The sequence below is a fragment of the Microcebus murinus genome, chromosome 20, assembly GCF_040939455.1.
Source record: "Microcebus murinus isolate Inina chromosome 20, M.murinus_Inina_mat1.0, whole genome shotgun sequence".
Classification (NCBI taxonomy): domain Eukaryota; kingdom Metazoa; phylum Chordata; class Mammalia; order Primates; family Cheirogaleidae; genus Microcebus; species Microcebus murinus.
In genome coordinates this window covers 36,483,200-36,551,016 of record NC_134123.1, presented here as the reverse complement: position 1 = coordinate 36,551,016, position 67,817 = coordinate 36,483,200, and the positions used below count along the sequence as shown (strand labels likewise).

Here is a 67,817-nt window from a genome sequence, read left to right as displayed (position 1 = left end):
GTGTAGGAGGTGATAGTAATGGAGATGATGGAGGTGATGGTGATGGAGGTGATGGAGGTGATGGTGGTGGGGGTGTTGGACAAGATGGAGGAGGTGGAGGAGATGGAGGAGGTGGTGGTGATGGTGGTTGTGTTGATGGAGGTGAGGAAGGAGTTTAAGATGGTGGAGGTGATGGTGATAGAGGTGATGGAGGTGATGAAGATGGTGGAGGTGTAGGTGGTGATGGTGGTGGAGGTGATACAGGTGTTGGAGGTGGTGGTGGTTTGGGGTGATGGTGGTGGAGGTGATGGAGGTGATGGTGGTGGGGGTGTTGGACAAGATGGAGGAGGTGGAGGCGATGGAGCAGGTGGGGGTGATGGTGTTGGAGGTGACGGAGGTGATGGAGGTGACGGAGTTGGTCGAGGTGACGGAGGTGGTGGCTCAGCGAGCTGGCGAGACTCATCTGTGTTTCAACGTGGATATAAATAAGCAAGTGGATGAGCCGGGCGCGGAGGCGCACGCCTGTCCTCCCAGCACTCGGGGAGGGAGGCTGAGGCAGGAGGCTCACTCGAGGCCAGAAGTTGGAGGCCAGCCTGAGCAAGAGCGAGACCCCGTCTCTACTGAAAATAGGAAGAAATTAATCGGCCAACTAAAAATATATAAAAAAACGAGCCGGGCGTGGTGCCGCGTGCCTGTCGTCCCAGCTACTCCGGAGGGAGGCCGAGGCAGGAGGCTCGCTTGAGCCTCGAAGTCGGAGGCTGCTGTGATTAATCGAGGCTGGCGCCCCTGCACTCACTCCAGCCCGGGCTACAGAGCGAGACTCTTGTCTCAAAAAAAAAAGGAGGTGACACTTGGGCTCCCTTTCAAGGTCAAGCGGAGGTCGGGGGTCGAGGCCGGTTCCAGTGCAAAAGGGTAAGTCGAGGCAGGGGCTGCCAACCCGGAAACGCTCCCTGGACGACCTCCTCCACTCGGACTTCACAGCGCATCGAGGACTCCAGGAAGAAGGAGGAGTGACCGCGGTGAGAGGCCCGGGGTGGAGGCCGAGTCTCCGGGATGGAGGCCCAAAACGGTGGGGGTCGGGGACGGAAAAGATCCATCGAGGCACAAGCCGGGCATGACGTCAGTGGCGTTTGCAAACTGTTCCAGCGCAGGCCAGGGAGGGCTTCCCGCAGGAGGAGGTGAGGTTTGAGGCCAGAGAGAAAAAAGGGAGGCCAGGTAGGGAGGCCAGGAAAGAGGAGGCTTTTGTTTTTTGTTGGTTTTTTTTTTGCGTTTTTTTTTTCTGGCGTTTTTTTTTTTTTGCGTTTTTTTTTTTTTTGCGTTTTTTTTTTTTTTTTTGCGTTTTTTTTTTTTTTGGTGTTTTTTTTTTTTTGGGGGGGGGTCCCAGGGTGGGACTTTTGTCGCCAGAGCCGGGGCGGAAGCGGCCTCCCTCCCGGGGAGGCCCGGCCCTCGCGCTTCCTGTCGCCTCCCTCCGGGCGGAGGCCGGGAGGAAAAACAGCCTCCCTGCAAAACAGGAAGCCGCCCGCCCTGCTTCCTGGCGGGCAGGAAGCGTCGCCATGGCAACCGCGCAGCGCGCCGGGGACACGCGCGCTCTCTCGGCCACCGTTAACCCTTCGCGGGGCCGGCGGGGGTGGCGGGGAGAGCGCTTATGCGGCGCCGTCTGTATACGGGAGCGAGCAGAGTGGGTGGGAGGGAGGGATGGGGAGAGCACTTATGGAGCGCCGTCTGTATACAGGAAGGAGCAGAGTGGGTGGGTGGGTAGAGAGAGCGCTTATAGAGCGCCATCTGTATACGGGAATGAGCAGAGTGCATGGATGGGTAGGGAGAGCTCTTATAGGGCGCCGTCTGTATACGGGAAGGAGCAGAGTGGGTGGGGAGAGCGCTTATACAGCGCCATGTGTATACAGGAAGGAGCAGAGTGGGTGGGGAGAGCATTTATGGAGCGCAATCTGTATACGGGAACGAGCAGAGTGGGTGGGTGGGTTGGGGAGAGCACTTATGGAGCGCCATCTGTGTACTGGAAAGAGCACACTGGGTGGCAGGGGTCGGTGGCGAGAGCGCTTATGGAGCGCCATCTGTATACGGGAGCGAGCAGAGTGGATGGGTGGGAGGGATGGGGAGATCGCTTATGGAGCACCATCTGTATACGGGAAGGAGCAGAGTGGGTGGGGAGAGCGCTTATGGAGCGCCATCTGTATATGGGAAGGAGCAGAGTGGGTAGGTGGGGCAGAGCGCTTATGGAGCACCATGTGTATACGGGAATGAGCAGAGTGGGTTGGGGAGAGCCCTTATGGAGCGCCAACTGTATATGGGAAGGAGCAGAGTGGCTGGGTGGGTGGGGAGAGCGCTTATGGAGCACCATGTGTATACGGGAGCGAGCAGAGTGGGTGGGAGGGATGGGGAGGGCACTTATGGGGCGCCATCTGTATACAGGAAGGAGCAGAGTGGGTTGGGGAGAGCCCTTATGGAGCGCCAACTGTATATGGGAATGAGCAGAGTGGGTGGGTGGGTTGCAGAGAGCGCTTATGCGGCGCCATCTGTATACGGGAACAAGCAGAGTGGGTGGGTTGGAGGGATGGGAACAGCGCTTATAGAGCGCCACCTGTATACGGGAAGGAGCAGGGTTAGGGTTAGGAGAGCGCTTATGGAGCGCCATCTGTATATGGGAAGGAGCAGAGTGGGTGGGTGGGGCAGAGCGCTTATGGAGTGCCATGTGTATACGGGAGCGAGCAGAGTGGGTGGTGAGGGTGACGGGAGAGCACTTATGGAGCGCCGTGTGTATATGGGAGCAAGCAGAGTGGGTGGGGAGAGCACTTATGGAGCGCCGTCTGTATACGGGAGTGAGCAGAGTGGGTGGATTGGTGGGTGGGGGAGAGCGCTTATGGAGCGCCAGCTGTATGCTGGAAAGAGCAGTGTGTGGGTTGGTGGGAAGAGCACTTATTGGGCACCATCCATATACGGGAACAAGCAGAGTGGCTGGGTGGGGAGAGCACTTATGGGGCGCCATGTGTATACGGGAACGAGCAGAGTGGGTGGGTGGGAGAGTTGGGGAGAGCGCTTATGGGGCGCTGTCTGTATACTGGAACGAGCAGAGTGGATGGGGAGAGCGCTTATGGGGCGCTGTCTGTATACTGGAACGAGCAGATGGGAGGCGAGGGTGGGTGGGGGAGAGCCCTTATGGAGCGCCACCTGTATATTCGAAAGAAAACAGATTGTGGCTGGGGGGGAGAGCTTATTGAGCACCAACTGTGTACTGGAACGAGCAGAGTGTTGGTGCATGGGTGGGGGAGAGCGATTATTGAGCACCATCTGTATATTCGAATGGGAACAGAGTGTGGCTGGGGCAGAGCGCTTATTGAGCGCCACGTGTATATTCGAACCAGAACAGAGTGTGGCTGGGGCAGAGCACTTATTGAGCGCCACCTGCATACCGGGACGAGCACACACGTGTCGCCGGCCAGGTGACGAGGCGACCGCAAGGCTGAGCTCCCCGTCCCCTCCTGGGGCTGCGAGCGCGGGGGAGGGAGGTGAGGAGGCCGGGGAGGCCGAGCCTCGTGGAGACCCGGGTCCCAGCGCTGCTCCGAGGGGGCGTGGGGCGCGGACGGTACCACTGAGGCACGCGCAGCCGGGGTCTTCCTGGCTGGTTTGGCCACTTCTGTCCCCTCCGCACGTCCTCCTCCAGCCTCCAAGGGAGGCCCAAGGACAGCGTCACCCGAGCAGCAGGTGGCCCGGCGCTCTGGGAGGCCGAGGAGGGAGGATCGCTGGAGGTCAGGATTTGGAGGCCAGCCTGAGCAAGAGCGAGACCCCGTCTCTACTAAAAAAAATAGAAAGAAATTAATTGGCCAAATAAAAATATATATATAGAAAAAAAACGAGCCGGGCGTGGAGGCGCATGCCTGTCGTCCCAGCTCCTCGGGAGGGAGGCCGAGGCAGGAGGCTCGCTGGAGGCCAGGAGGTGGAGGCTGCTGTGAGCGAGGCTGACGCCACGGCGCTCACTCCAGCCCGGGCGACAGAGCGAGACTCTGCCTCAAAAAGGAAAAAAAAAAAAAAAAAAGAACCTGCCTCCTTGGGGACACTGGGGGTGACATCAATATTTAATATCGTTTCCCAAATCTGATAGGAGACATTAAAAAAAAAAAAAAACGACTCGGCATTCCGCTCTCGTTCTTTTACTTTTTTGCTTTGTAAAAATTTTAAAATTGTACTTCTCGCTTCACGTCTAGCTTTTGGGGAAAGAATATTTAAAAGAATAATAATTTTAAAAAACATAAAATAAAATTTAGAAATTAAAAATTGTACGTGTTTATTTTATTTTTCAATTTTTTTTTTTCTTTTCGCTTAAGGACCCTGGCGTGAGCACTATTTGCATTTGCTCTTCTTCTGATTGCATTTTAATTTGCATTCGCACTTCGTGAATTGCATTTTAATCTGCATTTGCTCCTCTGTTAATTGCAATTTAATTTGCATTCCCGCTTCTTTTAATTGCATTCTAATTTGCATTTGCTCCTTTTGGAATTGCATTCTAATTTGCATTTCCTCCTCTTTTAACAACATTCTAATTTGCATTGGCTCCTCTTTTAATTGCATTTTATTTCAGATTTCCTCCTGTTTTAATTGCATTCTAATTTGCATTTGCTCCTCTTTCAATTGCATTCTAATTTGCATTGGCTCCACTTTTAATTGCATTTGCTCCTCTTTTAATTGCATTCTAATTTGCATTGGCTCCTCTTTTGATTGCATTTTAATTTGCATTTGATCCTCTATTAATTGCATTCTAATTTGCATTGCCTCCTCTTTCAATTGCATTCTAATTTGCATTTGCTCCTCTTTTAATTGCATTCTAATTTGCATTTCCTCCTCTTTCAATTGCATTCTAATTTGCATTGGCTCCTCTATTAATTGCATTCTAATTTGCATTTGCTCCTCTTTTAATTGCATTCTAATTTGCATTGGCTCCTCTTTTGATTGCATTTTAATTTGCATTTTATCCTCTATTAATTGCATTCTAATTTGCATTGCCTCCTCTTTCAATTGCATTCTAATTTGCATTTGCTCCTCTTTTAATTGCATTCTGATTTGCATTGCCTCCTCTATTAATTGCATTCTAATTTGCATTTGCTCCTCTTTTGATTGCATTTTAATTTGCATTTGATCCTCTATTAATTGCATTCTAATTTCCATTTGCTCCTCTTTCAATTGCATTCTAATTTGCATTTGCTCTTCTTTTCATTGCATTGGCTCCTCTTTTGATTGCATTTTAATTTGCATTTGCTCCTCTATTAATTGCATTCTAATTTGCATTTGCTCCTCTATTAATTGCATTCTAATTTGCATTTCCTCCTCTTTCAATTGCATTCTAATTTGCATTTCCTCCTCTATTAATTGCATTCTAATTTGCATTTCCTCCTCTTTCAATTGCATTCTAATTTGCATTGGCTCCTCTATTAATTGCATTCTAATTTGCATTTGCTCCTCTATTAATTGCATTCTAATTTGCATTGGCTCCTCTTTCAATTGCATTCTAATTTGCATTTCCTCCTCTATTAATTGCATTCTAATTTGCATTTCATCCTCTATTAATTGCATTCTAATTTGCATTGGCTCCTCTTTCAATTGCATTCTAATTTGCATTGGCTCTTCTATTAATTGCATTCTAATTTGCATTTCATCCTCTATTAATTGCATTCTAATTTGCATTGCCTCCTCTTTCAATTGCATTCTAATTTGCATTGGCTCCTCTATTAATTGCATTCTAATTTGCATTTCATCCTCTATTAATTGCATTCTAATTTGCATTGGCTCCTCTTTCAATTGCATTCTAATTTGCATTGGCTCCTCTATTAATTGCATTCTAATTTGCATTTCATCCTCTATTAATTGCATTCTAATTTGCATTGCCTCCTCTTTCAATTGCATTCTAATTTGCATTGACTCCTCTATTAATTGCATTCTAATTTGCATTTCCTCCTCTATTAATTGCATTCTAATTTGCATTTGCTCCTCTATTAATTGCATTCTAATTTGCATTTCATCCTCTATTAATTGCATTCTAATTTGCATTTCCTCCTCTTTCAATTGCATTCTAATTTGCATTTCCTCCTCTATTAATTGCATTCTAATTTGCATTTCCTCCTCTATTAATTGCATTCTAATTTGCATTTCCTCCTCTTTCAATTGCATTCTAATTTGCATTGCCTCCTCTTTCAATTGCATTCTAATTTGCATTGACTCCTCTATTAATTGCATTCTAATTTGCATTTCCTCCTCTATTAATTGCATTCTAATTTGCATTGGCTCCTCTTTCAATTGCATTCTAATTTGCATTGACTCCTCTATTAATTGCATTCTAATTTGCATTGCCTCCTCTTTCAATGGCATTCTAATTTGCATTTCCTCCTCTACTAATTGCATTCTAATATCCATTGGCTCCTCTTTCAATTGCATTTTAATTTGCATTTGATCCTCTATTAATTGCATTCTAATTTGCATTGCCTCCTCTTTTGATTGCATTTTAATTTGCATTTTATCCTCTATTAATTGCATTCTAATTTGCATTTGCTCCTCTTTCAATTGCATTCTAATTTGCATTGACTCCTCTATTAATTGCATTCTAATTTGCATTTCCTCCTCTTTTAATTGCATTCTAATTTGCATTTCCTCCTCTTTTAATTGCATTCTAATTTGCATTGGCTCCTCTTTCAATTGCATTTTAATTTGCATTTTATCCTCTATTAATTGCATCCTAATTTGCATTTCCTCCTCTATTAATTGCATTCTGATTTGCACTTGCACGACTGGTGTCTTTCCGTCTGCTTGGTGGCCGTTTGCATTTCCGCCACATTTTCTCAGTTTAATCTTTGTTTTGCCTTTTCCTTTATGGATTTCCAGACCCTGACAATAGCGAGAGCCTTTGTCTTTCTAGAATGTTCTAGAAAGATCTCTGCCCCTGCTCCCCGGGGGGATGAGATGCCCCCAGATAAACCCACAGGGATGAATGCAAATTCAAGTTCAAGGTGCCGAAGGGGGGGAGGGAGGCTGGAGCCTCTCCCCCAGGAGCAATGGCTGTCACAGGGCAGAGGGGACAGGAAGGAGGCCCAGAGTGGAGGCCCTGTGAGTCCCAGGTGGGGCGGCTCCCGGGTGAGAATGAGAAGGGACTTTCTTCTCACTTCCTTTTCTGAGACACAGTCTCACTCGGCTGCCCGTGGCGCCAGCCTCGCTCACAGCAGCCTCCAACTTTGAGGCTCAAGCGAGCCTCCTGCCCCAGCCTCCCTCCCGAGTAGCTGGGACTGCAGGCGTGCGCCTCCACGCCCGGCTCGTTTTTTCTATATGTATTTTTTCGCAATTAATTTCTTTCTATTCTTTAAAGATAGAGACGGGGTCTCGCTCTTGCTGAGGCTGGCCTCCAACTCCCGACCTCCTTGAGCGAGCCTCCTGCCTCGGCCTCCCAGAGTGCAAGGATTACAGTTTTTCTATATATTTTTAATTGGCCAATTTATTTCTTTCTATTTTTAGTAGAGAAAGGGTCTCGCTCTTGCTCAGGCTGGCCTCAACCTCCCGACCTCGAGCGATCCTCCCGCCTCAGCCTCCCTCCCGAGTAGCTGGGACTACAGGCGTGCGCCACCACGCCCGGCTCATTTTTTTTCTATATATTTTTAGTTGGCCGATTAATTCCTTTCTGTTTTTAGTAGAGACGGGGTCTCGCTCTTGCTCAGAGGCTGGCCTCCACCTCCCGACCTCCAGCGAGCCTCCCTCCTCGGCCTCCCAGACTGCTGGGATGAGTGAGCCTCCACGCCTGGCCCCAGTTTGGCAGCTTTTAAAAATCAAGCGGACTCGTGGCCGGAAGGCCGGGTCCAGGGCCTCCATTGGAGGCTCCGTTTGGCCTCCAGCCTCCGCCCACGGGGACAGACAGAGGAGGGACCTTCCTCCCCTCCCCCCTCCGGCCTTCATCACATCCTCATCCGCCCTTGCTTTCCCGAGGGAAGAAGGGGGAGACAGCGGTTCAACCCCCGCCCAACCCCGGGGACCCCTAAACGGACATGGAGGCCCTTGCGTATCAAATCATGGAGGCTGAGAGACATCAAGTCGTTTCGAATCCATTTCTTGGGGTGAGGACATATATGTGACATAAAAAAAAAAATTATTTGAATTAGTCAAAAAAAAAAAAAAAAAAAGCCAGCCTCAAAAAAATCCAAGCTCACGCCTGTCGTCCCAGCACTCTGGGAGGCCGAGGAGGGAGGATCGCTCGATGGAGGCCAGGAGTTGGAGGCCAGCCTCATGAGCAAGAGCGAGACCCCGTCTCTACTAAAAATAGAAATTAATTGGGCAACTAAAAATATATATAAGAAATTAGCCGGGCGCGGAGGCTCACACGCCTGTCATCCCGGCAGTCTGGGAGGCTGAGGAGGGAGGATCGCTCAATTGAGGTCAGGAGGTGGAGGCCAGCCTGAGCAAGAGCGAGACCCCATGTCTACTAAAAAATAGAAATTAATTGGCCAAGTAAAAAAAATATATATATATATATATATATATATATAGGAAAAAAATGAGCTGGGCGTGGAGGCGCACGCCTGTAGTCCCAGCTAACTCGGGAGGGAGGCCGAGGCAGGAGGATCGCTCGAGGCCGGCCTGAGCAAGAACTCAGAGATCCCAGTCTCTACTTAAAAAAAATAATGCAAAGAGATTACTCAAACAACTAAAAACATATAGAAAAAAAAAAAACGAGCCGGGCGTGGAGGCGCACGCCTGTCGTCCCAGCTACTCTGGGGAGGGAGGCCGGGGCGGGAGGCTCGCTTTTAACGACACATATACAAAAAAAAAAAAAAAACCCAGCCAGCATCAAAAAAAAAAAATAAGAAAAAAGAAATACAATAAATAAAAATCCAGGTTTAAGAGCGAACGCTCGCGTCTCACTCCGTTGACTTTTGCACACGGTCGGGGGGTCGTGGAGGCCACGGGCCTCGCTCTCTGCCTCCTCCCCGGACTCCGGGGTGAGGCTTGGGGGCGGGGGGTTGAGGCCGGGCCTCTCTTCCCCGTGAGTCCCTTGTTTCTGCTCCCTGCCTCCCCGGAGTCCGGGAGTAGAGGCTCAGATTTTTTTTATTTTTCGCCTTTTTTCTTTGTTGTTGTTGTTTGTTGTTTTTTTTTTTGTTGTTTGTTTTTTCTTGGGGTGTCCGTGTGGGGGTCGGGGTGGAATCTCGGGGTGGGGCCGGGGGGTGACGTCCCCACCCGCCAAATATCGGGGAGGAACCACCAACCAGCCTCGCCGGCCTCTGAGCCGCACGCACGCGCTGTTCCGCCCCGGCCTCCACGCTGTTCCAGCCCCGGGCCTCCCTCTCCGGCCTCCCTCGCCCGTTTTTTTTTTTTTTTTTTCCCCGAGCTGGGGTTCCTCTCCTCCTTCCACCCCCGAGCGGGAAAAATGGGGGTGTCTGTGTGTTGTGGGGGGGGTCCCCCAAACGACAAGGCGGCCCTGTCCCCTCTTCCGGCGGGCTGACTCGGAGCCGGGGAGCCCCGGAGGACAAGCCCGTTTATTTTTGGGGGGTCACTGTGCAGCGCGGGGGGAGTCGGGGGGGGGTCACGGGGGGGGGCGCAATCCGGGAGGCCGCCCCGGAGGAGGTGTCACTTCTTGGCGGCCGCCTTCTTCAAGGGCCCCGCCAGCTTCTTGCTGCCCCTGCGGGCTCGGTTGAACCCGGGCGGAGGCTGGGCGGGCGGAGGCTGGGGCGAGGGAGGCGGTGGAGGCCCAGGCTCCTCTTCCGGCTCCTTCGGCCTGGGCGAGGGAGAGGGAAGGGGGCTGGAGGCCGGCAGGCCCCCAGTCCCAGCTACTCCGGGAGGGAGGCCGGGGAGGGAGGACCGCGAGACCGAGGCCGGGGACGGGGGGGTGGTTTTCGAGGCCGGCCTGAGCCCAAGAGCGAGACCCCGTCTCTACTAAAAAAAGTAGAAAGAAATGAGCTGGACGACTGAAAATATATAGGAAAAAAAAAAACGAGCCGGGCGTGGAGGCGCACGCCTGGAGTCCCAGCTACTCGGGAAGGGAGGCCGAGGCGGGAGGCTCGCTCGAGGCCGGGAGTTTCGAGGCCGGCCCGAGCCCAAGAGCGAGACCCCGTCTCTACTATAAAAAAAATAGAAGGAAATTAATTGGACAACTAAAAATATATAGAAAAACTGTCATCCTTAACACTCTGGGAGGCCGAGGCGGGAGGCTCGCTCGAGGCCAGGAGTTGGAGGCCAGCCTGAGCCAGAGCGAGACCCCGTCTCTACTAAAAAAAGAAAGAAATGAGCTGGACGACTAAAAATATATATAAAAAAAAAAAAACGAGCCGGGCGTGGAGGCTCACGCCTGTCGTCCCTGCTACTCGGGGAAATGGAGGCCCAGGCGGGAGGCTGGCTGGAGCCCAGGAGTCGGAGGCTGCTGTGAGGCTCTAGAGCGAGACTGGGCCTCAAAAAAAAAAAAAAAAAAACAAGAGGCCGCCCCCCACCTCCCTTTGCGGGTTGTCACCCCCGACCCCCCGGGGGAGGGGCCACCTACTTTTTCTCCATGGAGGCCGCGGCCTCAACGGCGGCCTCCCTCTCGGCCTTGTCCCCCAGCGCCAAGGACGAGTAGCTGGCCTGGGTGTCCTCGGAGCCGGTGGGGCCCACGCCGTCCTCCACCGTGGAGACCGGGCTGGGTGCGCTGCGGGGGGGGGGATGGGAGGAGGGTAGAGGCCGGGCGGGGAGGCGGGGAAGGGAGGACAGAGGTGAGCCAGGGAGAGGAGAGGCCCCGGCGACAGCGGCCTCCCCTCCTCCCCCCAGGCCTCTTTTAGGGGTTCGGGGTCCCAGAGGCGAGAGGGTTTGTGGGCCTCCTGCTCCTCGAGGTCGAGGCTGGGTGGAAAAAGGGAGGCCGGACCGTCCCCTCCCTCCCCCGCCCCAGGGGCCAAAACTGGAGGTCGGACTCTGTTTATTTTACATTTTTTTTTGACCGAGTGAGTCGCCCCGGGCTAGAGTGAGCGCCGTGGCGTCAGCCTCGCTCACAGCAGCCTCCAGCTTAGCCTCCCGCCTCGGCCTCCCTCCCGAGTAGCTGGGGCGACAGGCGTGAGCCTCCACGCCCGGCTCGTTTTTTTTCTATATATTTTTAGTTGTTCAGCTCATTCCTTTCTATTTTTTGTTTTTAGTAGAGACGGGGTCTCGCTCTTGCTCAGGCCGGCCTCCAACTCTTGACCTCGAGTGATCCTCCCGCCTCGGCCTCCCTCCCGAGTATAGCTGGGACGACAGGCGTGCGCCACCACGCCCGGCTCGTTTTTTTTTTTTTATATATATATATATTTTTTTAGTTGGCCAATTAATTTCTTTCTATTTTTTAGTAGAGACGGGGTCTGAGCTGGAGCGAGCCTCCTGCCTGGGCCTCCCTCCCAGAAAACTAGGATGACAGGCGTGAGCCTCCACGCTCGGCTAATTTTTTTCTATTTTTAGTTGTCCAGCTCATTTCTTTCTACTTTGTTAGTAGAGACGGGGTCTCGCTCTTGCTCTTTCTGGCCTCAAACTCCTGGCCTCGAGCGAGCCTCCCTCCTCGGCCTCCCTCCCGAGTAGCTGGGACTACAGGCATGCGCCACCACGCCCGGCTCGTTTTTTCTATATATTTTTAGTTGGCCAATTAATTTCTTCTTATTTTTAGTAGAGACGGGGTCTCGCTCTTGCTCAGGCTGGCCTCTGACTCCTGACCTCCTCGAGCGATCCTCCCGCCTCGGCCTCCCAGAGTGCTGGGACGACAGGCGTGAGCCTCTGCGCCCGGCCCCAGACCCCTTTCCTTCTCCTACGCGCTCTCAACCCACCCGTCGGATAAGGCTGTTGTTCTAGAATCGGGAGGATTTTCCCCTTTCCCCTTCCAAGAATTTAGATCAAGGCCCGTCGTCCCAGCACTCTGGGAGGGAGGCCCAGGCGGGAGGCTCGCTCGAGGCCAGGAGTTGGAGGCCGGCCTGAGCAAGAGCGAGACCCCGTCTCTACTAAAAAAATAGAAAAGAATTAGCTGGACGACTAAAAATATGTGTATTAAAAATAAAATGAGCCAGGTAGTCCCAGCTACTCGAGGGGAGGCCGAGGCGGGAGGCTTGACCAGCTCGTGCCCATTTTTCGGGGAGCCGGGCCCGGGAAAAGGCTCAGCAGGTCGGTTCATCAGCCTCCAGGGAGGCCGAACCCAGCCTCATGCCCATTTTTCAGGGAGCCGAGCCCGGGAAAAAGCTCAGCAGGTCGGTTCATCAGCCTCCATGGAGGCCGAACCCAGCCTCATGCTCATTTTTCGGGGAGCCGGGCCCGGGAAAATGCTCAGCGGGTCGGTTCATCATTCTCCATGGAGGCCGAACCCAGCCTCGAGCCCATTTTCCGGGGATCCCGGCCCAGGGAAAGGGCTCAGCAGGTCGGCTCATCAGCCTGGACCGGAGGAGGCTCAAGCCAACCTCGCCGATGCCACGTCCCGTCCTCCCCCTTTCCGTCCCTTCCCGGCGGGGCCGGCCTCCCCCGCGGGCCTCCGGCCTCACTTGAACTTGTAGTCCTCGGGCAGGAAGTAGCCATTCTCGCAGTCCTGCCGGGCCCGGGAGATCTGTTTCAGCAGGTTCTGCTTGCTGAAGCCGTAGCCGTTGAGGACGCAGCCCCCGAACAGCAGCCTGCCCCCCGCGAACATCTGCGGGGCGGGGGGGGAGGCAGCCTCGTCAGGGGAGGCCCCTGGAGGCCGGGGTTCAAGCACCCCATTCCCAGAAAACACGGACACCCCTGTCCGGAAATTTCTTTCCTTTTTCTTTTCTTTTTTTTTTTACGACAACGCCCTAGAGCGCCGTGGCGTCAGCCTTCGCCCGGCAGCAGCCTCCGACTCCTGGCCTCGAGCGAGCCTCCTGCCTCGGCCTCCCTCCCAGAGTAGCTGGGACGACAGGCGTGTGCCTCCACGCCCGGCTCGTTTTTTCTATATATTTTTAGTTGGCCGATTAATTTCTTTCTGTTTTTAGTAGAGACGGGGGTCTGGCTCTTGCTCTTTCTGGCCTCGAACTCCTGACCTCGAGCGATCCTCCCGCCTCGGCCTCCCAGAGCGCCGGGATGACAGGCGTGAGCCTCCGCGCCCGGCTAATTATTTTTTTCTATATATTTCTAGTTGGCCGATTAATTTCTTTCTGTTTTTAGTAGAGACGGCGGAGGGGGTCTCTCGCTCTTCGCTCTTTCTGGCCTCCAACCTCCCCGGACCTCGACCCTCAATCCTCCCTCCTGGGCCTCCCAGAGCGCAGGGACGGCAGGCAGGCAGTGAGCCAGGCTTGTTTTGGGGTCAAGTCGGTGGAAATCGGGGTGGGGACGGAGGGAAACGTGGTTCTCCGGGCTTGACTGTCCCCCCCCCGGTCCTCCCCGTCCCTCCGGCCTCCTTGGGACAGGTGAGGCCCGCTGGCCTCCGATTCCCGTCTCCTCCGGGCCTCGCCCTGCGTTTTGGAGGCTCTTGGCCTCGGCCTTCTGGTCTCTGGGCCTCTGGTCTTGGGGGGTTGGGGGGGGACCCCAAAAGAGCAGACCCTCCCCCACCGTGACCCCCCGCGAGGTGGGCGGGGCCTGACGTCACTGGGGGCGGGGCGTGGGCGGGGCTCACCAGGACCATGCCCTGCACCACCGAGAACTTCTTCACCATCAGCGCCGGAACCTTCTGGAAGGGCCCGTGCAGGTCGTAGCGGAGAAGGCGGTAGGGGTCGTGCCGGCACTGGGGGGGGTGAGGGGGCGCGGGGTCACCCCGGGTCAGGGGGCAGGGACAAGGGGGAGGGGGGAGAGGGGGGGTGACCCCTGAACCTCAGCAGTCCCAGCCAGGTTTCCCCCAAATACCCCCACAATTCTTGGAGCTCCTCCCTCCTGGGTCCCCCCAAATCTTGGAGCTCCTCCCTCCGGGTCCCCCCAAATCTTGGAGCTCTTCCCCCCGGGTCCCCACAAATCATGGAGCTCCTCCCTCCTGGGTCCCCCAATCTTGGAGCTCCCCCAGCCCCCAAACTGTGCCTCCCCGCCCCCACTGCAGGCCCCGCCCCTCCAAGCCCCGCCCCATTCCAGGCCCCGCCCCCCATTCCAGACCCCGCCCCCACTGCAAGCCCCGCCCCACTCCAGGCCCCGCCCCACTCCAGGCCCCGCCCCACTCCAGGCCCCGCCCCCACTGCAAGCCCCACCCCACTCCAGGCCCCGCCCCACTCCAGACCCCGCCCTCACTCCAGGCCCCGCCCTCACTCCAGGCCCCGCCCCCCGCCCGCAGACCACGCCCCTCCCCTGCCATCACCCCCACCAGCCGGGGCCTCGGTTTGGGGGTTCGGGGCGCAGAGCGGGACTCGCCCTCCCCCCCCACGCGGCGATCGGGGACAGACCCGAGCCCGGCTGCTGGGGGTGGGGCTGCTGCTTCCGGGTCTGTGACTCTACTTACCCAAACGCGAAAAATATCCACCCCCCGCCCCGCCCCCCACCCCCGTGCTGGGCCCGCCCGAGTCGTGAAACCCACCGACAGGACCGGAAATAGCCAGGCCTCCAGGTAGAGGCTGGCCTCCAACTCCCAGCCTCGGCCTCACCCGCCCGCCGGCGATCCTCCCTCCCGGGCCTCACTCTCGCTCCGGCTGCTGGCCTCACTCCTCTGGCCTCGACCCCTGGGGATCCTCCCTCCTCAGCCTCCCAGAGCTCAGACTGGCCTCCAACTCCCGGCCTCCACCCCTGGCGATCCTCCCTCCTTAGCCTCCCAGAGCTCAAACCGGCCTCCGACTCCCAGCCTCAATCTGCCTGCCCATCCTCCCTCCTCAGCCTTCCAGAGCTCAGACCGGCCTCCGACTCCCAGCCTCAACCCGCCTGCCCATCCTCCCTCCTCAGCCTCACAGAGCTCAGACCGGCCTCCAACTCCCAGCCTCGACCCCTGGCGATCCTCCCTCCTCAGCCTCCCAGAGCTCAGACCGGCCTCCCCCTCCCAGCCTCAACCCGCCTGCCCATCCTCCCTCCTCAGCCTCCCAGAGCTCAGACCGGCCTCCGACTCCCAGCCTCAACCCGCCTGCCCATCCTCCCTCCTCAGCCTCCCAGAGCTCAGACTGGACTCCAACTCCCAGCCTCAACCCCTGGCAATCCTCCCTCCTCAGCCTCCCAGAGCTCAAACCGGCCTCCAACTCCCAGCCTCGACCCCTGGCGATCCTCCCTCCTCAGCCTCCCAGAGCTCAGACCGGCCTCCGACTCCCAACCTCGGCCTCACCCGCCCGCGATCCTCCCTCCCGGGCCTCACTCTCGCTCCGGCTGCCGACCTCCGCCTCCCGGCCTCGACCCGCCTGTCCATCCTCCCTCCTCAGCCTCCCAGAGCTCAGACTGGCCTCCAACTCCCAGCCTCAATCCCTGGCAATCCTCCCTCCTCAGCCTCCCAGAGCTCAGACCGGCCTCCGACTCCCAGCCTCGGCCTCACCCGCCAGCGATCCTCCCTCCCGGGCCTCACTCTCGCTCCGGCTGCTGACCTCCGCCTCCCGGCCTCAACCCGCCTGCCCATCCTCCCTCCTCAGCCTCCCAGAGCTCAAGACCGGCCTCCGACTCCCAGCCCCGGCCTCACCCGCCCTCGGTCCTCCGTCCCGGGCCTCCCACCTGCAGGCAGGGCGAGGCCCGGCCCTGCTGCCGGCGGCCGTGCAGCGAGTCCAGCAGCCACTGCAGCCTCAACCCGCCCGCCCGCTGGGGATCCTCCCTCCTCAGCCTCCCAGAGCTCAGACCGGCCTCCGACTCCCAGCCTCAACCCGCCTGCCCATCCTCCCTCCTCAGCCTCCCAGAGCTCAAGACCGGCCTCCGACTCCCAGCCTCAGCCTCACCTGCCCTCAATCCTCCCTCCTCAGCCTCCCAGAGCTCAGACCGGCCTCCGACTCCCAACCTCAACCTCACCCGCCCTCGGTCCTCCGTCCCGGGCCTCCCACCTGCAGGCAGGGCGAGGCCCGGCCCTGCTGCCGGCGGCCGTGCAGCGAGTCGAGCAGCCACTGCAGCTGGGCGCTGTCGCGGGGGCTGCGGCTCGACACGATGCCGAACACGAGCACCTGCGCGGGGTCTCGCGGCGCCGCCAGGAAGCGCTCGAGCTCCACGTCCGACACGAGCGGCGCCCGCAGCGCGCAGCGGCAGCCTCCACGCGCGTCCTCGCGCCGCAGCAGCCTCCGCAGCACCAGCGGGCAGTCGGCCGCCGGGCCTCCACCGCCGGCCGGGCCTCCACCACCGGCCGGGCCTCCAGCACCCGCCGGGCCTCCGCGGCCGGCCTTCGCCCTGCAGGGGGGGGACACAGAGAGAGAGAGAGAGAGGGAGCTCTGGGGAGGCGCGTCGGGGAGAGGCCCGGCCTCCGCCGCCGGCCTCCGCGCTGCAAAATGGGTAGAGGCCCCGACGGCCTCCACCACCGGCCTTCACTCTAAAAAATGGATAGAGGTCCAGCCAGCCTCCACCGCCGGGCTTCGACTCTAAAAAATGGAAAGAGGCCCAGCTAGCCTCCACCATTGGCCTTCACTCTAAAAAATGCATAGAGGCCCAGCCAGCCTCCACTGCAGGCCTTCACTCTGCAAAATGGGTAGAGGCCCCACCGGCCTCCACCACAGGCCTCCACTCTGCAAAATGGGTAGAGGCCCAGCCAGCCTCCACTGCTGCCCTTCACTCTGTAAAGTGGATAGAGGTCCTGCCAGCCTCCACTGCCAGCCTCCACTCTGCAAAATGGGTAGAGGCCCAGCCAGCCTCCACCGCGGGCCTCCACTCTGCAAAATGGGTAGAGGCCCAGCCAGCCTCCACCGCGGGCCTTCAGTCTGCAAAATGGGTAGAGGCCCAGCCAGCCTCCACCACCAGGCTTCAACTCTGCAAAATGGATAGAGGCCCCATTAGCCTCCACTGCTGGCCTCCACTCTGCAAAATGGGTAGAGGCCCAGCCAGCCTCCACCACCAGCCTTCACTCTGCAAAATGGATAGAGGCCCCATTAGCCTCCACTGCTGGCCTTCACTCTGCAAAATGGAGGCCCCACCAGCCTCCACCACAGGCCTCCATTCTGCAAAATGGGTAGAGGCCCAGCCAGCCTCCACTGCTGGCCTTCACTCTGTAAAGTGGATAGAGGTCCTGTCAGCCTCCACTGCCAGCCTCCACTCTGCAAAATGGATAGAGGCCCCGCCAGCCTCCACCACCAGCCTCCCCGAGGTCTGAGCTACTCTGCGTGACCCCGCCTGCCCTCTCTGGGCTCAAACAGACCCCGAATGTGAGCGCCGCCCCCCGCACGGTCTCGGCCTCCGGTCTCAGCCTCCCTCCCGTCTCGCCTGGACGCCCGCGAGTGTCTCCTAAGGGTCCCATGTGGCGGCCTCGCGTCCCGGCCTCTATTTCTGTTTCGTCCCCCGACCCTGAGAGTCTCATATCTGTCCATTTCCCGCCCTGCGTGCCCCCCCGTCCCAGAACCGCGGGGGAAACTGAGGCAGAGGGGGAGACGAGAGGGCACACGCGAAACCCCAGAACTGCGGGGGAAACTGAGGCAGAGAGTGGGCAGGCGCGAAATCCCAGAGCCGCAAGGGAAACTGAGGCAGAGAGGGAGGACGGGGGGGCACATGGGAAAACCCAGACCCGCGGGGGAAACTGAGGCAGAGAGGGGGACGAGGGGGCACGCGCGAAACCCTGGAACCACGGGAAACTGAGGCCAAGAGTGGGCACGCGGGAAGACCCCGGGACTGCGGGGGTAAACTGAGGCAGAGACAAGGCAGTCACAAGACCCTGGAACCCCGGGGGGGAAACTGAGGCAGAGAGAGGGGGCACATGGGAAAACCCCGGGACTGTGGTGGGGAAACTGAGGCAGAGAGAGGGAGCACGCGGGAAAACGCCGGGACCGCGTGGGGAAACTGAGGCAGAGAGAGGGGAGCACGTGGGAAAACGCCGGGACCGTGAGGGGGAAACTGAGGCAGAGAGAGGGGAGCACGCGGAAAAACCCCGGGACCACGGGGGTAAACTGAGGCAGAGAGAGGCGGCACGCGGGAAAATCCCGGGACCACGTGGGGTAAACTGAGGCAGAGAGAGGCGGCACGCGGGAAAACCCTGGAACCGCAGAGGGGAAACTGAGGCAGAGAGAGGGTGGCACATGGGAAAACCCCGGGACTGCGGGGGGAAACTGAGGCAGAGAGGAGGCAGTCACGAGACCTCGGAACCCTGGGGGGGAAAGTGAGGCAGAGAGAGGGGAGCACGCGGGAAAACCTCGGAACCGTGGGGGTAAACTGAGGCAGAGAGAGGGGAGCACGCAGGAAAACCCCGGGACTGCGGGGGGAAACTGAGGCAGAGAGGAGGCAGTCACGAGACCCCGGAACCCTGGGGGGCAAACTGAGGCAGAGAGAGGAGGCATGCGGGAAAACCCCGGGACCGCGGAGGGGAAACTGAGGCAGAGAGAGGAGGCACGCGGGAAAACCACGGGACCGTGGGGGTAAACTGAGGCAGAGAGAGGGGAGCACGCAGGAAGACCCCGGGACCGCGTGGGGAAACTGAGGCAGAGAGAATGGGCACGCGGGAAGACCCCGGGACTGCAGAGGGAAACTGAGGCAGAGAGAGGGGAGCACGCGGGAAGACCCCAGGACCGCGGGGGGTAAACTGAGGCAGAGAGAAGGGGCACGCGGGAAAACCCCAGGACCGCGGGGGTAAACTGAGGCAGAGAGAGGGGAGCCCGTGGGAAAACCCCGGAATCACGGGGGTAAACTGAGGCAGAGAGAGGGGAGCACGCGGGAAAACCCCGGAACCCCGAGGGGGAAACTGAGGCAGAGAGAGGGGAGCACGCGGGAAAACCCCGGGACCACGGGGGGTAAACTGAGGCAGAGAGAGGGGAGCACGCAGGAAAACCCCGGGACTGCGGGGGGTAAACTGAGGCAGAGAGAGGTGGCACGCGGGAAAACCGCGGGGGGTAAACTGAGGCAGAGAGAGGGGAGCACGCGGGAAGACCCCGGGACCGCGGGGGGTAAACTGAGGCAGGCCCCACCTGGGCGCGGCCGGGGCCCGGGCGCGGGGCCGCACGCTCCTGCTCCTGGCGGGGCCGGCGGGCGCGGAGCCGGGCTCCTCCCTGGCGGGCTCCGCGGGCGCGGTGGAGGCCGTGGCGGCCGCGGCGGGCTCCTTGCCCAGCGAGTCGGGCCGGGCCGTCGGGGCTCTGGGCGGCGGGGTTTCGCCGGGCGAGTAGGAGTTCAGCTTGGGGGCCCGGTCGAGGTGAGGCCCGGGCCTGGCCTTCGCCCGGCCGTGCTCCGGGGCCGCCAAGTCCTCCCGGATCACCGGGTACTCGATGGTGAACAGGCCTGCCGGAGGGGCGAGACCAGACGCGGCCCTGTCACCGGCCTCCCGAGTCGGCCTCCCGAGCCGGCCTCCACCTTCGTTATAACTCCTCGGCTCGTCCTGGCGCGGCCTCCCCCGTCTCTGTCCTCCCTCTGGGGCCCCGGTGGCCAGTGACCGGCCGTTTTGGCACGAAGGAGACTCGGCCTCCCCACGGCGGCCTCCGTTTTCTAGGAGGGAGGCCCAGACCTGCCCCCCAAAACCCAGCTCGGCGTGCCGTTCCTTTCCCCCCTCCGGAGAATGCTGTTCGCCTTTGTCGTCGTCGGTGCCTTTTCAGGCCCAGGCGCGGGACGGGGCGGGTTGGGGAGGCCGAGGAGGGAGGATCGCTCGAGGTCGGGGGGTCGAGGCCGGCCTGAGCAAGAGCGAGACCCCGTCTCTACTAAAAATAGAAAGAAATGAGCTGGACAACTAAAAAAATATATATATATGTATATAAAAAATTAACTCGGGGAGGCCGAGGCGGGAGGATCGAGCTCGAGGTCAGGAGTTGGAGGCCAGCCTGAGCAAGAGCGAGACCCCGTCTCTACTAAAAAAAAAAAAAAAAAAAAAAAAAAAAAAAAAAAAAAGAAAGAAACTAGCCTCACAACTAAAAAATATATATATAGATAAATAAAATAAAAAATTAACTTGGGGAGGCCAAGGCGGGAGGATCGCTCGAGGTCGGGAGGTCGAGGCCGGCCTGAGCAATTCATTTTTTTTCTATTAAAAAATAGAAAGAAATGAGCTAAACAATTAAAAAAATATATATATAAAAAAAAAAAACGAGCCGGGCATGGTGGCGCACGCCTGTAGTCCCAGATCCTCGGGAGGGAGGCCGAGGCGGGAGGCTCGCTGGAGGCCAGGAGTTGGAGGCTGCTGCCAGGGTGACCGAGCGAGACTCTGACTCCAAAAGAGAAGAAGAAACAACCGACATTTGACCCGAGTGGCCCCGGGGACACCCCGGGAGGTCGGGAGGTCGCCAGGGAGGCCGCCCCGGCCTCCCGGCCTCCGCGTACCTGCGGCGAGCAGCACGGAGTTCATGAACTGAGTCACCGTCCTCTGGAAGCGCTTCTTGATGTCGGCCAGCGCCCGGGTCATCTTGCACACCTTCTCGTCCACGGCGGCCCCGCGGTTGGGCTGGGGGGTAGAGGCCGACGGGGAGGCTGGAGGCCGGGGGGTGGGGTGGGGTGGGGTGGAGGTCGCCGGGGCCTCCCGGGGTCACCCACGTCCGCCCCCTCCGTGCCCCGGGTTCCAATTGGGTTTTTTTTTATTTTTATTTTTTTTCGTTCGCTTTTGTCCTCAAAGTCAGCCGGCTTGTTGTTTTTGTTTTTGTTTTTTGTTTTTGTGTTTTTGTTTTTGTTTTTTGTTTTTGTTTTTGTGTTTTTGTTTTTGTGTTTTTGTTTTTGTTTTTGTGTTTTTGTTTTTGTGTTTTTGTTTTTGTGTTTCTGTGTTTTTGTGTTTTTGTTTATTTTTGTTTTTGTTTTTGTGTTTTTGTTTTTTGTTTTTGTTTGTTTTTGTTTTCTTGATTTTGTTTTTGTTTTTGTGTTTTTGTGTTTCTGTGTTTTTGTTTATTTTTGTTTTTGTTTTTGTGTTTTTGTTTTTTTGTTTTTGTGTTTTTGTGTTTTTGTGTTTTTGTTTGTGTGTATGTGTGTTTTTAAGACTGACCCTTCTCTCTGTCTTTCTCCCGGGGACGGTGAAGCCGGGAGGATCCCACCCCCCCTCCCCCACACCCCGGGGAACTTTTTTTTTTTTTTTTGGCGTCCCCGTCACCGACCAGAGAGAGAGAGAGAAACTCCCCGAGAATAAACCCGACGGAGAGGAAAAACGGAGCGAGAAAATATAGACGGAATCGTGCGGGCGCCTGGATCCAGCCGTTCCTGACGCCGCCCTCCCTCTCTCGGGGACACTAAACCCGGGAGAATCTCGGCCCCGGGGGACGTTTTCTCGGCGGCCTCGTCACCGAAAAGACACAAATTCTCTGAGAATAAACCCGACGGAGAGGAAAAACGGGGCAAAGAAACAGATGGAATCATGCGGGCGCCTGGATCAAGCCGTTCCTGACGCCGCCCTCCCTCTCTCGGGGACACTAAAGCCGGGAGAATCGCGGCCCCGGGGGGAACGTTTGCTCGGAAACTCCCCGACAAGAGACCCGAAGGACGGGGAAAAGCCGAGCCAAGGAACAGAAGGCAGATCCGACAAAAAAAATCATCCCTGCGCCTGGATCGAGCCGTTCCTGAAGCCGCCCTCCGGGAAATCTCTCCGTCCCGCCGCGCGCGCGGGAGGGGGGGAAAAAACCGTCGCCCGCAGAAGGGGAGGCTGGGGGAGGGAGGCCCACGGGGTTGAGGACCGGGGAGGGAGGTCGGGGGCCGCCTCACCCGCTTGTCGTGGGCCGAGCCGTGGGGACAGCTGGCGGCCGAGACTCCGAGCGTGACCGTCTCGTTGAGGTAGCTGAAGGTGAGCGTGATGGAGTCCTGGCCCAGCACCTTGAGCTTCATGTGCTCGGTCACCTGAGGGCGGAAAGTTCCGGGGTTCAGGGGGACCCCCCCCCCGCCCCGCTGCCCCGCCACCCCCCCGGCCTCGGTGGCCCGGCCTGACACCACCGGGGGGTGGGGACAAAAAAACCCCCCTCTCAGGTCCTTCCGACCCTCTTAAATCCCGGCACTCTGGGAGGGAGGCCGAGGAGGGAGGATCGCGGTCGAGGCCGGCCCGAGCAAGAGCGAGACCCCCGTGTCTACTAAAAAAAAAAAAAAAATAGAAAGAAATGAGCTGGACGACTAAAAATATATAGAGAAAAAAAACGAGCCGGGCGTGGGGGGCGCGTGCCTGTAGTCCCAGCTACTCGGGAGGGAGGCCAAGGCAGGAGGCTCGCTGGAGCCAAGGAGTTGGAGGCTGCTGTGAGCGAGAAAATTAATTGGCCAAGTAAAAATATATATTAAACAATATAAGGCCGGGCGCGGAGGCTCACGCTTGTCGTCCCAGGACTCTGGGAGGCCGAGGAGGGAGGATCGCAATCGAGGCCAGGAGTTGGAGGCCAGCCTGAGCAAGAGCGAAACCCTGTCTCTACTAAAAATAGAAAGAAATTAATTGACCAACTAAAAAAATACACAAAAAACGAGCCGGGCGTGGAGGCTCGTGCCTGTAGTCCCAGCTACTCGGGAGGGAGGCCGAGGCTGGAGGCTCGCTGGAGGCCAGGAGTTGGAGGCTGCTGTGAGCGAGGCTGACGCCACGGCACTCACTCCGGCCCGGGCGACAGAGCGAGACTCTGTCTCAAAAAAAAAAAAAAAATACCATCCGACCCCTTGAGCCTGAGTCCACTGAGGCATGAGGTCCGACTCTGAGCCTCAACCCCCAGCGGGAAGGGAGGCCGCCGCCAGGCGGAAAGCCCCGGAAAGCCGGGGGCGGGGCAGGGCGGGGGGCAAAGAGGACCCGGAGAAAGGGGGTTGAGCCTCAAACGCTCGGCCCGTCCCCCTCTAGTCGCCGGATTCGTCACCCCTCTTTGCCTCCGCCCGAGGAGGCCGAGACGAGAAGGAAGAGGCCCAGAATCTGGAGGCTTCTCTGAACCTCCGCCCTGGCTGGTAACTTGCCCCTGTCCTCACCGGCCTCGTCCCCGTCTACACCGCCTTACTTACTTATTTATGTATTATTTTTGAGACAGAGTCTCGCCCTGTCGCCCAGGGTGAGTGCCGTGGCGTCAGCCTCGCTCACAGCGGCCTCCGACTCCTGGCCTCCAGCGAGCCTCCCGCCTCGGCCTCCCTCCCGAGTAGCTGGGACTGCAGGCATGCGCCTCCACGCCTGGCTCGTTTTTTTCTATATATTTTTAGTTGGCCAATTAATTTCTTTCTATTTTTAGTAGAGACGGGGTCTCGCTCTTGCTCAGGCTGGCCTCCAACTCCTGACCTCGAATGAGCCTCCCGCCTCGGCCTCCCTCCCGAGTAGCTGGGACTCCAGGCGTGCGCCTCCACGCCTGGCTCATTTTTTCTATATATATTAATTGGCCGATTAATTTATTTCTATTTTTTTCAGTAGAGACGGCGTCTCGCTCTTGAGCTCGGGCCGGCCTCCAACTCCCGGCCTCGATCGATCGTGATCCTCCCTCCTCGGCCTCCTTCCCCCATTGCTGGGACAACGGGCCGGAGAGGAAGGGCCTCCAGCTTGCTTGTTGCCATCCTCCCCGTGGCTAGTGTTGAGGGGTTGCTCCCCGGCCTCCCTCCCGGGCCTCCCGGCCTCCACCCGTACCTTGTAGTCCAGGGAGAGCAGGGTCTCCGTCTTGGAGGCCCAGCTCCACTTGTGGACCACGTAGCCCTTGTGGTCGTTGGTCGTGCCGCCCTCCTCGTCCAAGACCAGCACGAAGGGGCAGCTGGGAGAGACACGGGGGTGGGGGAGCGTTAGAGGCCGCCGGCCTCCAAATGGAGGCCGCCCTCGCCGACGGCCTCCAGGCAGGGCGACACCCCCCGACCCGTGAGATCCCGTCCCCGGGGCAGTCAAAACAGCGGAACCCCAACAGCCGAGCCTCAGTTTCCCCCTTCCGTTGAGCCCCGGAGGCGGCCCCCCCCCGAAGGCCCGTGGAGGCCGGGAGAGGAGTCTAGGGTGGAGGCCCGGGTTCGTCGGAGAGAGGCGGCGGAGGCCCGGCCAGGGAGGCTGGCCTCGGTCTCGCCCGGAATGCCGAGCGCTCGGGACGGAGGGCAGCCCGGGGAGGCGCCCCCGAACCTCGACCGCAGGAGGCCGGGAGGGAGGTTCGTTTCCGGAACGTTCTTTTCCCGACCCCGGGGGGAGAGCCGGGCGAGGTCTGGGGAGAGAGGCCGCCCGGAAAAGGGGGTGTGGAGGCCGGGCCCCCGAAGGAGGCTCACGCCTGTCGTCCCGGCTCGCCGGGAGGCCGAGGAGGGAGGATCGATCGATCGCTCGAGGTCAGGAGGTCCAGGCCGGCCTGATGAGCAAGAGCGAGACCCCGGCTCTACTAAAAAATAGAAAGAAACGAGCTGGACGACTGAAAAAGTATAGAGGAAAAAAAACGAGCCGGGCGTGGAGGCGCACGCCTGGAGTCCCAGGTACTCGGGAATTGGAGGCCGAGGCGGGAGGCTCGCTGGAGGCCGGGAGTCGGAGGCTGCTGTGAGCGAGGCTGACGCCACGGTGCTCACTCCGGCCCGGGCAACAGAGTGAGACTCTGTCTCAAAAAAATAAATTAATTAAAAAAATAAAAAGTAATAAAAAAAAACTTTTATTTTTATTTTATAATAAATTTATATTTATAATAAAATAAAATTAAAATTAAAAAATAAAATTAAAAAAATTTGAGACTCTCAAAAACAATTAAAAAAATAAAAAATAAATAAAATAAAAATTTTATTTTTATTTTATAACAAATTTATATTTATAATAAAATAAGATTAAAATTAAAAAATAAACTTAAAAAACTTTGAGAAAAAAATTTAAAAAATAAAAAATAAATAAAATAAAAATTTTATTCTTATTTTATAATCAATAAATTTATATTTGTAATAAAATAAAATTAAAATTAAAAAATAAAATTAAAATTTGAGACTCAAAAACAATTAAAAAAATAAAAAATAAATAAAATAAAAATTTTATTTTTATTTTATAATAAATTTATATTTATAATAAAATAAAATTAAAATTAAAAAATAAACTTAAAAAACAGAAAAAAATTACAAAATAAAAAATAAAATAAAAATTTTATTTTTATTTTATAATCAATAAATTTATATTTATAATAAAATAAAATTAAAATTAAAAAATAAAATAAAAAAGTTGAGACTGTCTCAAAAAAATTAAAAACATTTAAAAAAATAAAATAAAAATTTTATTTTTATTTTATAATAGATTTATATTTATAATAAAATAAAATTAAAAATTAAAAAACAAAATAAAAAAAAATTGGGGGACTCTGTCTCAAAAAAAAAAAAAAAACAAATTAAAAAAATAAAATAAATAAAATAAAAACTCCCAGAGTAGAATCTCATTGGCTAGACTCAGGTCACATGGGTAACTTCGACCAATCGTGTGATGTGGGCTGGGAGAGGCGCAGATAAGAAAACTCAGGCAGGAGGATCAGGCTGGAGGCCAGGAGTCGGAGGCTGCTGTGAGCGAGGCTGACGCCACGGCGCTCACTCCGGCCCGGGCGACAGAGCGGGACTCTGTCCCAAAAAAAGAAAATAAAAATAAAAATAGAAAAGAGTGCGGCCTCCGGGCCTCCCTCCTTCTCCGTTCCCTGCCATAAAATACTTTTCCACCCGCTAAAAACAACAACAACAACAAAAAAATTCTCCCGTGAATCTGAGGAGCAGAGGAGACCTTAGCGCTCCGGGGATCGGAACCGAGCGGGACTCAGACCCCTGCACACAGCCCGGGTCTTCCTGTCTTTTTTTTTTTTTTTTTCTGAGCCTCCCGCCTCGGCCTCCCTCCCCGAGGAGCTGGGACGACAGACGTGCGCCACCACGCCCGGCTCGTTTTTTTCTACATATATTAGTCGGCCAATTAATTTCTTTCTATTTATAGTAGAGACGGGGTCTCCCTCTTGCTCAGGCTGGTTTCGAACTCCTGGCCTCAAGCGAGCCTCCGGCCTCGGCCTCCCTCCCCGAGTAGCTGGGACTACAGGCGTGCGCCACCACGCCCGGCTCGTTTTTTCTGTATATTTTTATTTGTCCAGCTCATTTCTTTCTATTTTCAGTAGACACAGGGTCTCGCTCTTGCTCAGGCCGGCCTCCAACTCCTGACCTCGAGCGATCCTCCTGCCTCGGCCTCCCAGAGTGCCGGGATGACAGGCTGGCTAATTTTTTCCACATATTTTTAGTCGTCCGGCTAATTTCTTTCTATTTTCAGTAGAGACGGGGTCTCGCTCTTGTTCAGAGGCTGGCCTCAAACTCCTGGCCTCAAGAGATCCTCCTGCCTCGGCCTCCCTCCCGAGTAGCTGGGACTCCAGGCGTGCGCCACCACGCCCGGCTCGTTTCTTCTCTATCTATTTTTAGTTGTCCAACTCACTTCTTTCTATTTTTTTTTTTTTAGCAGAGACAGGGTCTCGCCCTTGAGCCCAGAGGCCGGCCTCCGACTCCTGGCCTCTACTGAGCGATCCTCCCTCCTCGGCCTCCTTCCACAGTGCCGGGACGACAGGCTGGCTAATTTTTCCCATATATTTTTAGTCGTCCAACTCATTTTTTTTTTTTTTTAGCAGAGACGGGGTCTCGCTCTTGAGCCCGGATGCCGGCCGGCCTCCGACTCCCGGCCTCTACTGAGCGATCCTCCCTCCTCGGCCTCCTTCCACAGTGCTGGGACGACAGACTGGCTAATTTTTCCCATATATTTTTAGTTGTCCAACTCATTTTCATTTTTTTTAGCAGAGACGGGGTCTCGCTCTTGAGCCCAGAGGCCGGCCTCCGACTCCCGGCCTCTACTGAGCGATCCTCCCTCCTCGGCCTCCTTCCACAGTGCCGGGACGACAGGCTGGCTAATTTTTTCCACATATTTTTAAGTCGTCCGGCTAATTTCTTTCTATTTTTAGTAGAGACGGGGTCTCGCCCTTGAGCCCAGAGGCCGGCCTCCGACTCCTGGCCTCTACTGATCGATCCTCCCTCCTCGGCCTCCCCCCAGAGTGCGGGGACGACAGGCGTGGGGGGCCTCCGCCGCGCCCGGGGGACCCCTGGTCCCCGCCTGGGTCCCTCCCCGCCCCGAGCCACCCACCGGGTCTTGAGGTTGTATTGGACGCAGCCCTGGCCCTCGGGGCTGAACAGGGCCAGCAGGGGGAAGCCGGGCGTGTCGCTGAACAGGCAGGTGATCGTCTTGGCCCGGCAGCAGGTGGGGATCTGGCTCACGGCGATGTTGCCCGAGGGGTAGCTGGCACGGGCGGTCAAGGAGAACTGAGGAGGCCGGGGAGGGAGGCTCGCTCGCTCGAGGCCGGGAGTTGGAGGCCGGCCTGAACAAAGAGCGAGACCCCGTCTCTACTCAAAATAGAAAGAAACGAAGCGGATGACTAAAAATATGCGGAAAAAATCACCCAGCGCGTCGTCCCGGCACTCTGGGGGGAGGCCGAGGAGGGAGGCTCGCTCGCTCGAGGCCGGGAGTTGGAGGCCGGCCTGAGCAAAGAGCGAGACCCCGTCTCTACTAAAAACAGAAAGAAATGAAGCGGACAACTAAACGTATGTGGAAAAATTTAGCCAACCTGTCGTCCTGGCACTCTGGGAGGCCGAGGAGGGAGGCTCACTCGAGGCCAGCCTGAGAAAAGAACGAGACCCCGTCTCCACTCAAAAAAAAAAAAAAATAGAAAGAAATGAAGCGGACGACTAAAAATATGGGGAAAAAATCAGCCAGCCCGTCGTCCCGGCACGCTGGGAGGCCGAGGAGGGAGGCTCGCTCGCTGGAGGCCGGGAGTTGGAGGCCGGCCTGAACAAAGAGCGAGACCCCGTCTCCACTCAAAAAAAAAAAAAAAAAAAATAGAAAGAAATGAAGCGGACGACTAAAAATATGGGGAAAAAATCAGCCAGCCCGTCGTCCCGGCACTCTGGGGGGAGGCCGAGGAGGGAGGCTCGCTCGCTGGAGGCCGGGAGTTGGAGGCCGGCCTGAGCAAAGAGCTGGTTTCTAGGTGTTTGCCTGATTTCTTTCTGTTTTTTTTTTTTTTTTTTTTTTTTTTGTAGAGACGGGGTCTCGCTCTTGCTCAGGCTGGTTTCGAACTCCTGGCCTCCAGCGAGCGAGCCTCCCTCCTCGGCCTCCCCCAAGAGTGCCGGGATGACAGGCGTGAGCCTCCACCGTGCCCGGCCTGGACAGACTCTTGTCATCGCCCCTCCCGGGCGGGGGCGTCTGGCTCGACTAATATGTGTCAATAAAAAAAAATAAAAATAAAAATAAAAAGAACCCCAGGGTAGTCGAGGACGAGGAGCGGGAGGAGAGGGACGAGTTAGCAGGGATCAAGTTCAGAGAAAGCTCAGATTCGGCCCCTTTCCTGCTCGCCTCGGCCTCCCCTCGCGGGGGAAGAGCTTTGACATATTTGGTGGCTTGAGGGGGACGTCCCCGGGGCTGGGGAGAGAGGGAGGCCGGGGAGGGAGGATGGGGAAAGAGGCTAGGGGGAGAGAGGCTAGGGGGAGAGAAGCCGGGGAGGGAGGCCGGGGAGAGAGGCCAGGAAGAGAGGCCGGGGAGGCAAGACCGAGAGGGAGGCCGGGGAGAGAGGCCGGGAAGGGAAGATGAGGAGGAAGGCTTGGAAGAGAGGCCCGAGAGGGAAGCTGGGAAGAGAGGCCAGGGAGGGAGGCTGGGGAGAGACGCAGAGGAGAGAGGCCAGGAACAGAGACCATGGAGGGAGGCCAGGGAGAGAGGCTGGGAAGAGAGGCCAGGGAGAGAGGCCAGGGAGAGGGAGGCCGGGGAGAGAGGTTGGGAAGACAGGGCGGGGAGAGAGAGGCCGGGAAGAGAGAAGCCTGGGGAGAGAGAGGCCAGGGAGAGAGAGGCCGGGGAGAGAGGCCAGGGGAGAGAGGCCAGGGAGGGAGGTCAGGAACAGAGACCAGGGAGGGAGACTGGGGAGAGAGGTTGGGAAGACAGGCCAGGGAGAGAGGCTGAGGAGAGAGAGGCCCGGGGAGAGAGAGGCCCGGGGAGAGAGAGGCCCGGGGAGGGAGGCCGGGGAGGGAGGCCTGCGGAGAGAGAGGCCCGGGGAGAGAGAGGCTGGGGAGAGAGGCCTGGGGAGAGAGGCCAGGGAGGGAGGTCAGGAACAGAGACCAGGGAGGGAGGCCAGGGAGAGAGGCCGGGAAGAGAGGCCAGGAACAGAGACCAGGGAGGGAGGCCAGGGAGAGAGGCTGGGAAGAGAGGCCAGGAACAGAGACCAGGGAGGGAGGCCAGGGAGAGAGGCCGGGAAGAGAGGCCAGGAACAGAGACCAGGGAGGGAGGCCAGGGAGAGAGGCCGGGAAGAGAGGCCAGGAACAGAGACCAGGGAGGGAGGCCAGGGAGAGAGGCCGGGAAGAGAGGCCAGGAACAGAGACCAGGGAGGGAGGCCAGGGAGAGAGGCCGGGAAGAGAGGCCAGGAACAGAGACCAGGGAGGGAGGCCAGGGAGAGAGGCTGGGAAGAGAGGCCAGGAACAGAGACCAGGGAGGGAGGCCAGGGAGAGAGGCTGGGAAGAGAGGCCAGGAACAGAGACCAGGGAGGGAGGCCAGGGAGAGAGGTGGGAAGACAGGCCAGGGAGAGAGACCAGGGAGGGAGGCCGGGGAGAGAGGTTGGGAAGACAGGCCAGGGAGAGAGGCCCGGGGAGAGAGAGGCTGGGGAGAGAGAGGCCCAGAGAGAGAGGCCGGGGAGAGAGACCAGGAAGAGAGGCCAGGAACAGAGACCAGGGAGGGAGGCCAGGGACAGAGGCTGGGAAGAGAGGCCAGGAACAGAGACCAGGGAGGGAGGCCGGGGAGAGAGGTTGGGAAGACAGGCCAGAGAGAGAGGCCCAGGGAGAGAGAGGCTGGGGAGAGAGAGGCCGGGGAGAGAGACCAGGAAGAGAGGAGGCCAGGAACAGAGACCAGGGAGGGAGGCCGGGGAGAGAGGTTGGGAAGACAGGCCAGGGAGAGAGAGGCCGGGGAGGGAGGCCGGGGCGGCCCTGGCAAGGATACTACACGAAGGAGGACCCGTCGTAGAAGGTGTAGTGCAGCTTGGCGGCCTTCCTGGAGGGCCTCCAGTCCTGCGAGTGCCGCATGGAAGGCAGGGGGTGGGAGGAGGCCTGGTGGTGGAGGCCGAGGCCCTCGCCCTTCGGGGTCAGGGCCTGGTGCGAGGGGATCTTGGCCTTGTAGTTGCGCAGGACGACCGGGCAGGACACGTTCCGGCCTCTCCACTGGGCGCGCTCGGACTCTCTGCGGGCGGAGGGGCGACAGCAACGGCCCGGCCTCCGTCTGGCCTCCCTCCGGCCTCCCTCCGGCCTCCAGGATCCCCGAGGACCCGGGACGCCCACCCACCCACCAGCCCGTCCCCCGGTGACACCCGGCCCCGGCCCTCGGCCTCCAGAGCGGAGTCCTCGTTCATTTATTTCTGCTGCCTTTTCTTGCATTGTTTTTATTGTTGTTATTTTTATCTTTCTTCTATCTCGCCCTCTTTTTCTTCCTTTTTTTTTTTAGTGTTTTATTTTTCTTTCTTTTTTTAGTGTTTTATTTTTCTTTCTTTTTTAGTGTTTTATTTTATTCTTTTTTTTAGTGTTTCATTTTTCTTTCTTTTTTTAGTGTTTTATTTTTCTTTCTTTTTTTTAGTGTTTCATTTTTCTTTCTTTTTTTAGTGTTTTATTTTTCTTTCTTTTTTTAGTGTTTCATTTTTCTTTCTTTTTCTTAGTGTTTTATTTTTCTTTCTATTTTTAGTGTTTTATTTTTCTTTCTTTTTTAGTGTTTTATTTTTCTTTCTTTTTTTAGTGTTTTATTTTTCTTTCTTTTTTTTGGTGTTTTCTTTCTTTTTTTTAGTGTTTCATTTTTCTTTCTTTTTTTAGTGTTTTATTTTTCTTTCTTTTTTAGTGTTTTATTTTTCTTTCTTTTTTTAGTGTTTTATTTTTCTTTCTTTTTTTTAGTGTTTTACTTTTCTTTCTTTTTTTAGTGTTTTACTTTTCTTTCTTTTTTTAGTGTTTTCTTTTTTTTAGCATTTTCTTTTTCTTTTTTTTAGTGTTTTACTTTTCTTTCTTTTTTTTGGTGTTTCATTTTTCTTGGTGTTTTATTTTTCTTTCTTTTTTTAGTGTTTTATTTTTCTTTCTTTTTTTTAGTGTTTTCTTTTTCTTTTTCTTTTTTTTTTTTTTTAGGTTTTGTGGCTCCCTTGGCAATCTTTCTTCTCTTGAATTTTCTTTTCTTATTTATTTTTTTTGTTCCTTTTTTTTTTTTTAATATCACCTCATACCTGTTAGAATGGCATTTTTTAAAAATTTTTACTTTGTTTCTTTCTTTCTTTTTAGATTTTGTGACTCACTTGGCAATCTTTCTTCTCTGGAATTTTCTTTTCTTATTATTTTTTTTGTTGTTGTTCTTTTCTTTTTTTTATATATATCACCTCATACCTGTTAGAATGGCATTTTTTAAAATTTCTTTCTTTCTTTCTTTCTTTCTTTCTTTCATTTTTCTTTCTTTTTAATTTTTGGCTCACTTGGCAATCTTTCTTCTCTGGAATTTTCTTATTTTTCTTTGTTTTTTTTTTTTTTTATATTGCCTCATATCTGTTAGAATGGCATTTCTTTAAAAATTCTTTCTTTCTTTCTTTTTAGATTTTGTAGCTCACTTGGCAATCTTTCTTCTCTTGAATTTTCTTTTCTTATTTATTGTTTTTGTTCTTTTCCTTTTTATATATATATATATCACCTCATACCTGTTGGAATGGCATATATTTTTTTTAATTTTTACCTTTTTTCTTTCTTTCTTTTTAAATTTTGTGGCTCACTTGGCAATCTTTCTTTTCTTGAAATTCCTTTTCTTTCTTTTTTTTTTTTTCTTTTTTTATATATCACCTCATACCTGTTGGAATGGCATTTTTAAAAATTTTTACGTTTTTTTTTTTTTTTAAATTATGTGGCTCACTTGGCAATCTTTCTTCTCTGGAATTTTCTTTTCTTTTTTTTGTTTTTGTTCTTTTTTTTTTATATATCACCTCATACCTGTTGGAATGGCATTTTTTTTTTTATTTTTAAATTTTTTCTTTCTTTCTTTTTAAATTTTGTGACTCACTTGGCAATCTTTCTTCTCTTGAATTTTCTTTTCTTATTTATTGTTTTTGTTCTTTTCTTTATATATATATATATCACCTCATACCTGTTGGAATGGCATATATTTTTTAATTTTTACTTTTTTTTTCTTTCTTTCTTTTTAAATTTTGTGCCTCACTTGGCAATCTTTTTCTCTTGAAATTCCTTTTCTTATTTTTTTTTGTTTTCTTTTTTTTTATATCACCTCATACCTGTTAGAATGGCATTCTTAAAAAAATTTTTGCTTTTTTCTTTCTTTCTTTTCAAATTTTGTGGCTCACTTGGTAATCTTTCTTCTCTTGAATTTTCTTTTCTTATTTTTTTTTTGTTCTTTTTTTTATATCACCTCATACCTGTTGGAATGGCTTTTTTTTTTTAATTTTACTTTTTTTCTTTCTTTCTTTCTTTTTAAATTTTGTGGCTCACTGGCAATCCCTGCAGAACATCTCTTTCTTCTCTTGAATTTTCTTTTCCTTATTTTTTTTTATTCTTTTCTTTTTATATACAACCTCATACCTGTTAGAATGGCAGGTTTTTTTTATTTTTACTTTTATTTTCTTTTTCTTTTTTTTTTTTTTACAGGCATTGTTTATGTGCAGCTATTTTTATTATATATATATTTTTTTTTTTTTTTTTTGAGACAGAGTCTCGCTCTGGAGGTCGAGGCCAGCCTGAGCAAGAGCGAGACCCCGTCTCTACTAAAAAAAATTAGAAAGAAATGAGCTGGACAACTAAAAATATACAGAAAAAAACGAGCCGGACGTGGTGGCGCATGCCTGTCATCCCAGCTACTCAGGAGGGAGGCCGAGGCGGGAGGATCGCTCGAGGCCAGGAGTTGGAGGCCAGCCTGAGCAAGAGCGAGACCCTGTCTCTACTAAAAAATAGAAATAAATTAATTGGCCAACTAGAAATATATATATAGAAAAAACGAGCCGGGCGTGGTGGCGCACGCCTGTCGTCCCAGCTCCTTTGTAGGGAGGCCGAGGCAGGAGGCTCGCTGGAGGCCAGGAGTTGGAGGCCGCTGTGAGCGAGGCTGACGCCATGGCGCTCACTCCGGCCTGGGCGACAGGGCGAGACTGTCTCAAAAAGAAAAAAAAAAACCACCCGGGGAGCCCAAACCACGAGCGGTCTCGCAAAGCGGTGTCACCGTTGAGGCTCGCGGAGGTGGAGGCCGGGCGGGGAGGCCGGCCCTGGGTCGGGGTCGTCGGTGAGGCCGGGTCCGGCCGAGCGAGCTGCCGCATTCATCCCTCACCTGCTCGGGCTGCCTCGACTTCCCCCGTCCGTGAAACGGGCACGGGGTGGAGGCAAGGAGGCCGGGTGGAGGCAGGGAGGCCGGGTGGAGGCAGGGAGGCCAGACGGAGGAGAGGAGGACGGGGCCGTGGGGCGTGTGCGTGTCTGCTCGCAAGCCGGGGGACGGGGTCCCCACGCCCGCCTGGGGGGGGTCACGGGGTCGCTGGGGGGGTCACGGGGTCACCCAGGGGTCCCCCACCCCTCCCCCGCTCACATGTGGCGACACATCTCCTGCAGCTTCTCGCGGGCCTCGGGGCAGGGGTCGCTGACCTCCAGCCCCTCGGAGGACGTCTCGGGCCCGCCCCGGTGCGTGGGCGGCGGGCTGAAGTCCTCCACCAGCAGCTTCGGTTTGCCTGGGGTTGGAGGCCGGGAGGCCGGGAGGTTCGGGGAGGCCGGGAGGCTCGGGGAGGCCGGGAGGTTCGGGGAGGCCGGGAGGTTCAGGGAGGCCGGGAGGTTTAGGGAGGCCGGGAGTTTCAGGGAGGCCGGGAGGTTCAGGGAGGCCGGGAGGTTTAGGGAGGCCGGGAGGTTCAGGGAGGCCGGGAGGTTCAGGGAGGCCGGGAGGTCAGGGAGGCCGGGAGGTTTAGGGAGGCCGGGAGGTTCAGGGAGACCGGGAGGTTTAGGGAGGCCGGGAGGTTTAGGGAGGCAGGGAGTTTAGAGGCCAGGAGGTTCAGGGAGGCTGGGAGGTTCAGGGAGGCAGGGAGGTTTAGGGAGACCGGGAGGTTCAGGGAGGCCAGGAAGTTTAGGGAGGCCAGGAGGCTCAGGGAAGCCAGGAGGTTCGGGGAGCCCGGGGGGTTTAGGGAGGCAGGGAGGTTTAGGGAGGCCGGGAGTTTAGATGCCGGGAGGTTCAGGGAGGCCGGGAGGTTCAGGGAGGCCAGGAGGTTATGGAGGCCGGGAGGTTTAGAGAGGCCGGGAGATCAGGGAGGCCGGGAGGTTCAGGGAGGCCAAGAGGTTTATAGAGGCTGGGAAGTTTAGGGAGGCCAGGAGGTCAGGGAGGCTAGGAGGTTCAGGGAGGCCAGGAGGTTTGGGGAGGCTCAGGGAGGTTTATGGAGTCTGGGAGGTTCAGGAAGGCTGGGAGGTTTATGGAGGCTGGGAAGTTTAGGGAGGCCGGGAGGTGTAAGGAGGCCGGGAGGTTCAGGGAGGCCAGGAGGTTCAGGGAGGCCGGGAGGTTCAGGGAGTCTGGGAGGCTCAGGCAGGCCGGGAGGTCAGGGAGGCCAGGAGGTTATGCAGGCCGGGAGGTTTAGAGAGGCTGGGAGGTTCAGGGAGGCCAGGAGGTTTAGAGAGGCCGGGAGGTTCAGGGAGGCCAGGAGGTTCACGGAGGCCGGGAGGTTCAGGGAGGCCGGGAAGCTTAGGGAGGCCGGGAGGTTTAGGGAGGCTGGGAGGTTTAGGGAGACTGGGAGGTCAGGGAGGCCGGGAGGTTCAGGGAGACCGGGAGGTTCAGGGAGGCCAGGAGGTCAGGGAGGCCGGGAGGCCGGGAGGCTCAGGGAGGCAGGGAGGTTAGAGGCCGGGAGGTTCAGGGAGGCCGGGAAGTTTAGGGAGGCCGGGAGGTTTAGGGAGACTGGGAGGTTTAGAGAGGCTGGGAGGTCAGGGAGACCGGGAGGTTCAGGGAGGCCAGGAGGTTCAGGGAGGCCGGGAGGCCGGGAGGCTCAGGGAGGCAGGGAGGTTAGAGGCCGGGAGGTTTAGGGAGGCCGGGAGGTCAGGGAGGCCGGGAGGTTTAGGGTGTGGCCCCAATTCCGGATCGGGCCGGGAACCACCACGTTCTTTTAAGTCACCTGTCTTCTTCCTAGTCTCCTTCCCCGTGGAGAGGGAGAAACTGAGGCAGGCCGTAGAAGACTCGTAGATGAGCTGATACGGCGAGTTCACGCCCAGGACCGAGATGTTCATGGAGGAGTCTGGTGGGGAGAGAGCGATCAATCCCTCCTCAGGTCTGTCCTTTCTCTCCTTTCTTTTTCTCTTTAGTTTTTTCTTTAATTTTATTTTTCTTTTTTTTCTTTAATTTTATTTTGCTTTTTTTCTTTAGTTTTTTCTTTAATTTTATTTTTCTTTTTTTCTTTATTTTTTTCTTTAATTTTCTTTTTCTTTTTTTCTTTAATTTTCTTTTTCTTTTTTTTAGTTTTTTCTTTAATTTTCTTTAGTTTTTTCTTTAGTTTTATTTTTCTTTTCTTCTTTAGTTTTTTCTTTAATTTTATTTTTCTATTTTTCTTTAATTTTTCCTTAATTTAATTTTTCTTTTGTTCTTTAATGTTTTCTTTAATTTTATTTTTCTTTTTTTCTTTAATATTGTCTTTAATTTTATTTTTTTCTTTAATACTTTCTTTAATTTTCTTTTTCTTTTTTTTCTTTAGTTTTTTCTTTAATTTTCTTTTTCTTTTTTTTCTTTAGTTTTTTCTTTAATTTTATTTTTCTATTTTTCTTTAATGTTTCCTTAATTTAATTTTTGTTTTGTTCTTTAATGTTTTCTTTAATTTTATTTTTCTTTTTTCTTTAATATTGTCTTTAATTTTATTTTTTTTCTTTAATACTTTCTTTAATTTTATTTTTCTTTTTTTCTTAGTTTTTTGTTTCATTTTATTTTTCTTTTTTCTTTAGTTTTTTCATTACTTTTCTTTTTCTTTTTTTTCTTTAATTTGCTTTTTCTTTTTTTAATTTTTTTAAAAATATTATTTTTAATGAATTAATACCCTTTCTATCGCTTCTTTGTTCTCTTGTCAACATCTAAGTCGGCCTCTAGACATTTTCTTTTCTTTATTTTTATTTGGAGACAGAGCCTCGCTCTGTCACCCGGGCTGGAGTGAGTGCCGTGGCGTCAGCCTCGCTCACAGCAGCCTCCACCTCCTGGTGGCCTCCAGCGAGCCTCCTCCCTTGGCCTCCCTCCCGAGTAGCTGGGACTCCAGGCATGCGCCACCACGCCTGGCTCGTTTTTTTTCTATTTTCACTTGTTTGGCTAATTTCTATTTTTCTTAGTAGAGACAGGCTCTCTCTCTTCCTCAGCCTGGGCCTCCAACTCCTGACCTCCAGCGATCCTCCCTCCTCAGCCTCCCTCCCAAGTAGCTGGGACGACAGGCATGCGCCACCACGCCCGGCTCATTTTTTTTTTTCTCTGTATATATTTCTAGTTGTCCAACTCATTTCTTTTTTTTTCTATTTTTTTTTTTTTAAATAAAAATAATTTACTTCTTCTTTTTTCTTTTTTTTCTGACAGTTGGGCACATTTTTTTTTTTTTACGGGAGGGAGGTCTCGCTCTTGCCCGGGGCCGGCCTCCAACTCCTGACCTCGCTCGAGCGATCCTCCCTCCTCGGCCTCCCAGAGTGCTGGGACGACGACGGGCGTGAGCCTCCGCCAGGCCCGGCCTCCGTTGCCGGCCTCCTGTGGGCAATCGTGTGTGGGGGTCTCACCGCGGGGCGGGGCAGGGGCGACCCGGGCACCCACCTTTGCCCGCGTGGCCTCCGTAGCCGTCCCTGCCGGCCGAGCCCACCAGGCAGTCCAGGGCCATCTCCTTGGCGTTCAGGTGCAGGAGCTGGCTGGCCTCCACAAAGCGCCGGGTGATGTCCATCGGGTTGGCGCCTGCAGGGGCGGAAGGACCCAGAGACCGTCGCCCCTACGTGCCCCGGCCTCCGCCCCCGGCCTCCGCCCCCGGCCTCCACCCCCGGCCTCCCTTAAAAAAATTTTTTTTAAATTAAAATTTTTTTTAGTCCCTAAACAATTAATTTTTTAGATAGAAAAAAATGATTACAGAAAATAGAAAATTTAAACAGAAAAAAGATTTTTTTTTAAATAGAAAAATTAGTTACGGGGGAAAATAGAAAATTTAAGTATAAAAATTAATTTTTTTTAATTAAAAATGTTTTTAATCCCTAAACAATTAATTTTTTAGATAGAAAAAAATGATTACAGAAAACAGAAAATTTAAACAGAAAAAAATTTTTTTTTTTTAAATAGAAAAATTAGTTACGGAAAATAGAAAATTTAAGTATAAAAATTAATTTTTTAGATAGAAAACTTAAACACAGAACATAGGAAATTTAAATAGAAACATTAATTTTTTAAATAGAAAAATTAGAGAAAATACAAAATTTAAATAGAAAAGTTAATTACAGAAAACAAAAATAGGGAACATTTTTTAGATAGAAAAGTTAATTACAGAACATAGAAAACTTAAATAGCAAAAAAATTTTTAAACACAAAAGTTAATTACAGAAAATAGAAAATTTAAATAGAAAAAAATTTTTAAATAAAAAAGTTAATTACAAAAAAATACAAAATTTGAATAGAAAAAAATTTTTTAACATAGAAAAGTTAATTACAGAAAATAGAAAATTTAAACAGAAAAAATTTTTTTAGATAGAAAAATTACAGAAAATAGAAAATTCAAATAGAAAGATTAAGTTTTTAAATGGAAAAATTAATTACAGAAAACAGAAAATTTAAATAGAAAAGTTAATGTTTTAAATAGAAAAATTACAGAAAATTTAAATAGAAAAATCAATCAAAATTAATGTTATTTATTAATAAAAAAATTAATTTTAAACATAAAAATTAATTTTTCTATTTAAAAAAATTAATTGGCCAACTAAAAATATATAGAGGAGCGAGGAGGAGGGGGGAGGAGGAGGAGGGAGGAGGAGGAGGGAGGAGGGAGGAGGAAGAGGAGGGAGGAGGGAGGGAGGAGGAGGAGGAGGGAGGAGGAGGAGGAGGAGGGAGGAGGAGGAGGGAGGAGGAGGAGGAGGAGGGAGGAGGAGGAGGAGGGAGGAGGGAGGAGGAGGAGGAGGAGGGAGGAGGAGGAGGGAGGAGGAGGAGGAGGAGGGAGGAGGAGGAGGAGGGAGGAGGAGGGAGGATGAGGAGGGAGGAGGGAGGAGGAGGAGGGAGGAGGAGGGAGGAGGGAGAAGGAGGGAGGAGGAGGGAGGATGAGGAGGGAGGAGGAGGAGGGAGGAGGAGGAGGGAGGAGGAGGGAGGAGGAGGAGGAGGAGGAGGAGGAGGAGGAGGAGGAGGAGGGAGGATGAGGAGGGAGGAGGAGGGAGGAGGAGGGAGGAGGAGGGAGGAGGAGGAGGGAGGAGGAGGGAGGAGGAGGGAGGAGGAGGAGGAGGAGGAGGGAGGAGGAGGGAGGATGAGGAGGGAGGAGGAGGAGGGAGGAGGAGGGATGAGGAGGGAGGAGGAGGAGGGAGGAGGAGGGAGGAGGAGGGAGGATGAGGAGGGAGGAGGAGGGAGGAGGAGGAGGAGGAGGAGGGAGGAGGGAGGAGGAGGGAGGAGGAGGGAGGAGGAGGGAGGATGAGGAGGAGGAGGGAGGAGGAGGGAGGATGAGGAGGGAGGAGGAGGGAGGAGGGAGGAGGAGGGAGGAGGAGGGAGGATGAGGAGGAGGAGGGAGGAGGAGGAGGACGGAGGAGGGAGGAGGGAGGAGGAGGGAGGAGGAGGGAGGAGGAGGGAGGATGAGGAGGGAGGAGGAGGAGGGAGGAGGAGGGAGAAGGAGGAGGAGGAGGGAGGAGGAGGAGGACGGAGGAGGGAGGAGGGAGGAGGAGGAGGAGGGAGGAGGAGGAGGAGGGAGGAGGAGGAGGACGGAGGAGGGAGGAGGGAGGAGGAGGAGGAGGGAGGAGGAGGAGGAGGAGGGAGGAGGAGGAGGAGGGAGGAGGAGGAGGACGGAGGAGGGAGGAGGGAGGAGGAGGGAGGAGGAGGGAGGAGGAGGGAGGATGAGGAGGGAGGAGGAGGAGGGAGGAGGAGGGAGGATGAGGAGGGAGGAGGAGGAGGAGGAGGGAGGAGGAGGAGGAGGGAGGAGGAGGAGGAGGAGGGAGGAGGAGGAGGAGGAGGAGGAGGAGGGAGGAGGAGGAGGAGGGAGGAGGGAGGAGGAGGGAGGAGGAGGAGGAGGAGGGAGGAGGAGGAGGGAGGAGGAGGAGGGAGGAGCAGGGAGGAGGGAGGAGGAGGGTGGAGGAGGAGGAGGAGGGAGGGAGGAGGAGGGAGGAGGAGGAGGGAGGAGGGAGGAGGAGGAGGAGGGAGGAGGGAGGAGGAGGAGGGAGGAGGAGGGAGGAGGAGGGAGGAGGAGGAGGAGGGAGGAGGAGGGAGGAGGAGGAGGGAAGAGGAGGAGGAGGAGGGAGGGAGGAGGAGGGAGGAAGGAGGTCTGAGAACGAGGCCCGTGTCCGCGCGGCCTCACCCGCCAGGGCCTCCACCATGGCCTTCATCTTGAGGCCGAGCAGCTCCGTGAGCAGGATGCACCGACTGCCGCTGGAACCTCCGCAGCGTCTCCCGGCCGGGCTGGTTGGCGGAGGCCGCGGAGGCCGAGTGGAGGCCGGAGGAGGCCAGGTGCCTCCCCACCGCGGCCCCCGCGCCGGCCCCCATGGTCCCGGGGGAGGCCGAGGTGGAGGCCGCCGTGGGGCCCCCCGCAGCAGCAGCAGCAGCGGCGGCGGCGGCAGCAGTGGAGGCCGAGGTGGAGGCCGGGACGGGAGGCTGCCTCCTGGGAGGCTGGAGGCCCGTGGAGGCGGCGGCCGGCGGGGCCTCCGGGAGGCCGGGAGCGGAGGGCGGCGGGACGCCCAGCACGACCTCGAGGCCAGGGATGTCGGAGGCCGCGGGCAGCGCGGGGTCGGCCACCAGCTCGTCCCAGGTGAACTCGAAGACGTTGCGGACGCCCTTGGGGACGGGGACGCCCGCGCTCCGCAGCAGGGCCAGCAGCCTCGAGGCCCGGGCCAGCAGCCTCGGCGCGGAGGCCGCCAGCTGCAGGTAGAGGTCGTGGTTAGTCTTGCCGTGGGCCATGGGGTCGGGCCGGGGTCATCGCGGCGGGCTGGGGTCGCGCCGGGTGACCCTGCTCGTCACCTCCCCACCCGGCCCGGAGAGAGACAGAGAGAGAGAGACAAAAAAAAAAAAAAAAAAAAAACGAAGAGCCGGCCTCCTCTTCCGGCCTCCTTTTTTTTTTTTTTTTACGACGAAGGCTCCCGGACCGAGGAGGATGGGCCGGGGGAGGCCGAGGGTGGCCGGAGGCTCATGGGGCGGTTGGTGCCTGTGGGGGGGGACAGGAGAGGAGAGAAGGGGTCAGAAGCCGCTCGGGAGGCCCGGGAGGGAGGATCGCTGGAGGCCCGGAGCGCGAGGCCGGGCCGAGCAAGAGCGAGACCTCCCCGTCGCTACTGAAAAAATATATATATAGAGAGAGAAAGGAATTAATTGGCCGAGTAAAAATATACACGAGAATGGTAATTCTTAGCAGGGTGGGGAGGCCGAGGAGGGAGGCTCGCTCGAGGTCAGGAGTGTTGGAGGCCGGGCGGAGCAAGAGCGAGACCTCCCCGTCTCTACTGAAAAAATATGTAGAGAAAGGAATTAGTCTGCCAGTTACAAAATATACAGAAAAATGGTGATCCTCAGCAGGGTGAGGAGGCTGAGGAGGGAGGATCGAGGCCCGGAAAAGCGAGGCCGGGCCGAGCAAGAGCAAGACCCCCGTTGTCTCTACTAAAAAAAAAAAAAAAAAAAAAAAATAGAAAGAAATTAATTGGCCAATTAAAAATATATAGAAAAATAGTAATCCCAGCAGTGTGGGAGGCCGAGGCGGGAGGATCGCTCGAGGTCAGGATTTCGAGGCCAGCTTGAGGACAAGAGCGAGACGCCGTCTCTATATTAAAAAATAGAAAGAAACGAGCTGGACAGCTAAAAATACATAGAAAAAATTGCCCAGACGCGGAGGCTCACGCCTGTCGTCCCAGCACTCTGGGAGGCCGAGGCGGGAGGCTCGCTCGAGGTCAGGAGTTGGAGGCCAGCCTGAGCAAGAGCGAGACCCCGTCTCTACTAAAAAAATAGAAAGAAATGAGCTGGACGAGTAAAAATATATAGAAAAAACGAGCCGGGCGTGGTGGCGCGTGCCTGTGGTCCCAGCTACTCGGGAGGGAGGCCGAGGCGGGAGGCTCGCTCGAGGCCAGGAGTTGGAGGCTGCTGTGAGGGAGGCGCTGGGAGCCGCTTTGGGAAGGGTTAGGGTGACCAGTGGGAGTCCGGGAGACCCAGAAGATTCCGGGTGGGGGGGACCCCGGGGCGACGGCAAAGACGGGGGTCCCCGCCCGGCCTTCACCTTGTGTCGCTGGGCGCCCAGCGAGCCCGGCCGCGGCTTCCGGTCTGTTGACAAAAACCTGCAGGAACGAGAAGACCTTGAGCCAGACCCCGTCTCCGCTGGAAAAGAAAATTAATTGAGCAACTAAAAATATATAGAAAAAAACGGAGGCCGGGAGCGGAGGCTCACGCCTGTCGTCCCAGCACTCTGGGAGGCCGAGGAGGGAGGATCGCTCGAGGTCAGGAGTTGGAGGCCGGCCTGAGCAAGAGCGAGACCCCGTCTCTACTAAAAAAAAAAAACAGAAAAAAATTACTTGAGCAACTAAAAATATATAGAAAAAACGGAGGCCGGGCGTGGAGGCTCACGCCTGTCGTCCCAGCTACTTGGGTGGAGGCCCAGGAGGGAGGCTCGCTCGACGTCAGGAGTTGGAGGCCAGCCTGAGCGAGAGCGAGACCCCGTCTCTACTAAAAAAATAGACAAAAATTAATTGAGCGACTAAAAATACAGAAATATAGAATATAGAAAATATTCTATATTTTCTATAAATATTTTCTATACATAGAATATTTCTATAAATATTTCTATATCTACGTATTTCTATATTAAATATTTCTATATTAAATATTTCTATATTTCTATAAATATTTCTATAAATAGAATATTTCTATAAATATTTATATATTTATATATTAAATTTTCTATATTTCTATAAATAAAATATTTGTATAAATATTTCTATATTTATATATTTCTATATAAATATTTCTATATTAAATACTTCTATGTTAAATATTTCTATATTAAATATTTCTATATTTCTATATATATTTCTATAAATAGAATATTTCTATAAATATTTCTATATTTATATATTAAATATTTCTATATTTCTACAAATATTTCCATAAATAAAATATTTGTATAAATATTTCTATATTAATATATTTATATATAAATATTTCTATATTAAATACTTCTATATTAAATACTTCCATATTTCTATAAATATTTCTATAAATATTTGTATATTTATATATTTCTATATTAAATATTTCTATATTTTTATAAACATTTCTATAAATATTTCTATAAATAGAATATTTCTGTAAATATTTCTACATTTATGTATTTCTATATTAAATATTTCTATATTAAATATTTCTATATTTTTATAAACATTTCTATAAATATTTCTATAAATAGAATATTTCTGTAAATATTTCTACATTTATGTATTTCTATATTAAATATTTCTATATTTCTATAAATATTTCTATAAATAGAATATTTCTATAAATATTTCTATATTTATGTATTTCTATATTAAATATTTCTATATTAAATATTTCTATATTTTTATAAACATTTCTATAAATATTTCTATAAATAGAATATTTCTGTAAATATTTCTACATTTATGTATTTCTATATTAAATATTTCTATATTTTTATAAACATTTCTATAAATATTTCTATAAATAGAATATTTCTGTAAATATTTCTATATTTATGTATTTCTATATTAAATATTTCTATATTTTTATAAACATTTCTATAAATATTTCTATAAATAGAATATTTCTGTAAATATTTCTATATTTATGTATTTCTATATTAAATATTTCTATATTAAATATTTCTATATTTCTATAAATATTTCTATAAATAGAATATTTCTGTAAATATTTCTATATTTATGTATTTCTATATTAAATATTTCTATATTAAATATTTCTATATTTCTATAAATATTTCTACAAATAGAATATTTCTGTAAATATTTCTATATTTATGTATTTCTATATTAAATATTTCTATATTTCTATAAATATTTTCTATAAATATTCTATATAGGAAAAATATAGAAAACAAAATTTTATCCGGGCGTGGTGGCGCACGCCTGTTGTCCCAGCCTCTAGTCGGGAGGGAGGCCGAGGCGGGAGGCTCGCTGGAGGCCAGGAGTCGGAGGCTGCTGTGAGCGAGGCTGACGCCACGGCGCTCACTCCAGCCCGGGCCACAGAGGGAGACTCTGACTCAAAAAAACCAAACAAACAAAAACAACAGGCGACCCTAAAACTCCCGGGACTGTGACGCGAGTGACAATCTCAGGGCCGTCACAGCGTGAAAAACGCGACCGTTAAAATAAAACAAATATTTTCCCGCATTCGCGCTCGTGTGTCGATATTGTCACCGCGACGTTTTTTTCTTTTTTCTTTTGGAGACACAGAGTCTCGCTCTGTCGCCCGGGCTAGAGCGAGTGCCGTGGCGTCAGCCTCGCTCACAGCGGCCTCCGACTCCTGGCCTCAACCGAGCCTCCCACCTCGGCCTCCCTCCCGAGTCGCTGGAACGACAGGCACGCGCCTCCACGCCCGGCTCACTTTATCTATATATATATTTTTTAGTCATCTAAGTAATTTCTATTTTTAGTAGAGACGGGGTCTCGCTCTTGCTCAGGCTGGCCTCGACCTCCTGGCCTCGAGCGAGCCTCCCACCTCGGCCTCGCTCCCGAGTAGCTGGGACGACAGGCGTGCGCCACCACCCACCCTGGGGCTCATTTTTTCTATATATTTTTAGTTGGCCAATTAATTTCTTTCTAATTTTTTTAGTAGAGACGGGGTCTCGCTCTCGCTCAGGCTGGCCTCCAACTCCTGACCTCGAGCGATCCTCCCGCCTCGGCCTCCCAGAGTACTGGGATGACAGGCGTGAGCTTCCGCGCCCGGCCTTCGTTTTCATTTTTGACACAGTCTCGCTCTGTCGCCCGGGCCGGAGTGAGCACCGTGGCGTCAGCCTCGCTCACAACGGCCTCCACCTCCTGGCCTCCAGCGAGCCTCCCGCCTCGGCCTCCCTCCCGAGTAGCTGGGACTACAGGTGTGCGCCTCCGCGCCCGGCTCAGTTTTTCTATATATTTTTTGTTGCTCAATTAATTTTGTTCTATTTCTTTAGTAGAGACGGGGTCTCGCTCCTGCTAATCAGGCTGGCCTCGACCTCCTGACCTCGAGCGATCCTCCCGCCTCAGCCTCCCTCCCGAGTAGCTGGGACTACAGGCATGCGCCACCACGCCCGGCTCACTTTATCTATATATATATATATTTTTTAGTCATCTAACTAATTTCTTTCTATTTTGAGTAGAGACAGGGCCTCGCTCTTGCTCAGGCCGGCCTCCAACTCCTGACCTCGACTGAGCGATCCTCCCACCTCGGCCTCCCGAGTAGCTGCGCTTACAATTTTTCTACATATTTTTTAGTTGGCCAATTAATTTCTTTCTACTCTTTTTTTAGTAGAGACGGGGTCTCGCTCATGCTCAGGCCGGCCTCCGACTCCCGACCTCGAGCGATCCTCCCGCCTCGGCCTCCTCCCAGACTACTGGAACTACAGGCGTGAGCCACCGCGCCCAGCTCGTTTTTTCTATATATTTTTTGTTGCTCAATTAATTTCTTTCTATTTTTTTTTTTCTTTTAGTAGAGACGGGGTCTCGCTCTTGCTCAGGCCGGCCTCCGACTCCCGACCTCGATCCAGCGAGCCTCCCTCCTCGGCCTCCCTCCCGAGTAGCTGGGACGACGGGTGTGAGCCTCCGCGCCCGGCCGATCCTTTTATGTCTCCTTTTGCTCGGGGGGGAAAGGTCGATCTAAGGGACCCCAGAGGCCGGGGGCCTCGCCCCAGAGGTTGGTGGCCTCCGTTGTCGAACCCCCGGCGGCCTCTACCGGCCCAACGGTTGGGCCTCGGTGTCCCGCCACCTCCCGAGGGGACACCCCGGCCCACGGCCCTGTCTCTTATCCAAACTCAGAGTCCTGCACCCCGGGGCTCCTTCTCCGCGGCCTTCCTGGGCCTCTACCCAGCAGGGACTGTCGTCCTCCGAAAGCCACCAAACCTCCAGGGAGCAAGAGGCCCAGGGCGACAGCCTCCTTCCTCCTCCCGTCCCAGAAAAAAAAAAAAATGAGGCCGGGCGCAGTGGAGGCTCACGCCTGTCATCCCGGCACTCTGGGAGGAGGCCGAGGCGGGAGGCTCGCTCGATCGAGGTCGGGAGTTGGAGGCCGGACTGAGGAGCACAAGAGCGAGACCCCGTCTCTACTAAAAAGGTAGAAAGAAATTAATTGAGCAACTAAAAATATATAGAAAAAAAAAACGAGCCGGGCGTGGAGGCGCATGCCTGTCGTCCCAGCTACTCGGGAGGGAGGCTGAGTCGGGAGGCTCAATAGAGGTCAGGAGTTAGAGGCCAGAAAGAGCAAGAGCGAGACCCCGAATCTACCAAAAAAATTAGAAAGAAATGAGCCGGACGACTAAAAATATATATAGACAAGACGAGCCGGGCGTGGAGGCGCGTGCCTGGAGTCCCAGCTACTCGGTGGAGGCTGAGTCAGGAGGATCGCTCGAGGTCGAGGCCACCCTGAGCGAGAGCGAGACCTCGTCTCTACTAAAAAAGTAGAAAGAAATTAATTGGCCAGCTAATATATATAGAAAAAAACGAGCCGGGAGTGGAGGCGCATGCCTGTCGTCCCAGCTACTTGGGAGGGAGGCCGAGGCGGGAGGCTCGCTGGAGGCCGGGAGTCGGAGGCTGCTGTGAGCGAGGCCGCTCTAGCCCGGGCGACAGAGGGAGACTCTTGTCGTGAAAACGATAAAGGGGACTTCCTCCTCCTCCTCTTCCTCCTCCCCGGCCTCCCCTTTGACCCCCTGGGATCTCCCGGCCTCCGCTTTGAAGGCCGGAAAAAAGAGGCTCATTTTGTCGGCAAAATGCTGAGTCCGCAGAACAAACCGACAACGGGCTCGGAATCTGGGGGTCACCAACGGCCGCCCTTGACCTTGACCCTGCGGGGGAGGGGGGCACACTTGTTTCCTTTTTCCAGACAAGAGTCTCTCGCTCTGTCGCCCAGGGCCTCAGCCTCCGCGCTTGCAGCAACTTCGAGCGATCCTCCTGCCTCAGCCTCCCTCCCGAGTAGCTGGGACTACAGGCACGTGCCTCCACGCCCGGCTCAGTTTTTCTATATATTATTATTTAGGCAATTAATTTCTTTCTATTTTTTTTTTTTTAATATAGACGGAGTCTCGCTCTTGCTCAGGCTGGCCTCCAATTCCCAGTTGGAGCGATCCTCCTGCCTCGGCCTCCCCTCCCGAGTAGCTGGGACTACAGGCATGCGCCTCCACGCCCGGCTCATTTTTTCTATATATTTTTAGCTGTCCGATTAATTTCTTCCTATTTTTTTTAGTAGAGACGGGGTCTGGCTCTTGCTCAGGCTGGCCTCGACCTCCCGACCTCGACCGATCCTCCCGCCTCGGCCTCCCAGACTGCTAAGATTACAGTTTTCTCCATAAATATTTTTAGTTGGCCAATTACTTTCTATTTTGAGTAGAGACGGGGGGTCTCGCTCTTGCTCAGGCTGATTGTGAACTCCTGGCCTCCAGCGATCCTCCCGCCTCGGCCTCCTCCCAGAGTGCCGGGATGACAGGCGTGAGCCTCCGCGCCCGGCCTCCCTTTTATTTTTTCCGATAGGGAACGGCTGGCGTGGGGGCCCGGCTCACCTTGCTGTCTGGAGAGGAAGGAAGGAAGCCCCCACGACGCCCTGGCCTCTCTGCGCCTCGGTGCCCGCCCAGCCCCGGCCTCCGCCCCCCCCCCCCGGTTCCGAGTTCTAGATTCCGCTGGCCTCGACTGATGTCACAACCGGCCCGGCCGGACCCACCCGGCGTCCGGGGGACACACACGGATCCCGCAGGGTTTGGGCGGCGTCTGCGCAGCTGAACGCGGCGGGGGAAATCTCGCGGCCTCCAGCGAGCCTCCCGCCCCGGCCTCCCTCCCGAGTGGAGGCTGGGACGACAGGCCTCTGAGCCTCCACGCCCGGCTCGGGTTTTTTTTTTATATATATATTTTTAGTTCTCCAGCTCATTTCTTTCTGATTTTCTTAGTAGAGACGGGGTCTCGCTCTTGCTCGGGCTGGCCTCCAACTCCTGGCCTCGAGCGAGCCTCCCGCCTCGGCCTCCCAGAGTGCTGGGACGACAGGTTGGCTCATTTTTTCACGTATTTTTAGTTGTCCGGCTGATTTCTTTCTATTTTTAGTAGAGACGGGGTCTCGCTCTTGCTCATGGTCGTTTCGAACTCCTGACCTAGAGCGATCCTCCCGCCTCGGCCTCCTCCCTAGTAGCTGGGACTACAGGCACGCGCCTCCACGCCCGGATTATTATCTATATATATTAATTGGCCAATTAATTTCTATTTTTTTTAGTAGAGACGGGGTCTCGCTCTTGCTCAGGCTGGCCTCCAACTCCTGACCTCGAGCGATCCTCCCACATCGGCCTCCCTCCCGAGTAGCTGGGACTACAGGCGTGAGCCTCCACGCCTGGCTCATTTTTTTCTATATATATTTTTACTTCTCCAATTAATTTCTTCCTATTTATAGTAGAGACGGGGTCTCGCTCTTGCTCAGGCCGGCCTCCAACTCCTGGCCTCCAGCGATCCTCCCTCCTTGGCCTCCCAGAGTGCCGGGACGACAGGCGTGAGCCTCCCACGCCCCCGGCCTCAGTCTAAGGTTTTTAACTGTGTATTCTGTGACATCTGAACACACATCACGAATTCCTGATGAAAAGCCAGCCTCCAATGGCGACACGCCCTTACGTGGTTTTTGGAGACTTCAGGTGAAAAAAAAAACAAAAATGTAAAAAAGATCCATAAATAATTTTTGTGCATTGCTTATGTGTTGGAATGATGTTCTGAATATACCGGGTCAAAAAATATATATATAAAGGGAGGCCGGGCGCGGAGGCTCACGCCTGTCGTCCCAGCTACTCGGGAGGGAGGCCGAGGCGGGAGGATCGCTCGAGGCCAGGAGTTGGAGGCCAGCCTGAGCAAGAGTGAGACCTCGTCTCTACTAAAAATAGAAAGAAATGGATTATCCAACTAAAAATATACACAAAAAAAACGAGCCGGGCGTGGTGGCGCATGCCTGTCGTCCCAGCTACTCGGGAGGGAGGCCGAGGCGGGAGGCTCGCTCGAGGTCAGGAGTTCAAAACCAGCCTGAGCAAGAGCGAGACCCCGTGTCTACTATTAAAAAAAAAAAAAAAAAAAAAAACAGAAAGAAATGAGCCAGACAACTAAAAATATATAGAAAAACCGAGCCGGGCGTGGCGGCTCACGCCTGTCGTCACAGCCTCTACTCGGGAGAAGGAGGCCGAGGCGGGAGGCTAGAGCCCAGGAGTCGGAGGCCGCTGTGAGCTAGAGGCCGACCCCACGGCGCTGGCTCTGGCCCGGGCGGCGACAGGGCGGAGACTCGGTTTCCCCCCTAAAATAAACAAACAAAAAAAGACACAAGAACGAAAAAACCGACCGACCGGCCCATCGATCCACCACAGACGCACGCGTTTTTTATTTTCGGGCTCCAAACTCGACCCCCGGCGACCCCAGACCCCGTGCCCGGCCGGGCCCGGATAACCGTGGCCTCGTGGAGTCCGTGCCTCCAAATCCCGAAGCCTCGGGTCTTCCAGCTCCGTCCTTTTGTTGTTTTTTGGTTTTTTTTTGTTTTGGGTTTTTTTGTTTTTGTTGTTTTGTTTTTGTATTTTGGGGTTTGTTTTGTTTTTTGTTTTGTTCTGTTTTTGGGGGTTTTTTGTTTGTTTTTTGGGGTTTTTTGTTTTTGTTTTGTTTTTGTATTTTGGGGTTTGTTTTGTTTTTGTTTGTTTTGTTTTTTGGGTTTTTTTTGTTTGTTGTTTTGTTTCGTTTTTGTATTTTGGGGTTTGTTTTGTTTTTTGTTTTGTTTTTGTTTTGGGGGGTTTTTTGTTTGTTTTTTGGGTTTGTTTGTTTTGGGTTTTTTTGTTTTTGTTGTTTTGTTTTTGTATTTTGGGGTTTGTTTTGTTTTTGGTTTTTTTTGTTTGTTTTGGGTTTTTTTGTTTTTGTTGTTTTGTTTTGTTTTTGTATTTTGGGGTTTGTTTTGTTTTTTGTTTTGTTCTGTTTTTGGGGGTTTTTTGTTTGTTTTTTGGGTTTTTTTTGTTTGTTTTGGGTTTTTTTGTTTTTGATGTTTTGTTTTTGTATTTTGGGGTTTGTTTTGTTTTTGGTTTTGTTTGTTTTGTTTTTAGGGTTTTTTTTGTTTGTTTTGGGTTTTTTGTTTTTGTTGTTTTGTTTTGTTTTTGTATTTTGGGGTTTGTTTTGTTTTTTGTTTTGTTTTGTTTTTGGTTTTTTTTGTTTGTTTTTGTTTTGTTTTTTTTTGAGACAGAGTCTCGCTCTGTCGCCGGCCCGGGCCGGAGCGAGCGCCGTGTGGCCTCGGCCTCTAGAACTCACGGCGGCCTCCGGCTTCGGGCCTCTCCCGGCGAGCCTCCCGCCTCGGCCTCCCTCTCCCTAGAGTAGCTGGGACTCCCCGCCTTCTTTCTGTTTTATTTTTTATTTTTTTTCTCAGTAGAGACGGGGGAGTCTGGCTCTTGGGCTCAGGCTGGTTTCAAACTCCCGGCCTCGAGCGAGCCTCCCGCCTCGGCCTCCATCCCTCCCGAGTAGCTGGGACTTACAGGCGTGAGCCTCCACGCCCAGCCTCATTTTTTTTTTTTCCTGTATTTTTTCAGTCGTCCAGCTCATTTCTATTTTTAGTAGAGACGGGGTCTCGCTCTTGAGCTCAGGCCGGCCTCGGACTCCCGGCCTCGAGCGAGCCTCCCGCCTCGGCCTCCCTCCCAGAGTGCCGGGATTAGAGAGGCGTGGGCCTCCGCGCCCGGCCTCCGACTCTGTTCTTTGCTCCGACACAGTCTTGGCTGTCCTGGGACAACCCTCGGGTTTCCCTCTGAGCTTTTGGGCCGACGTGCCCGTTTCTGCCAGAGGCGGCCGGGGGTGAGTCCGGTTCTCTTTCAAAGGGGCATTTGCTGGGTGGAGGCTCGCGCCTGTCGCCCCGGCGCTCTGGGAGGAGGCCGAGGAGGGAGGATCGCCCGAGGCCAGGAGTCGGAGGCCAGCCTGAGCAAGAGCGAGACCCCGTCTCTATTATAAATAGAAAGAAATTAATTGGCCAACTAAAAATACATAGAAAAAAAACGAGCCGGGCATGGTGGCGCATGCCTGTCGTCCCAGCTACTCGGGAGGGAGGCCGAGGCGGGAGGCTCGCTGGAGGTCGGGAGTCCGAAACCAGCCTGAGCCCAAGAGCGAGACCCCGTCTCTACTAAAAATAGAAATTAAAATCGCCCAATTGAAAACACATAGAAAAAAACAATCCGGGCGTGGAGGCTCACGCCTGTCGTCCCAGCTACCTGGGAGGGAGGCCGAGGCGGGAGGATCGCTCGAGGTCAGGAGTTGGAGGCCAGCCTCTGAGCAAGAGCGAGACCCCGTCTCTACTAAAAATAAAAGAGAAAAAGAAATAAATCAGACCTAGTAAAAACATATATATATATATATATATACAAAAAACGAGCCGGGCGTGGTGGCGCATGCCTGTGGTCCCAGGTACTCGGGAGGGAGGCCAAGGCGGGAGGATCGCTGGAGGCCAGGAGGTGGAGGCCAGCCTCTGAGCAAGAGCGGGACCCCCCCCCCTCCGTCTCTACTAAAAATAAAAGAGAAAAAGAAATAAATCGCACCTAGTAAAAACATATATATATATATGCAAAAAACGAGCCGGGCGTGGAGTCTCAACTTGGCCTGCCGCCCCAGCTACCTGGGAGGGGAGGCCGAGGCGGGAGGCTCGCTCGAGGCCGGGAGTCCGAGACCGGCCTGAGCAAGAGCGAAAGCCCGTCTCTACTAAAAATAGAAAGAAATTAATTGGCCAAGTAAAAACATATTCAAAAAAACGAGCCGGGCGTGGTGGCTCACGCCTGTAGTCCCAGCTACTCAGGAGGGAGGCCGAGGCAGGAGGATTGCTCGAGGCCGGGAGTCCGAGACCAGCCTGAGCAAGAGCGAGACCCCGTCTCTACTAAAAATAGAAAGAAATTAATCGGCCAACTAAAAATATATTCAAAAAAACTAGCCGGGCGCGGTGGCGGCGGCACACGCCCGCTAAGTCCCAGCTACTCAAGGAAGGTGGAGGCCGAGGTGGGAGGATCGCGGCTCGAGGCCGGGAGTCGGAGGCCGACGCCACGGGCGGCGCTCGCTCCAACCCCGGGGGGGGGGGGGCCAGGACAGAGCGAGGACCCCGTGTCTCAAAAAGAATAAATAAAAGATTAGAAGACGAAAACAAAAACAAAACAAAACAACAGAGAGAGAAGAGAGAAGAGGCCCGGCGGGAAAGGGAGGCCGAGGCCGGCGGCGAGAGAGAGTCCCGGGGACGGTTTCTGGGGGGTTCACGTGGCCTGTTTATAGTACGAGATCATGTCCTCCAGGGTCTCGAAGGAGGCCGCGGAGGCCGGCCTCGACCCCTGGTCTCCCGGCGCCCGGCCTCCCCCCCCACGGCCTCCGCCGGGAGGCCCGGGCCTCCTCTGGGCCGAGAAGTAATCCGAGGGCGGCGCGAACTCGGGGTCCCTCTGGGCGCGGAGGTCCGACTGCCTCTTGGACCAGAAACCGGAGGAGAGCTCTGGAGGGGACGAGAAAAAAGAGGGGGACGGGGGGGATGGGGGGAGGGGGGGAGGGAAGAAAGGGGAGGTTGAGGGACGAGGAACGGAGGGGAGGCCGAGTCGGGCGTGGCTTGGCTGCCCGGGCAACGGCCGCGTGGATTTTTTTTTTAATTTTTTTTTTTTTAAGAAAAAGGGGCACAGTTTTGGAAAGGGAGGCCGGGGAGGGAGGATCGTGCTCGAGGTCGGGAGTCAGAGGCCGGCCTGAGCCCAAGAGCGAGACGGACCCCGTCTCTACTAAGACAATTAGAAAGTAATTAGCCAGACAGACAATTAAAAAAATATATATAAATGTGTATGTATGTATGTGTATATATATATAAAGAATTAAGTCTGGGAGGCTGAGGAGGGAGGATCGCTCGAGGCCAGGAGTTGGAGGCCGGCCTGAGCAAGAGCGAGACCCCGTCTCTGCTAAAAAAAATAAAAATATATATATATATAAAGAAATGAGCTGGACGACTAAAAATATATATAAAAAAAAAAAACAAAAAAACGAGCCGGGCGTGGAGGCTCACGCCTATCTTCCCGGCTATTCGGGACAGGGAGGCCGAGGCGGGAGGCTCGCTCGAGGCCAGGAGGTCGAGGCCGGCCCCAGCAAGAAAGAGCGAGACCCCCCCGTCTCTACTAAAAAATAGAAAGAAATTAATCGGCCGACTAAAAATATATAGGAAAAAAAAAAAAAAAAAAAACGAGGCCGGGCGTGGTGGCTCACGCCTGTCTTCCCGGCTACTCGGGACAGGGAGGCCGAGGCGGGAGGCTCGCTCGCTCGAGCCTCTTTTGCGGAGGCCGACCCCACGAGACTCTGTCCCACTGATACAAAAACGACAACGACGACAAAAAAACTTTTTTTTTTTCTTTTACCCCGTTTCTCGGGCCGAGGCCAGGCGACCCCCACCAAGACGACCCCTCACCCCGCCGTGCCCCCTCCACCCCCAGCCTTTACCTTTGCCCCGGTCCCACTCCCGGACGTGGGGGACCCCGGGCCTGGTGTCCCTGCGCTCCTGGACCACGACCTCCACTCTGCTGCTCTGCGCGGGGCCGGCGGAGGCCCGGGGGGGAGGCCCGGCCTCCGTCTCCGCGGGCGAAGGAGGCCCCGTCACCGCCGCCTCTGCGCCTGTGTTGTTGCCAGGGAAACACGGACAGGCGGTTGACGATGAGAAAAGGAAAAGAAAGAGACTGAAATCTATTCAACTAATAAAAAAAAAGAGATAAAAACACACACACGCGTGCACACGCAGACACACGCGTGCACACGCAGACACACGCGTGCACACACAGACACACGTGTGCACAGGCAGACACACGCATGCACACGCAGACACACACGTGCACACGCAGACACACGTGTGCACAGGCAGACACACGCGTGCACACGCAGACACGCGTGCACACGCAGAAGGCGCGGGTCCCCAGTGTCCAAAGGCCCCTTCCTGGGGACAGTGGAGCACTTTGGCGCCGTCAAAGCCCGACCCCCGGGGGGGGGGGGACCGGGCCCTTAGCAACGGTCGCCATGGTTACGCGGGGCGTCCCCACTGCAACTACGGCACAAGCACAGGAGCACCAGTCGTCGTCATGCAGAATTGGCCCAGCGTAGCCATGGCGACCGTTGCTAAGGGGGCCCGTTTTCCGGGGCCGGGCTTTGACGCGGTCAGTGCTCAGCCGCCCCGCCCCGCCTCGGCGATGACACTGAGCACTGGTCGTCGCCCTGCAGACTCTGCCCTGGGTAACCATGGCGACCGCTGCTAAGGGCACATTTTCCCAAGGGGGGTTGGGCTTGGACGGCGCCCAAAGGCCCGGCCATCCCGGTCGTCGCCATGCAGACTCTGCCCTGCGTAACCATGGTGACCGTTTCTAGGGGACCCGTTTTCCGGGGGGGGGGGGGGGTTGGGCTTTGACGGCTCCCAAATGCTGGGACATCCCAGCCCCGCCCCGGCAACAACAACATGAGCACCGGCTGTCATCATGCAGACTTGGCCCTGCGTAACCATGGCAACCGTTGCTAAGGGCCCAGTTTCCCAGGGGGTCGGGCTTTGACGGCGCCCAAAGGCCCGGCCGTCCCGGTCCCGCCCCGGGAACGATGACATGAGCACCACCGGTCGTCCCGTGCAGACTATGCCCTGCGTAACCATGGCGACCGTTGCTAAGGGCCCGTTTCCCCAGGGGGTCGGGCTTTGACGGCGCCCAAATGCTCGGGACATCCCAGTCCCCACCCCGGGCAACAACGACAGAAGCACAACCAGTCATAGCCGTGCAGACTCTGCCCTGCGTAACCATGGCGACCGTTGCTAGGGGGGCCCATTTTCCCAGGGGGGTAGGGCTTTGACGGCGCCCAAATGCTCAGACATCCCGGCCCCGCCCCGGCAACAACGACATGAGCACCGGCTGTCGTCATGCAGACTTTGCCCCGCGTAACCATGGCGACCGTTGCTAAGGGCCCGTTTCCCCGGGGGTCGGGCTTTGACGGCTCCCAAATGCTCGGGACATCCCGGTCCCCGCCCCGGGCAACGACCACAGAAGCACAACCGGCTGCAGCCGTGCAGACTCTGCCCTGCGTAACCATGGCGACCGTTGCTAGGGGGGGCCGTTTTCTCGAGGAGGGTCGGGCTTTGACGGCTCCCAAATGCCCGGCCGTCCCAGTCCACAAGCACTGGTCGTCCTCATGCAGACTCTGCCCCGCGTAACCATGGCGACCGTTGCTAAGGGCCCGTCTTCCCGAGGAGGGCCGGGCTTTGACGGCTCCCAAATGCCCGGCCGTCCCCAGGAAGGGGGTCCGGTTCTGGCTCCCCCGGACGGGACGTCTGAGCGCAGCAGAGACGGGTCCCGGTACCTACCTTGGCCCTCGAGCCCGGCCCGGTCCTGCCCCGGCCTCGCGGCCTTCCTCCTGCGCAGCTTGGCCAGCCTGGCCTCCAGCGCGGCCCTGCGCCTCTCCCTGGCCGCCTCCCGCCTGGTCCTCTGGTCCGTCGTCTGGACAGAGAGAGAGAGAGAGAGAAAATAATAAGAACGAGAAGAAAAACCACCCGCCGAACTCGCGATCGTTTCCATCCGAGAGGAGGGAGACACAGCCCGGCGTCCCGGCGGGAGGGAGGCCGAGGAGGGAGGATCGCGGGAGGTGGAGGCCGGGCCCCGAGGGAGAGGGAGGGCCCCCCCCCGTTCTCTACCAAAAAATAGAAAGAAATTAATCGGCCCAACTGATACAAACTGAAAAAAAAAGTGAAATCGATAAAAGAATGAAACAAGATAAGTAAAAACAATAAAAGTAAACTGAAAAAGATAAAATCCAAAGATAAAATAAAATCAATAAAAGGACAAAATAAATAAAAATAACAAAGCGAATTAAAAAAAATAATAAAATCCATGAAAAAATGAAATCAATAAAAGAACAAAACAAATAAAAATAATAAACTGAAAAAATAAGGAAGAATAAAATCCATAAAAAAATGAAATCAATAAAATAAAATAAAAAATAATAAACTGAAAAAAATTAAAAAAAATAAAATTCATAAGAAATAAAATCAATAAAATAAAATAAAATACATAAATATAATAAAGCAAATTGAAAAAATAAGGAAAAATAAAATCCATAAAACATAAAATCAATAAAATAAAAGAATAAAATAAAATAAAAATAATAAAATAAATAGAAAAAAACACAGAAATATAAAACCCATAAAAAATAAAATCAATAAAAGAATAAAATTAAAAAAATAAAATCAATAAAATAAAAAGTAAAATAAATAGAAAAAATAAGGAAAAATAAAATCCATTAAAAAAATAAAATTAATGAAACAATAAAAAAACAAATAAAAATAATAAAATAAATTGAAAAAAATAAGGAAAAATAAAATCCGTAAAAAACAGAATCAATAAAAGAATAAAATAAAAAATAAAATAAATACAAAAAATAAGGAAAAATAAAATCCATTAAAAAAATAAAATTAATGAAACAATAAAAAAACAAACAAAAATAAAATAAATCGAAAAAATAAGGAAAAATAAAATCCATAAAAAAATGAAATCAATAAAAGAATAAAAAAACAATAAATAAGACAGAAAAAAATAAGGAAAAATAAAATCCGTAAAAAAAACAAAACAAATAAAAGAATAAAATAAAACGAAACAAAACAAAATAAACTAAAACAAAACCTCACAGCTACAAACGGCCACCTGGGAACGGCTCTAAAGTCTCGACAACACCAAAGAGCAATATTTCCGTGCAGCCCGGAACGACATCTTGAATGTCAATCCTCACTGCAAATCAGATGACTAGGCTTTATTTTTATTTGTTTTTTGTTTTTTTTTCTTGGCCAGTCCTTCCAGCCACAAAAAAAAAAAAAAAAAAAAAAAAAAAAACGCCCCCGACGCTCAGCCCCGTCTCTGCGCCGGCCCCGAACTCGCGGCCTCACCTGCTCGCGGAGCATGTCCAGGGTCCTCATCTGCTTGTCTCTCAGCTCCTGGTCCTGGGCGAAGGCGAAATACCCGACGCCGAGCTGCCGCGCCTCTGCGAGGGGCGGAAAAAACCAACCCCAGACGTGAGACTTTTCCCCCGATCGGTCAAACTAAACCCGAAACAGGTTTCCCGGCAAAGCCAAAAAAGAAAGGAAAGAAAGGAAAGAAAGGAAAGAAAGGAAAGAAAGAAAGGAAGAAAGAAAAAAAACCCAAAAAAAAAACAAAAAAAAGAGCAAAAAGAAAAAAAAAAAAAAAGAAAAAAAAGAAAAAAAAAACAGCAAAAAGTAAAAAAAAAGAAAAGAAACACAGTGATATTTGGCAAAAGTGTTTTTTTTTTAAGAAAAAAAAAGAAAAAAAACTAGAGTTCCGTGGAGTCAGCCTCCGAACTCCTGGCCTCTAGCGAGCCTCCCGCCTCGGCCTCCCTCCCGAGGAGCTGGGACGACAGGCGTGCGCCACCACGCCCGGCTCGTTTTTTCTCTATATTTTTATTTGGCCAATTTAATTTCTTTGTATTTTTGGTAGAGATGGGGTCCCGCTCTTGCTCAGGCTGGCCTCCGACTCCTGGCCTTGAGCGAGCCTCCCGCCTCGGCCTCCCTCCCGAGTAGCTGGGGCTACAGGCATGCGCCTCCACGCCCGGCTCGTTTTTTTCTATATATTTTTTTTAGTCGTCCAGCTCATTTCTTTCTATTTTTTTTTTAGTAGAGACGGGGCCTCACTCTTGCTCAGGCTGGCCTCCAAATCCTGACCTCCAGCCATCCTCCCGCCTCGGCCTCCCAGAGTGCTGGGATTACAGATGTGAGCCACCAAGCGCAGCTAATTTTTCTATATATTTTTAGTCGTCTGGCTAAATTTTTTCTATTGTTTTTAGTAGAGACGGGGGTCTTGCTCTTGCTCAGAGGCTGGCCTCCAACTCCTGACCTCGAGCGATCCTCCCGCCTCGGCCTCCCAGAGTGCTAAGATTACAGATGTGAGCCACCAAGCCCAGCTAATTTTTCTATATATTTGTAGTCCCAGCTCCTTGGGAGGGAGGCCGAGGCGGGAGGCTCGCTCGAGCCTCGAGGCTGGAGGCCGCTGCGAGCTAGAGGCCGAGGCCACGGCGCTCGCTCCGGCCAGGGCGACAGAGCGAGACTCTTGTCTCCAAATAAAAATAAAAAATAAATAAAATAAAATAAAAACACAACCCCCCCCCAAGAGGGCCGGGCCTCACCGTTCTCCCGGACGTCGGCGTAGTGCACGGGCCCCACCGGCCTCCGCAGGGCCTCCCTCTCCTCGTCCTCCCACTGCTGCCTCCGCAGCTCCTTCCTCATGTCGTCCGACAGCAGCGTCCCCGCGTCCTCGGGGCTCAGGGACCTGGGGGGAGGCCGGAAGAGGAGGATAAACAGAGCGAGGAGAGCCGAGGTCGGACGGGGGCGGCCGGGCGCGGGAGGTCGAGGGACGTGAGCCGGGGGCGGCTCGGACCTGGGACGCGGCTGTCCTGTCCCGGCCTCTCCCCGAAACCGGCCTCTAAACCAGCCTCTGCCCCCAAAATCAGCCTCTCCCAGAAAAACGGCCTCTAAACCAGCCTCTCCCTGAAAACCAGCCTTTCCCCAAAAACCGGCCTCTACCCGAAACCAGCCTCTAAACCAGCCTTTCCCCGAAAACCGGCCTCTGCCCCAAAATCAGCCTCTCCCCAAAAAACGGCCTCTAAACCAGCCTCTCCCCGAAAACCGGCCTCTAAACCAGCCTCTCCCCAGAAACTGGCCTCTAAACCAGCCTCTGCCCCAAAATCAGCCTCTCCCCAAAACTGGCCTGTCCCCCAAAACCGGCCTCTCCCCCAGCCTCTGCCCGGAAACCGGCCTCTAAACCAGCCTCTCCCCAAAAACTGGCCTCTCCCAGAAAACCAGCCTCTAAACCAGCCTCTGCCCCAAAATCAGCCTCTCCCCAAAACTGGCCTCTAAACCAGCCTCTCCCCGGAAACCGGCCTCTAAACCAGCCTCTGTCCCAAAACCAGCCTCTCCCCCCCAAAACTGGCCTCTCCCCCCCAAAACCGGCCTCTCCCCCGAAAACTGGCCTCTCCCCCGAAAACCGGCCTCTAAACCAGCCTCTGCCCCAAAACCAGCCTCTCCCCGGAAACCGGCCTCTAAACCAGCCTCTCCCCGAAAACCGACCTCTAAACCAGCCTCTGCCCCAAAATCAGCCTCTCCCCGGAAACCGGCCTCTAAACCAGCCTCTCCCCCCCCAAAACCGGCCTCTCCCTGAAAACCAGCCTCTAAACCAGCCTCTCCCTGAAAACCGGCCTCTAAACCAGCCTCTGCCCCAAAATCAGCCTCTCCCCGAAAACCAGCCTCTAAACCGGCCTCTCCCCCGAAAACCTCCTCGTTCCGGGAGGCTGCGAGGCCGGCGCCCGCGACTCACCGCGCCCCGCGCAGCTCCCTGTCCAGACGCAGCAGCCCCGGCAGGTCGGCCCTCAGGCAGCGGCGGGAGCGGCCCAGCGCGTCCACGTAGTCCACCCTGCGGGCACGGGCGGGGACGGGGGACGGGGAGAAGGAGAAAGGAAAGAGAAGGAAAATAAGAGAAGGAAAGAGAAGGAAAGAAAAGAAAAAAGAAGGAAAGAGAAGAAAAAAAAAAAGAAAAAGAAGAAAAAAGAAGGAAAGAGAAGAAAAAACAAGAAAAAAGAAGGAAAGAGAAGAAAAAAAGAAGAAAAAAGGAAAGAGAAGAAAAAAGAAAGAGAAGGAAAATAAGAGAAGGAAAGAGAAGGAAAGAAAAGAAAAAAGAAGGAAAGAGAAGAAAAAAAAGAAAAAGAAAAAAGAAGAAAAAAGAAGGAAAGAGAAGAAAAAACAAGAAAAAAGAAGGAAAGAGAAGAAAAAAGAAGAAAAAAGGAAAGAGAAGAAAAAAGAAAGAGAAGGAAAATAAGAGAAGGAAAGAGAAAGAAAGAGAAGAAAAAAGAAGGAAAGAGAAGAAAAAACAAGAAAAAAGAAGGAAAGAGAAGAAAAAAGAAGAAAAAAGAAGGAAAAAGAAGAAAAAAGAAGGAAAGAAGAAAAGAGAAGAAAAAAGAAGGAAAATAAGAGAAGGAAAGAGAAAGAGAAGAAAAAAGAAGGAAAGAAGAAAAAACAAGAAAAAAGGAAAGAGAAGAAAAAAAAGAAGGAAAGAGAAGAAAAAAGAAGGAAAGAGAAGAAAAAAGAAGGAAAAAGAAGAAAAAAGAAGAAAAAAGAAGGAAAGAAGAAAAGAGAAGAAAAAAGAAGGAAAATAAGAGAAGGAAAGAGAAAGAAAGAGAAGAAAAAAGAAGGAAAGAAGAAAAAACAAGAAAAAAGGAAAGAGAAGAAAAAAAGAAGGAAAGAGAAGAAAAAAGAAGGAAAGAGAAGAAAAAAGGAAAGAGAAGAAAAAAGAAGGAAAGAGAAGAAAAAAGAAGGAAAGAGAAGAAAAAAGAAGGAAAGAAGAAAAAAGAAAGAGAAGGAAAATAAGAGAAGGAAAGAGAAAGAAAGAAGAAAAAAGAAGGAAAGAGAAGAATAAAGAAAGAAAGAGAAGGAAAGAGAAGAAAAAAGGAAAGAGAAAGAAAAGAAAAAAGAAAGAGAAATAAACAAGAAAAAAGAAGGAAAGAGAAGAAAAAAGGAAAGAGAAAGAAAAGAATAAAAAAGAGAAATAAACAGAAGAAAAAAGGAAAGAGAAGAGAAATAACACAGTAGAGAAAAAAAGAGAGAAGAAAACAAGAAAACAGAAAAGAGAAAAAAGAGAAAAGAGAACAGAAAAAAGAGAAGAAAAGAAAACGAGAAAGAAAAGAGAGAAAAGAGAAAAAGAAAAAGAGAAAAAGAGTAGAGGAAAAGAAAAAGACAAAAAAGAGAAGAGAAGAGAAAGAAAAAGCAAGAAAAAAGAAGAAAAGAGAAAGAAAACAGAAATAACAGCAGAAAAGAGAAGGAAAGACGAAAAGAGACGAAAAGAAAAAAAAACAGAAGAGGAAGAAAAGACAAAAAAAGAGAAGAAAAGTCAAGAGTAAGAAAAGAAGAAGAGAGAAGAGAAGACAAGAAAAGAAAGACAGAAGGAAAAGGAGAACAGGAGAGACAAGAAAAAGCAAACAGGAGAAAAGACAAGAGGAAGGAAAAGAAAAAAAGGGAACAGAGAAGACAGGAAAAGAGAAGGGAAAAAAAAAGAGAAAAAAGAAAAAAGAAAAGAGAAAAACAGGAAAAGAAGAGAAAAAAGAGAAGGAAACAGGAGGGAAGCAAAGAAAAGAGAAGAAAAGAGAAAAACACAAGAAAAAAGGAAAAGAAAAGAACAAAGAAAAACAAAAGAAGAAAAAAGAAAAAAAAAAGAGAGAGAAGAAAAAAGAAAAAGAAGAAAACAGACAGAAAAGGCAACAAGGGGGAGGGGAGGGGAGGGAGGGGAGACCGAGTCAGGAACCGGGGGTCCCCCGCGCCCGTCCCCCCCAACCCCGGCCCGGCCCGCGGCGCCCCCGCACCACTCCTCGCCGGGGTGCTGGGGGGGAGGCAGGTCCTCCTCGCGAAGGCGGCCGTCCTCCGCGTCCTCCTCCTCCTCCTCAGCCTCTTCTCCTCCGGCCTCCTCCTCTCGGGCCTCCTCCCCGCGGGCCTCCCGTCGGCGCCTGTCCAGGATCTTCTGCGTGAAGTCCACCAGGTACACGTCCTCCGCCTCCTCGTCTGCGACCGACAGACCCGCTCTCACTTCGTTTACCTGCTTAGCCCCGGCCGGCCTCCCGCTCCCCCCGGCCTCCAGCCGGCCTCCCGCCTCGGCCTCCCTCCCGAGGAGCTGGGACTAACAGGCGTGCGCCTCCACGCCCGGCTCGTTTCTCTCTATATATTTTTACTTTTCCACCTCATTCCTTTCTGATTTTTTTTAAGTAGAGACGGGGGTCTCGCTCTTGCTCAGGCTGGCCTCGACCTCCTGACCTCGAGCGAGCCTCCCTCCTCGGCCTCCCTCCCGAGGAGCTGGGACTAACGGGCGTGAGCCTCCACGCCCGGCTCGTTTTTCTCTATATATTTTTACTTTTCCCAGCTCATTTCTTTCTTATTTTTTTTAAGTAGAGACGGGGTCTCGCTCTTGCTCAGGCTGGCCTCCACCTCCTGGCCTCCTCGAGCGATCCTCCCGCCTCGGCCTCCCTCCCCAGCAGCCATCACTACAGGCCCATTTTTTTCTACATGTTTTTTTTTTTTTTTTTAGTTGTCCGGCTAATTAATTTCTTTCTATGTTTTTCAGTAGAGACGGGGGTCTCGCTCTTGCTCAGAGGCCCCGGCCTCCGACTCCTGACCTCCTCCAGCGAGCCTCCCGCCCGGGCCTCCCCCCACAAGTGCCGGGAACGCCCGGGCTTTGTTTGGGCCTCCGCCCCCGGCCTCCGTTGCATTTTTTTTTAAAAAATCTCCCCCCCATTCCCGGCGACTCCGAGAAGTCACACAGGACCCCGGGGAGCCCCGCGAGTCCCGGCGCGAATAAATAGACGGCCCTCGGTTTACCCAAGAGGTCTCCGTTCGTCATCTTTTCGTACAGTTTGGCTTTTTCTTCCAGCTTCTCCCTGAGACAAAACAAAAAAAAAACAGAAAAAAAAATTCGAGCCTGAGAGTCGCCATGACAACTGTTCGTCGGCGGTCCTCAAACTCTTTACTTTTTCATTTATTTATTCTTTTTTTCTTTTCTTTTTTTTTTTTTTTGAGACAGAGTCTCGCTCCGTCGCCCGGGCTGGAGTGAGCGCCGCGGCCTCAGCCTCGCTCACAAGCAGCCTCCGACTCCTGGCCTCCAGCGATGAGCCTCCCGCCTCGGCCTCCCTCCCGAGTAGCTGGGACCACAGGCATGCGCCTCCACGCCCGGCTCGTTTTTTTTTTTTTTTAATATATATTTTTAGTTGTCCAGCTCATTTCTGTCTGTTTTTTTTTTAGTAGAGACGGGGTCTCGCTCTTGCTCAGGCTGGCCTCCAACTCCTGACCTCGAGCGATCCTCCTGCCTCGGCCTCCCAGAGTGCCGGGGATGACAGGCGTGAGCCACCACGCCTGGCTAATTTTTTCTATATATTTTTAGTTGTCCAGCTCATTTCTTTCTCTTTTTAGTAGAGACGGGGTCTCGCTCTTGTGCTGAGGCTGGCCTCCAACTCCTGGCCTCGAGCGATCCTCCCGCCTCGGCCTCCTCCCGAGTAGCTGGGACCACAGGCGTGCTTTCTATGTACTTTTAGTTGGCCGATTAATTTCTTTCTATTTTGTTTTTTTTAGTAGAGACGGGGTCTCGCTCTTGCTCAGGCCGGCCTCCAACTCCGGGCCTCGAGCGAGCCTCCTGACTCAGCCTCCCTCCCGAGTAGCTGGGACTACAGGCATGCGCCACCACGCCCGGCTCGTTTTTTATATATATTTTTATTTGGCCAATTAATTCCTTTCTATTTTTAGTAGAGACGGGGTCTCGCTCTTGCTCAGGCTGGCCTCCAACTCCTGACCTCGAGCGAGCCTCCCTCCTCGGCCTCCTCCCAGAGTGCTGGGATGACAGGCGTGAGCCTCCGCGCCCGGCCACGGACTATAGTTTAAAAAAAAAAAAAAAAAACGATGAACACGTTCCTGTGCACACCGCACACGTGAAAAAAGGAACGTGGGGCAAAAAACGCCCGCGTGAGGCCTGCGGGCCGGATTTCGAGGCCGCCTGGCCTCGGACGGACAGATTCCCTCCACGCGCGGGGCCCGGCCCGGCACGGAGGCCAGGCTGGCGGCGACCTCGGGAAACCAGAGGCTGAGGAGACCCCCGGACCCGGCTCAGCCGCCCTGCCAAGAAAAACAGAAGCTCCGAAAGCCCGGCGCTCTGGGAGGCCGAGGCGGGAGGCTCGCTCAATTGAGGCCAGGAGGTCGAGGCCGGCCTGAGCAAGAGCGAGACCCCGTCTGTACTAAAAAAAATAAGAAGGAAATTAGCTGGACAACTAAAAATATATAGAAAAAATGAGCCGGGCGTGGTGGCGCATGCCTGTCGTCCCAGCTACTCCGGAGGGAGGCCGAGGCCGGAGGCTCGCTCGAGGCCCAGGAGTCGGAGGCTGCTGTGAGCGAGGCTCACTGCCTGAAAAATAAAATAAAATAAAATTTTCAACGTCTCCAAGGCGACGACAGGCATTTGTCCCCGGTTGAGCCTCACCTCGCTTTGTCCAACGTCTTCTGCTCCTCAGCCTCCTTCTCGGCCTCCTTCTCGGCCTCCTTCTCGGCCCGACCCGAGACCCCCGGATTCCGCCTGCTCCAGATACTCGGTTTCTGGGGAGCAGCCGGAAAAAAAAATTAATAAAGATTAATGAATTAATTAAATTAATTTTAAAAATCAATAAAATTAATAAATTAATTAAATCAATTAAATCAATTTTAAACATTAATAAAATTAATAAGTTAATTTAAAAAATCAATACAACTAATAAATTAAATCAATTGATTTTTTAAAAATCAATAAAATTAATAAATTAAATTGATTAATTCAATTGATTTTAAAAACTAATAAAATTAATAAAAATTCATAAAGTGATTAACCCCTTTTGCACTCGCTCGCTTTCTCCCTCGGTTCCTATATTCCGCTCGGAATTTAAATTTTATTTTCTTCTTACTATTTTTTATTTTAGCGTATTACGTGGGGCGGGCGGGGGGCGTTTAATTTTTTTATTTATTTATTTTTATTTATTTTTTTTTTTTTTGAGACAGAGCCTCCCTTTGTCGCCCGGGCTGGAGTGAGTGCCGTGGCATCAGCCTCGTTCACGGCAGCCTCCAACTCCTGGCCTCCAGCGAGCCTCCTGCCTCAGCCTCCCTCCCGAGTAGCTGGGACTACAGGCATGAGCCACCACGCCCGGCTCGTTTTTTTCTATATATTTTTAGTTGTCCAGTTAATTTCTTTCTATTTTTTTTAGTAGAGACGGGGTCTCGCTCTTGCTCAGGCTGGCCTCCAACTCCTGGCCTCGAGCGATCCTCCCGCCTCGGCCTCCCAGAGTGCTGGGACGACAGGCGTGAGCCCCCGCGCCCGGCCCATAATGTGCTTTTTTTTTTTTTCTTAATATTTTTACATTTTTTTATAATATTTTTTATTGCTTATGTATATTTACTATTTACATATTATAAATTATACATATATTATTTACATATTACATATAATATATACAATATATATTATATAAAATATGTGAATATAAATATATAAAATATGTAAATATAGATATATTACTTAAATAAACATATAAATATGAATAAATATATAAATGTATTATTTCTGTTTATTTTTTATAAATATATATCATATTTTTAGAAACATGATACAAATAAATATATCATATACATTTATCATTTATATATTACAAAAAATAAACCTATAAATATAAATAGTGCAATACCTATACAATATATTTATATAACATGTAACATATGCTTATAAACATATAACTATATATTATATAGAGATTATATGCATGATAAACGTGTATAAATATATATTATACATAATAAATATCCACATAATAAATTATGTGCATGCAATATATACAATCATACATTATATAACATGTATTATAATATGCAATACATATATTTACATATAATATGTAATACATATATTTGCATACATTTACATATAATATGCAATACATATTTACACATAATACACAATACATATATTTACATAGGATATGCAATGCATATATTTACATATAATATGCAACCCATATATTTACATATGTTTACATATTACATATATGTAAATATATGCAAATACGTGATATATATTTATATGATAAATAATATGTAAGCATATTTCTATATCTATTGCTTATAACAAATACTTATATTTATTTATCATTTATAATATTTTTTCACATTTTTTTTTAAGCACATTTCATTTTAGGCAGAGACCACGATGTGCTAATTTTAAATAATCCCCCTAATTTCTCCCGCAATGCCTAAAACATTCCAGGCAGATGCTCGCACACACCCAGAGATTCATTTTTTTTCCTCTTTTTCCTTCCTCCTGTGCGTACAAATCTGTATTTATATATACAGACACCATCGAACGATTTAATAAAAAAAAAAAAAAAAAAAAAAACTTGGGCCCGGCGATCATTCTATCAACGTTTGCAACCCACAGAGATCAGCAGAAAAAAAAAAAAAAAAAAAATCGAAAAAAATTTTTTAAAAAAAGCATAAAAATCAAAAAAATTGCTTTTTACCTTAAAAATCACTTTTTTTTTTTTTTTTTACCTTATTAGTGGTTTTCGGTTTTCCGAAAGCTCCGGCGTCCTTCAGCAATTTTTCCTGCTTGAATTCCTCCTGTTTCCGGAAGAGTTCGGCCTTGAGGTCGACCAGCTGGAATGACGTAAAAACATAAAACATAAATTTAAAAAAAAAAAAAAACATAAATTTTAGACCGATTCTTGCAGACGGCGGGACGGCCAAATTATTGTTAATTCTTGACGACAAGATTTGTTGTTTTTATTATTTTGAGACCGAGTCTCGCTCTGTCGCCCGGGCTGGAGCGAGTGCCGTGGTGTCGGCCTCGCTCACAGCAGCCTCCGACTCCTGGCCTCCAGCGAGCCTCCTGCCTCAGCCTCCCTCCCGAGTAGCTGGGACTACAGGCATGCGCCACCACGCCCGGCTCGTTTTTTATATATATATATATATTTTTTATTCGACCAATTAATTTCTATGTTTAGTAGAGACGGGGTCTCGCTCTTGCTCGGGCTGGCCTCAATCTCCTGACCTCCAGCGATCCTCCTGCCTCGGCCTCCCAGAGTGCTGGGACGACAGGCACGCGCCACCACGCCCGGCTCATTTTTTTTTTTTCTATATATTTTTAGTTGTTCGGCTCATTTCTTCCTATTTTTTTAGTAGAGACGGGGTCTCGCTCTTGCTCAGGCTGGCCTCCAACTCCTGACCTCCAGCGATCCTCCCGCCTCGGCCTCCCAGAGTGCCGGGGTGACAGGCGTGAGCCTCCGCGCCCGGCCTCATTTTCCATATTAGACGAGGAAAGGGCCTCAAACATGGAGAAACACGTGTGTTTTGCCTTTGCACCCTAACACGCTGCCGTCAATCCAAGATTAACCCTTATGCAGTCGGTCGGCAAACATTACAGGGACTGAAGTTACTCTTTGGGCCGGGCACGGAGGCCCACGCCTGTCGTCCCGGCACTCTGGGAGGCCGAGGCGGGAGGATCGCTCGAGGCCAGGAGTTGGAGGCCAGCCTGAGCAAGAGCGAGACCCCGTCTCTAATAAAAATAGAAAGACATTGATTGGACAACTAAAAATATACAGAAAAAAACGAGCCGGGCGTGGTGGCGCATGCCTGTGGTCCCAGCTACTCGGGAGGGAGGCCGAGGCAGGAGGCTCGCTCCATCCCAGGAGTTGGAGGCTGCTGTGAGCGAGGCTGACCTCGGGACACTCCGGCCCGGGCGACAGAGCGAGTCTCTTGTCCCAAGAAGAATAAAACGCCCCCTCGGGGTCCCCCCCGCCCCCCTCGATCCTTCACAGGGGAAAAGTGGAGGCCCCAAAGCGGAGGCCCCAAAGCGGAGTCCCCAAAGTGGAGGCCCCAAAGCGGAGTCCCCAAAGCGGAGTCCCCAAAGCGGAGTCCCCAAAGTCGAGTCCCCAAAGTGGAGGCCCCAAAGTGGAGGCCCCAAAGTCGAGTCCCCAAAGTGGAGGCCCCAAAGCGGAGGCCCCAAAGCGGAGGCCCCAAAGTGGAGGCCCCAAAGTGGAGGCCCCAAAGTCGAGTCCCCAAAGTGGAGGCCCCAAAGTGGAGGCCCCAAAGTCGAGTCCCCAAAGTGGAGGCCCCAAAGTCGAGTCCCCAAAGTGGAGGCCCCAAAGTGGAGGCCCCAAAGCGGAGTCCCCAAAGTGGAGGCCCCAAAGTGGAGGCCCCAAAGCGGAGTCCCCAAAGTGGAGGCCCCAAAGTGGAGGCCCCAAAGTCGAGTCCCCAAAGTGGAGGCCCCAAAGCGGAGGCCCCAAAGTGGAGGCCCCAAAGTCGAGTCCCCAAAGTGGAGGCCCCAAAGCGGAGTCCCCAAAGTGGAGGCCCCAAAGCGGAGTCCCCAAAGTCGAGGCCCCAAAGCGGAGGCCGCGTCTGCGTGTCCGGGCGCGGACACGGGGGGACCCCGACATTCCTGCGACGTGGAGGCAGGGAGGCCCGCGACACCTGCGGCCTCGCCCCCCGCGACCCCGGACTCACGGAGGAGGCCGTGACGTCCAGAGGCTTCTTCCTGCGATCCATGGCCTCCGCCTCGGGCCTCCCGGCCTCCAAACGAGCCCCCGGGAAGCCCCTACGCGCCCCTTCCGGCCTCACTTCCGGCGCGCCCGGAAGTGCGTCTCTCAGGCGCCGGCGCCATGTTTGCGTCCGTTTGCGACGCGCCGCTTTGCGGCAGCGTGCGGCGCCATCTTGAGGAGGTCAATCATTTTATATAAAAGAGGCGCCATTTTTGGAAGGTCAGAGGGGATTTTTTTTTTTTTTTTTTTTTTTTTTTTTTTTTTTGACGCCAAGCGTTAGAAATTTTCTAGAGACGGGCGGAAAATAACAACGGCTGGCGTTATTTGTGGGGAAAGAAAGGCCAGGATTCAGCTTTCAATGATTATATAAATGCTGTGATTTTGCGTGTGTGTGTTTTTTTTTCATACCTAGGCTTGTGCCATTCGGTAAGACATTGCCGGTAATTTGCAAGCAATGCAGAGAGCAAAAAAAAAAAAAAAAAGAAGAAGAAAATTAAAAAATATATCAAATTAAAATAAGTTAGAGAGCA

The 67,817-nt window shown here is 52.3% G+C and overlaps 2 protein-coding genes and 1 long non-coding RNA gene across 3 annotated transcripts; all 3 read right to left on the bottom strand.

Moving 5' to 3' along the window:
- Positions 1-9,588: 9,588 nt before the first annotated feature.
- On the bottom strand, positions 9,589-40,014 carry C20H3orf20 (chromosome 20 C3orf20 homolog). The gene is given in 16 exon segments (XM_075995587.1): positions 9,589-9,736; positions 10,496-10,639; positions 12,477-12,619; positions 13,559-13,666; positions 15,867-16,203; positions 18,915-19,221; positions 20,251-20,371; positions 21,610-21,741; positions 23,471-23,591; positions 26,927-27,079; positions 29,813-30,049; positions 33,407-33,545; positions 34,962-35,081; positions 36,620-36,754; positions 39,330-39,384; positions 39,386-40,014. Coding segments are annotated over 16 exon segments (2,940 nt in total). The 5' UTR covers positions 39,926-40,014.
- A 61-nt stretch (positions 40,015-40,075) lies between these two features.
- On the bottom strand, positions 40,076-46,799 carry LOC142862567 (uncharacterized). The gene is made up of 3 exons (XR_012913645.1): positions 46,716-46,799; positions 41,223-41,280; positions 40,076-40,169 (listed from the first exon to the last, which is right to left on the bottom strand). It is a non-coding gene; the product is annotated as an uncharacterized LOC142862567 (long non-coding RNA).
- Positions 46,800-51,410: 4,611 nt separating this feature from the next.
- CCDC174 (coiled-coil domain containing 174) lies at positions 51,411-67,379 on the bottom strand. Its single transcript, XM_075995916.1, has 11 exons — positions 67,253-67,379; positions 65,303-65,407; positions 63,216-63,328; positions 61,571-61,629; positions 60,565-60,760; positions 58,530-58,625; positions 57,343-57,485; positions 56,093-56,187; positions 54,521-54,653; positions 52,633-52,803; positions 51,411-51,652 (listed from the first exon to the last, which is right to left on the bottom strand). The coding sequence occupies exons 1-11, from the start codon at positions 67,292-67,294 to the stop codon at positions 51,423-51,425; spliced, it is 1,383 nt and encodes a 460-aa protein (XP_075852031.1). The 5' UTR covers positions 67,295-67,379; the 3' UTR covers positions 51,411-51,422.
- Between the last annotated feature and the right edge of the window lie 438 nt (positions 67,380-67,817).

What these genes read in the sequence shown, in the direction of transcription:
- CCDC174 (XM_075995916.1), bottom strand. Translation starts at nt 67,294, where the DNA reads ATGGATCGCAGGAAGAAGCCTCTGGACGTCACGGCCTCCTCC. An exon ending in CAGCACCCCGGCGAGGAGTG is followed by an intron (nt 58,626 to 60,564) that starts GTGCGGGGGCGC and finishes CCGTGCCCGCAG; the next exon opens with GGTGGACTACGTGGACGCGC. An exon ending in GGCCGGGCTCGAGGGCCAAG is followed by an intron (nt 52,804 to 54,520) that starts GTAGGTACCGGG and finishes GCAACAACACAG; the next exon opens with GCGCAGAGGCGGCGGTGACG.